The sequence below is a fragment of the Ziziphus jujuba genome, chromosome 2 (assembly GCF_031755915.1).
Source record: "Ziziphus jujuba cultivar Dongzao chromosome 2, ASM3175591v1".
NCBI lineage: Eukaryota > Viridiplantae > Streptophyta > Magnoliopsida > Rosales > Rhamnaceae > Ziziphus > Ziziphus jujuba.
In genome coordinates this window covers 17,929,631-18,001,719 of record NC_083380.1, presented here as the reverse complement: position 1 = coordinate 18,001,719, position 72,089 = coordinate 17,929,631, and the positions used below count along the sequence as shown (strand labels likewise).

General features: G+C 30.5%; 3 protein-coding genes across 3 annotated transcripts; 1 reads left to right on the top strand and 2 right to left on the bottom strand.

Annotated features, from left to right (window-relative positions):
* Positions 1-10,981: 10,981 nt before the first annotated feature.
* Positions 10,982-11,759, bottom strand: LOC125422251 (uncharacterized). The gene has a single exon (XM_048472940.2). It carries the CDS (start codon positions 11,655-11,657, stop codon positions 11,145-11,147), a length of 513 nt encoding a protein of 170 aa, XP_048328897.1. The 5' UTR covers positions 11,658-11,759; the 3' UTR covers positions 10,982-11,144.
* Positions 11,760-37,837: 26,078 nt separating this feature from the next.
* LOC107418848 (uncharacterized) lies at positions 37,838-47,015 on the bottom strand. The gene is made up of 10 exons (XM_048473863.2): positions 46,753-47,015; positions 46,473-46,595; positions 46,146-46,266; positions 44,437-44,562; positions 44,086-44,195; positions 43,800-43,983; positions 41,455-41,655; positions 40,342-40,575; positions 40,024-40,231; positions 37,838-38,252 (listed from the first exon to the last, which is right to left on the bottom strand). Exons 1-10 carry the CDS (start codon positions 46,773-46,775, stop codon positions 38,149-38,151), a joined length of 1,434 nt encoding a protein of 477 aa, XP_048329820.2. The 5' UTR covers positions 46,776-47,015; the 3' UTR covers positions 37,838-38,148.
* A 921-nt stretch (positions 47,016-47,936) lies between these two features.
* LOC107418849 (transcription initiation factor TFIID subunit 2) lies at positions 47,937-66,516 on the top strand. The gene is made up of 25 exons (XM_048472996.2): positions 47,937-48,187; positions 48,421-48,760; positions 49,177-49,322; positions 49,428-49,494; positions 53,443-53,642; positions 53,742-53,895; positions 55,141-55,225; positions 55,337-55,428; positions 56,212-56,337; positions 56,426-56,479; positions 57,554-57,622; positions 58,357-58,454; positions 58,559-58,903; positions 58,997-59,084; positions 59,748-59,873; positions 59,961-60,017; positions 60,659-60,738; positions 60,830-60,872; positions 62,696-62,782; positions 62,968-63,057; positions 64,068-64,126; positions 64,216-64,306; positions 64,384-64,549; positions 64,641-64,824; positions 64,995-66,516. The coding sequence occupies exons 1-25, from the start codon at positions 48,072-48,074 to the stop codon at positions 66,316-66,318; spliced, it is 4,287 nt and encodes a 1,428-aa protein (XP_048328953.2). The 5' UTR covers positions 47,937-48,071; the 3' UTR covers positions 66,319-66,516.
* The last annotated feature ends 5,573 nt before the right edge of the window (positions 66,517-72,089 follow it).

The following is a 72,089-nucleotide window of genomic DNA, read 5'->3' as shown; positions in this document are numbered from 1 at the left end:
AAGCAGTATAGGAATCTATTTTCCTAGTTTGTCTCAATGCAAGTGACTAAGTCAGGATTGGAACATTTCAATACAGCATAACAAATTGGCATCTTTGTATAAGATTCTTTCGATGTCCCCAACACACTTGCAGTTGCACATGAATTCGTCCTTTCTCATACCTTAAATTGGTCCCAAGCTCCTTACATACATCTTCATTAATATCTCCTGGTCTATAAATAAGTTCAACCCCAATAAACTTTTATTTAACAAATTCAATGATCACTGTACTACTAGCTTGTTAAAATTGCATTTGTGCACGATAACATATGTTGTGATCATCCAATTAGATGATCCAGATTTTCTTGTTGCATGAAGTTTTCACATGCACTTGTCATCCACACAGCAAATCATAAATCATTGTTTATCGAATTTCTTAACTTTAAATTCAAAATTCTTCCGCAAAGCATGAAGGCTCAGCTTAGGCTTCATCTCCTTTTTAGTTTCAAACATTTGCCCACACTCAATTCTTTCCCTTCTCTTGTCAGGAGTGAGAAATGGAAGAATATGAATCAAACGTAACTAAATAATATCACATTTAATTTGGACCGTTGAAATAGTGTGACCATCTCGTGAGTCACCTTCGACATTAACCACTTCTAGACTAAAGCCTTGTAGGCTATTAAAATTTGGATTGTCATGTGGAATATTATCACCATTAAATCATCATGGTCAAGACTACCACCCGCATCATCCAAAGCCCATTGTCCAATGACCTCATCATCTAAATGTTTTTTTCCTCTAAGTTATTCACCATATTTTCATTTAAATCGATTATCTAATTTTGCGTTTCTAGAACTTGCATTTTCGACGCTTGTGTTTTTGACACTTACATTCTTTGTACTGCCAATACTGGTAATTGGTCTGGAATTGGAATTTGATAGCTGACCTTTGAACTGTTGTTAACAAGACTATACTTTCACATGCAAATTGTGGCGATAAATTAGAGAATAAAAGCTAGTTGCTACCACTACCAGAAGAAAATCTAGTTTCCTGTATAGTTCTTGCACATTGCCACCAGTTGAAAGGGGGTTGTTATGGAGATAAGTACATTGATTCATGTGGGAATACATCAACAAGTAGTGGAAACTAGTATATGAGTGGGGTTGACTGCTTCTCAATAAATATTGCTTCATCCATATTTGCAGTGCGATGATATGGCAAACAATTTAGAATATTTAGTGTGAAAAAAACTTGAGACTCAATTCATATTGATGTGGGGTCCAAATCTAATGATGTATATATAGCACTTTTAATTCAGATAGAGTCCAAACCCCTTTTTTTTACCTACATTACTTTCATCTTTGCACCTTTATGTACCCAAATAGTATTTTCATCCTTGCTCCATTTTCCATCATAGCTAATTTGTATCGGAAACCCAATCCATTATATTGCAATTGGAAACATTCACTTATTCAAAACAATAGCAATGTAAACAACAACTATGTTCTTAATTTAAAGTCGGGGACTTAAAACCAGGATTCTGAGCTGTTTAGGTTAGGCATCATACATTTACTGCATAAATAAAGTTTTTTTTTACAATATATTCGCAAAAATAGAAACTTTCATATTATAGCAAAGAGCAAAACAAAACAAAACAAAAGAATAAGCCTGCTGGAATTATGCTATATTCATATTATTCTCAAATTGTAGAAGTCAGGATCTAAATTCATAATTAAGATTAGGTCATCTTCAACCTTATGCAATAAGGGTTCATACAACTGATTAATAGGTAACTGGGTTGCTGCTAGTTGTTCTATATATCCCCTTTTCAAATTGTATTAAAATATAGCAGCATGTGTCAAACAATATTACAATCAAATTGCGCATTATTAAGACGAGTGAGTATGAAATTGCCTTCAATTTCCTTTCTTAAATCTTAATTTGATTCTCTTGTTATTACACCATAGTAATGGAGTTCAAAACGATCTTTGGTCTATTTTGTTTGAAATGCTGGTGTTTTTCTAAGCAAAAAAGCAAAACAAAATGGCGATCTACCTGATATAAGGTTTTAAAGGAGGTTTTAACTAGGTGTACTGTAGTATACAGCGGTGGATAGTTGTGCAAGGCTGAAGACAATGTTATTTTCGGATTTCACTAAATGCTCAAGGGTTTAAAAGGAAATTAAATATACAATGAACAGTTTAGAAAGAAGTGTAGTATAGTATATGGCGGTGGATAGATGTACGAGCTTGAAGACGAGGTTATTGTCAGATTTCATTAAATGCTTAAGGGGCTTGAAAGGAAATTAAGTATTTAGTGAACAGTTGAGAAAAACAGAAATAAAAAAATTTTGCAATTGGAGGGACATATTTGATTTTTGGGCCTATGCATGGTAGGACGGGCTTTGTACCTATGCATGGTAGGATCTGGGCTGTATAAAATGGGTACGATTTAGAGTGGGCCGGTTCCCTTTCAAAATAAATATATATTTTTCAGTAGTTTACACATGTCCAAAAAAAGAAATAATAATCCAAAGAGAGCTAAAAATATATGACATTAAGGGAAATATTAGCGTTTGACATATTTGACGTTAGGTCATCAAAAATGTTTTATTTCTCCACTCCATCTATTTTAGAGTTTTTTCTTCTTCTTTTTTTAATTTTAAAGTAATTTGCAGCATGTTGATATAAATGTGTGAATAGCTTTATTTTATGTTGGATATTTATAGAAGACATTTATATTCTGATTAAAAAAAATTTCTCAATAAAAAATTATATCATGTAGAGGAGTGTAGAATGTGTAATCTCCTATATTAATTATCATATTTTTAGTTCTTATTTCATTCATAATTTTACTCTTACTATTCTTGTTTCCTTTGTATATGAAACTAGCCTACAGAATTGCACAGTTCTACTATACACTCTTTTCTTTTCTCTTTTTCAAAATCCAGCATGCCAATGTCAAATAGTATATATATATATATATGTGTGTGTGTGTGTGTGTGTGTGTAAATTATTCATCTAGCGTGGTCTCTCTCTCTTTTTTTTTTTTTTTCCTTTTTTTTTTTTTTTTTTTGGGGGGTGAAAATATTCATCTAGCATGTTGACGTACATGAAAGAGGACACAAAAATAAAGTTCATACTATAAGCTCCATAAATGTCATTATTCATGCCACAGCAATTTAGCGTAAGTCATCTGATATATAAATATACAACAACTTCAGGCTAAGAGACTGCATATATATATATATATATATTACAGATTATCAATATGGCAAGACTGTCCACATCAATTATGGTGGGATTATATATATATATATATATATATATATAAGAAAATATTTATTGGATGATGGAATCATGTTATGCTGGACGACACAACATTCCACAAGATATTACAGGAAGTGGTCATCTAGCGTATCTTAGGTTCTATCGCACAAGAGAATGGGGATATTATCTAATTGGCAACAGAACCCATTGTATGCTAGGTGATATAGTATCTCATAACATGTTGTTATATGTGATCACCCACCATATCATAGGCTTTGTCATCCAAGAGAATAAGGCTACATTTTAAAATATTCTGTTGAACAACAAAGTTCAAGGTTATGTTGTATGACATAGCATCTTATAATATGTTGCAGAATATGATCACCCAGTATATTCTAGGCTCCATCATCCAAGAGAATGGGACTACATAGAATGAGCTTCACATTTCTATCTAATGTTAAAGTCATCAAGACTTTTATTGGATAGCTTCAAGTGATTAAATTTAAAGATCCATTAATTAGTATCCATATAGGTTAAATGAAATAACAAATCCTATATATATTTTAAGTGAAATACTCAAATCAATAGTTTTATGGGCTTGGCTCAATGGTTACATCATTCAGAATACACTTTCAGGTTTAAGGTTCAATCCTTGATTTAGATTTAAGAAAGAAAAAAAAAAAAAAAAACATCCCCTCCTCCATGTTATGATTAAAAAAATTAAAACCTATATAGGAAAATTGAATTTAATAGCAAGTATATAAATCATTATGGTTTTTCATGTTTCAAGAGCTAAAATGACTAAAGGTTACTAAAGAAAGTTTTGATGGTTTTATATAGGTTCAAATGAAATTGACTTAATGGGTTTTTCAACGAACTTCCTTTATTAACCTTTTATTGTATCAATTATTGAAATTTAAAATGTAATAATGATTTATATAGATCAATATGGAATGCATCATTTCATCCATAGAGGTGTTTAGTAGTTTATTAGACTCATGATAGCAAGATTGCTAATGTATTTTTAAGTTTTAGTTTTTGAAACAATTTAAAAGTTAATAAATGAAATTATAATGGTAAAATCATTAAGTTAATATAATATTAATTATATATGTATAGTTAGTTTTAAATAAGATCCATTTTATTTTATTAAACTAAAGTCCACCTTTGATAACCATTAGATCACATTAAATGTTAAGATTTAAAATTTAAAAAGTGAGTAAATATAGGATTAGTGACACACTAAAATCCTATTTAGAGAAAGTAAATCCTATTAGAATCTGATAATTAATAAATATTATCTTAAATCTCAACCCTTTATACAATTCTAATACTAAAAAAACCCCATACTAGTTATCATATTAAAAATCTTATTTAAGTCTAATTATATTTAAAAACATATATATATATATATATATATATATTAGTGCTTCACATTTTTCAATTAATAGAATAGTAAAATATTATATGAGTTTCTCGGATAGAATATTATACATCTAGCAACATGGCGGAAGCAAGAAATTATTTTGGGGCATCGATTTCAAGGTTTTGCAAATAATATTATTAGAATAAATTGTATTTTAGTACTTTGAAATTTCAGGTTGTACTATTAAATCCTGAATTTTTTATTTTAACAACTTAGGCCTTAAGTTTTAAAATTGTTACCAATTGGTTTAATCTGTAATAGAACAGTGAAGTTAACTAATATCAGCATGAAGTTATGTTGATATCAAAAATCATTTTTCATAAATAAAAAATACTTTTTAAAAAAAGAAAATTTTTAAAAAATGCATTTTTTATTTTTGTATTTTATATTTATGTTTTTTTAAAAAAATATTGACAATTAAAATTAAATATTTTTGACCTAGAGTTAGACCAAAAATTAAAATTAAAATAAATTTGGAATTTTTTATATAATAAAAATAATTTTACTAGACAAAAAATTAAAAATAAATTTTTTTGGTCCAAACCAAGAATATAAAAAGACCAAAATACCAAAATGAAATTTGACCAAAACCAAAAAATGAAAAGGATTTAAAAAAAATTAATTTTTTTAAAAAAACATTTGTTATTTTTCCATTTTATATTTATGATTGTTTATTAAGAAAATAGTATTAATTCCTTTTTCATTGAACTTAAAATATTCACAATCATAATTAAATATTTTTAAAGTTAAAATTAAATTAAAAAATAAAAATTAGAATAAAATTGGAATTTTTATTTTTATTTGACCAAAAATTAAAAATAATTAGACCAAAAAACCAAAATAAAATTAGATCAAAAATTAAAAAATAGAAATTAAAATAAAAAAAAATTTAAAATATATATATATATTTAAATAAAATTTGAAAAAAGAAGCCAAAAATGGAAAAATGGAAAAATTAATTATAATAGATCAAAATGGAAAAATGATCTCCATTTTATTTTTTTTGGTCTAATTTTTTTATTTCCATATTTGAATGGAATAAATTTCTAAATAAAATTATTTAGATTATTACTGTGGCTAAAAATCTATATTTTGTGGCTGAAAATATTTAGCAACAATAAATATCACTATTATATTATGACCAATAAATCCAACATTAAAATAATTCGTCGTGGTTAATGTTCATTTTTTTCATGGGGGAAAAAAAAAAGAGAAAAGAAAAAAGTCTAATAGTTTTGTGCTGCTTTGCTTCTAAAAATTTCTATTAGAGAATTGTGATTTTAAGAATATTTCCGAACACATAAATAATTAATTAAAAAAAATTGTATGAGAATCAACTTTTAAGCGGTCTACGAACAGCCTCATACGAAGGTTTAATTCTTGTATCGATTTCTTATGGTCTTGGAAAATTCTCCACCACTAATTTTTTCTAAGGTCATTGGAATATTTGAGTTTTCTAGTGGAAAATTGATAATATGCACAGACTCCTGTGGGGCAATATCACTCTAATTTCTTTGGACATCTTGAACTTTATTCCGTCTGTTATTGGAAGTTGGAATTAAATAACATGATGTTTGCTTATCTACCAAATAAAACGCATTCCCAAATGAAATTTTTTTCTTATTCTTTGTAATAAAAATATTGCCAATAAGAATAAAGCATTAATTCATTAAGTTTGGCAATATGTCATTCGGTGTATATTAGATTATGACTTCTTTGTTATATATGATACCCAATATATATTATATGTATGTATCATACAAAAAGTATGTTTGCATAAATATTGTTTAAAAAATTAGTAGCCCGTCATTTGATAGTATATTCGTGTATAATTCCTAACATTTTTTGTATGTTATTACATACTTAAAAAAATAAATAAAATGAGAAGTTTCCAATGGACTTTGGGAAGAACTATTATATATATTGGTTCGTCAAAGGCAGACTGCTATGCATAATTTTAGACCTCTAAACAAAAAAATCTTTCTGGTCTACTATTTGGATTGATGGATTCAGAATGGAAAATTTGGCATGAAAAAGTTTTCTCTATCATATGAAATGCTCAGGCGAATATAGATCAGGAAAAAAAACACAAATATGTTCCAACCCTGGGGGCCAAAAAAAAAAAAAAAAAAAAAATCATATTTTGCAAAATAAAATTCATCATAATTTAATTATTCTTGTTCTTTATTAATTGAATATCACTTCAACCATTTTTAGATCCTTATTTTGGTTCATAACTGACATTGTGAGCTCAACAAAGAGAGGAGATAATAACTATTTAGCCCAAATGTCATCTTGAATTGCATCTACAAGAACAAATTGTGCCATTTTCTTTTATACCCTCTTTTAGATAATTTTCCTTTTTTTTTTTTTTTGTGAAAGTATTCTTTTGGGAAAATACATTTCTATGATTTTAGTTAAAAGTAACTTTTTAAAAAATTATTCAAGATACTTTTAATTCTTAAAAGTTAGAAAACTAACATTTCAAAAATATACTAAATTGGATTTTACTTGGCCGTTCATGAATTGGTCATCTAAAAGAACCAAGTTAAAAAACAAAAAATAAAATAAGGGTAAAGTCTTCATCTTTCAACTAATACATGCGGTCCCCATTGTCATTATATTCTTCATGTTTGAGGCTAGGATTCTTGGAAATTTTTGGTTTTTTGTGTTTTTTGGGACGGGGTCAACTTCTTGGGACCGAGTCATATATATTTTTCCAAGCCCCTGAACTTACAATATTTGACCTTGGAGAGTCAACAGCAAGGCCATTGTTCAATAGGGTTGTGCTTAAATAATACTCTTGCTCCAAAATCTTTTTCAAATCTACTATTTTCACTTTGAATTTAGGAACTATTTTATTTTCTTTTTCTTTTTATTTCCCGTTTAATTAATTGAAGCATGGGATCTGTCAAGCATGTCCAAGTCTTTATCCTCGTATATTTAAAAATGAAAAAAATGTTGAAAAAAAATGCTTTTACCGATTGAATTTGAAACAGTCAATCATAACCGAAATCATCAAAGTCCATTCCCTAAACTCCAAAAATATATATTTTCAAAATAATTATTTTTGTTATTTCAAAACTTGTACATATAATTACTTTAATAGATGAACATTTCCCAAACTCATGACATTGACACTTATATTTTTAAAGAGTAACTTGATCGAAATTCAGTTTCTTTTACTTGATCATTTCAAATGAGTTTATGAATATTTTAACTATTTTATTATATTTATAAGGATTCCCTCTCATATAAGCAAGAGTGACGCCACTCTTCTCCGCCATTGACCTTTTTTAAGCATAAAACCAATTAATGCTATGGATACTGGTAGATATATAGGGAAAACTCACAACTAATTGAAAGGTGTAAGATATATAATACATTCATTGGCAAAACGTCTTTACAGGATCTTGAATGTGATGGGATGGCCCATGCGGAGATAGGTTTTCGCACAATGATCCCAAATTCCGAACCCCATTTAAAAAATAAAAATAAATAAATAAATTAAAAATTAAAAAAAGGCATGAGATGCTAAAGCCACTGTCAATTTTAGAATACCGTATTTTGTCTTTGAATTTGATGCCAAATACATATATATCATTGATAATATTATCAAATTTGAATATTATATCTTTTTTGGAGAGAATGGAATGATAAAGTTATAAGGTTTCATATTTAGAAATAGGAAGCATTGTTTGAGAAATGGGTGGTTTTGTTACTAATAGTCCCCACAAAACACGAATTATATATGGTTTTTTAATTTTCTTTTTTTTCATAATAATAATTTCTAATATATAGGAGAGAGGGTGTGGTGTCTCGAATCCATATCATTATATATGTGAATATGAATGACATATTAATTAAGTTAATCTCACTTGACAAAAATGATATATGTTTGTTTGAGAATTTTTTTTATTTTATTTAAGCACTTGCAAAGTTTTTACTATAACACACTTATTAGTAACTTCTTTTTTTATATTAAAAATAAGGGATTCGAACTTGATTTATAGCATTATTTTTTAATTATAGCTTGAAAAAATGATGATTTTTACCATTAAACTAGTGCCAAAATGACCATTTATTATCATGCACTAGCATCTAGCATCATGTTCCACAATCATATAATAAGAGTTTTTTTTTTTTTTTTAATCTTTTCTTTTGGTTAAAAAAATAAATTAACATTATAGTTCCACTAGAAAAATAAAATAAACATTACATTTGGTTTGTACGTAAGTTCAGAAACATTAACAAGAATCAACAATGAAATTATTTCATGAGCATTGAGCACCTAAATATGAGGCTGGCATGAAATTGTCCATGATATTTTTCAGTCTCCATCCTATCAACTTTTGGGGCCTAAAACTAAAAGCTTCGTCCCACTATAAGTGGATAGAAATGAGTACAAATGGATATATTGTACCTCACATCACCCTATACATATTTAAGTATACATATGGTCATTCTCTCCTTCGGAAAAAATTGTGTGGAATCATTCAGAACAGTGTCATGAATTATTGCGGGATAGTGTTCTTTCATATAATATATTGCATGATGTTGTTCTAAATGATTCCTCAGATTCCTTTTGGATAGGAGAAATACTTGTATATGTTTATGTATACAACCAAGTTCATATTAAATCAATCAAAGCATTAAGGATACGTTTGGTTTATGGAATAGATAGTGGAATGGAATAAGATTTTTTTATCAATCATGCAATTATTTTAAAAGCTGAGATTTAAAAATGTATTTATAATTCATCAAATCTCTATAAAATTTATTTTTTCTAAAATAAATTTTAATATATTATTAAATTTATATTAAATTGTTAATTAATTTTTAAATTCTAGTCATTGAAGAGATTAAATAGATAATAAAAAAAAAATTGATGTTAAGTTATTAGATCGATCTAATATGAACTTGATTATATATATATATATACTTATATATATTTACAATCATTTTTCTATTAGAACACAATAGTTTTACTATCAAAATCTTATTTATCATTTATTAAATTATTTTATAAATTAAAATTTAAAAATATATCAATAGATATTATAAATCCAAAAAGGACACAATGAATTTTATATGAACTTGAATAAATTATTAATATATTTATTTCAATTATTGAAATAATCTAAAATTGATAAAGAAGATTATATCAACATGGTCTTGAAAATTTATATACAAATATTATACCTACAATTTTTAAGTTTCATAATATATATATATATATATATATATAGGTATGTATGCATATATTATATTGTATTTACTTAATGCAAAGAAATTCTGAAACAATGAACCCCTCCAAGAGGATAATAAATTATTTTAAAAATAATAAAACGCAGATAAGTGTTCTTGATTAATGAAAAAACTCGGATTGATATTATATATGAACCAGGTTGAGCACATTTATCATGAAACTTGAACTATTGTATATATATATATATATATATTTTTTTTTTTTTTTTTGGCTAAATCGTGAAGCGCGAACTGTTTTTTCTTTATGTATGCAATAAAGAGAATTCCTTTTTCTCTTTCACACCCAAATTAAAAAGAGTCTCTTTCAAAATTCAGTTATCTTGAACCATAATAATTCACTTTTGAAACAAGTTTTTTTTTTTTAATTTTTTTCATTTGTTTTAACCTGAAGGAGAAAATTAAGTAAAAGATCCATTAGCACATATTTGTTGAGAAAACACATAGATAACTTTTTCCATTTTCTTATCTTAATTTCTAACAACTTGAATTTTTTTTGGTTCTTTCAAACACAAAATTCTTTATTTTGAAAAAAAATATATTTACAATTAAAAAAAAAAAACACAACTTTTTTTTTGAAATAATTAGCCCATATTCTTGCCAAGAAAAATACGGAAATAATAAGGTTAAAATTATCAAAATCACGGAAAAGTATTAAAAAAAAAATAGTAATCTCAATCTACAAAGAGGAAGAAATTAAAAAGAAAGTTAATGAATAATTTTTTAAATTACCCCATATAACAGCTAAAAAATATATTATAAACGAGAAAAACAACTAATATTCCAAAACGAAATTTTATTCAAAACTCTTGGCAAAATTTAGTAAAAAGAAAGTTTGCACTTCCTATCTACACGATTTCTATACATTCCATGTAAACACCCAGAAAAAAACTATCTACCTTACAAAGTTGAACGAACGACCTGGTCACCGAGGGTCCCATAAAACGAACAAAGACATCCAATCAAATCCCAATACGTCAACCATGAAACCAAAGTTGAAAATTTCAAAAAAAAAAAAAAAAAAAAAAAGACACAGTAGTAATTTCAATCGATGGAGCTGACACACATGGTGTCGTATTTTGTGTTCCTTAAATGAAAAATCTACGGTGACATAGCGAATACATAACCCCCGCGGGTGATACAATCACAGAGCTTTCTTTCTTTTTCTTTTTTTGTTTCTATTTCGTTTTTCTCTTTTTGGGTCACTTCTTCGCCCTCTCAAGGTAGCCAGGCAAAGGACTGGCTCTAGGAGACCTGAGAGGGAGATCGTTCAGCTGCTGCCCATGACTATCATAATAAATTACACCCGAGAAATCCAACGGTTCACACTTATCCCCCATCAAGATCGCCCTCTGCCAGACCCCACCGTCTCCCCACTCATCGGGTCCCACCGAATCACGATCATCATGATCTCCTTTCTTCTTCCTGTGCTGCTGCACGTAGTTGATCGCCTTATTGCTTATGGTCGTTAACAGCTGCTTCGGCTTGCTCAGCGGCGACTTCGGCTCGCTCAAATACAACGAAAGCGGCGACGATTTCGGCTCTACCCTACAGTTTCCGCTCGGCTTGTTCTTCAGCTTCTTCGAGACACGGCCGGCTTGTTTGGCGCACTTGTTGACCAGAGCCGTGAAGGAGTTCATGAAAGCCACTTTCAGACGCCTAGGAGAGCCGGCGGCTCCATAGCCGTGCTCTGGGGTTTTACGGACAAAGGACATGTTTGCATGCGAGGTATAAAAATGGCGGGTGGTGGGGGTGGAGGAGTTGGACCAGTTGGTTTTGTCTACCGGGCCTATTGTTCCTGGAGAGAAAAGTGTTGGGGGAGTTTATATAGGTGGGAAATGGGTACTGGTGACCGGTAATAGCCGGTGTTGGTTTATTTATTTATTATTATTTTTTTTTTTTAAGGGGTAGAGAGTGGACTGGTGGCTTTTTGGTTGACTAGAACATATTGTTTACTTAGAATTTTGTTTTGGTTTTTAAAGGTCGGTAAAATGGAACCAGGAAGAGGAATGATATGGTGCTGCATCTCCATGGAGGTTATATGATGTTAATCTGTTTATCATGGATTTATTTAATGGCTATTAGTGCAATTCTAAAGTAGATTATACATAATCTGAAAAAAACCTATTGCCTTAAAAGATGATTTGTCTTTACCATTTATGGTTTTCTGCTGAATTAGGTAACTTATTTAAATGAGATAAATGGACCATTTTGGAATAATTATGTAGGAATCACTTCTTTTCTACAAGGTGATTTTTGAAAAATGATCTAATTTCTTATTCTTTTTTTTTTTTTTAAATCAGTATTTGTGGTTTTTTTTGAAACAATATCATAAGCACTTTTAATTTTTTTTTTTTAATCAAAAACTATTGAAAGTATTTTTATCCTTTTTATAATGCTTTTAAAGCTATATGAATCTTAAGCACATGCACCTCAGCCTCAACTCAGGTTCTGAATAAAACCAATGCTATTTGTCATCCTTTGTCATGATCACCAATGGGGATATAACTGAGTTGATGAAGCGAACTCAAAGCATCCATTCATTAAGACTTTTTTCATTTGTCCACAGAGATCGTCAATTTATTTGGAGAATTATAATTAAAAAATTTTAATTTTATTATTTTTAAACTAAAAATTTTAAAAAGAATTATTTAATAAAAACTATAAAATTGTTATGACATATATATTCTTCTAATAATCATTTATAAACGAAACAAATAGTATTTTTCCTTATTACATAACCACTTCAATTATCGAGTTTGCTGCATCACTAGCGGTGGCAGTTTTTAATATTTTGTAATAATAAATAATATTTAAAATGGTTATTAGTACAATTCTATTGTAGATTATACATAATCCACAAAACCAATTTCCTTAACAAACAGCATTTTTGTTACTATTTTATATTCCTACCAAATTAGGTAATTTATTGAAGTGAGAATAGTATGGACATGTATTTAAGCAATATTACATGTACCAAATTTTTTTATCAAAATTTTAATAGTAAATTATATGATAATTTTTTAATGGTTGTTAAATTGATATTGGACTATATTTATGAAAATTTAAGCCACTTAAAATATGTCAAATTATGCATATCAAAATTTTAATAAAAAAATTTAATTACTCTAGATTTATCCCATATATTTTGTATAAAAATATATTATTTATCATTATTTATGATCATTATCATTGAGATCATAATTAATGTAATAATTACTAAGTGAATTTATTTAAAATTAAAAATCTATATAGAAATATAAACTTTAGGATGCCTTATCTAAACAACAAAAATAATAATAATAATAATATCGAGGCTACTTGACTATTGTTAGTGGCAATTTTTGATACTGTTTTTTGTTTCCTACCAAATTAGGTATTTATTGAACTGAGAATAACCTCGACATCTATTTTATATAAAATAAAAATATGTTATTTGTTACCGTTTATAATCTTTATCACTGGAGTTATAGCTATGATAATAATTAATTGAATTTATTTAAAATTGAAAATTTATATAGAAATATGAACCTATAGGACACTTTATGAAATCGTCATATTAGCTCTCGAGTCCATTTCTTTAAATAAAAATAATCATAAAAAAATTACTTATGAGGCAAAAAAGTGGAGCTACATCCCATCCATGTTGAAATAATAATTAATAATTATAATAAAGTTATCAAGGACACCTGATCATTCCAAGTGCCACTTTTTTAATTTTTTTTTTTTAAATATAAAATGATATTTATGTCCATTTTTCTACTTGATGAATAAAATGACAATTTTATCACTGATTACCAAATTCTAATAACATAGATATTTTCCTATAAAAGGATAGGAATGCATCTCAATTTCTCAAATGTTCTGTCTAATATAGGGCAAAGAAATTATCCCTTATGTTTTTCTTTTTATTTTTCTTTTTTCCTTATCTATTATGCATATTTATATAATTACAATAAAATATTGAAATTTTGTATCTTACTATAAGAAAATAAAATTAATAAAATAAGAGAATTCTTAGGAAATAAAACTAAGAAAATATTAGTAAAAAAGTGAAGGTTGTTATAGTTCACGAAAAAATTGTGAAAGTGTTTTTGGACGTAAGATCAAATATAGAAGTTTATCTTTTTAGTTAATTATTGATTTGGATATGATAGTATATATGGTAAAGGTTTTATAACTTTGGATTTGTTTAAAATAAATAGCAACATTTTTTGGAAATCCTCTTGTATAATGAAAATAAATTTAATATTTAATTTATAAAAGCAATAGAAACTCATCCGACCCAATTAGTAACAAGATATAAAAATTAAAAATGTATTATTTATTATTGAAAAATGATTTTATTTGTTATTTTATTATGTAGGTGTAAAGGGTATACAAGTGAGGTGCAAACCTCACTCTTTTAGGTTTTTAATTTTGAAAAAAAAAAAAAAAACACTAAACACAACCAATTAATAATAGTTATATCGATTATAGATTCTACTGATAATGATTATCAATGATGATATATGGTAAAACATTTTAGAATCTATTTGAAAATGATTTCAAAAGTCATTCCCTAAATAAAAAAAATATGATTTCTAAAAAATTATCTAATTTTGGTTCTTCTAAAATCACCAAATAGGTAATATTTTTTGTTTTAAAAAAATACTATATAGATTTTATAATTCTTATGGGTAGTGTTTTATGTTTTTAGAAGTACTTTTAACGGTTGGGCATTTATTTTAATAAAACATTTTATTTTCCCTTAAGATAACCAAAGTGGAAGAATGGAGATCAACTTCCATATATCTTCGGACAGGTATATATGGAAAATCCACTTTTAGGGCCGTGGTTGGAAGATGAAAATTGAAGAGCATACGGAACCAAAGCATAAGATCATGAATTAAACGTGTCATGCACTGGGCGAAGAAGTCCAAAATGGAACGCAAAGAATATAACATAGAGAAGTGGTGGTGGACTCAATGCAAGGCGGCAGGCTTAGTGACTCAATGCAAGGTAGGCTTAGTGGTCCTACTACTACTCCTGCGTGAATGGTGCAAAAGCAAATGCCCCAAGTCTTATCCCTTTTCATTTACTATAAATGACTTGGCAATCTTTTGTGTTGCACTCGTTCCTAAACTTTGCAACTTGAAAAATTTTGTGTGTTGCTCGTTTCTCTATGGCCCACCAACTTTTTCACATTTTCATTTTCTCATTAACCCATTCTCTCAATTTTTGTTTTATATTTTTTATAGGTACGAAGTTTCAATTTTGTAATCATTGTCAATGATTATTTAGAAGTACTTATATTTACTTTGCTATCATTAAAAAATCTATTTGGAAAATTTTAATATAATAAATTAATATTTTAACTAAAATTTATGAAATTGATAATCGTCATTAATACTAATAAATAACAAAATTTTTAATTTAAGTAAAATTTATGGAAATAGCAATTTTTTTTTTTTTTTTTTACTTTTCATTATCTAAATCTCATTAAGACTAATTAGTTGATGAGTTGTTTTTACCAATTTTTAGAGTGCAAAATTAATTGAGATGGGTTATTATTGTATAACTTGGCAAATTTTGCACCCATTTGTTTTAGTGATAGATAACACTCGAGATCAAGGGTTGTATTTTTTTTGTGCAGCCTACTTGTTTGTTGGAAAAAAAAAATTTAAATACTTTCTTCTTCATATAGAAAGGATATAAAATTAAAATTCTAATATAATCTTTTATTTTTGTGAACTTTGTCACTCAATTTCCCTTAAGATTCTAATATAATCATTACTTATATCCTTTCAAAAATATAAAAAAAATAAAATAAAATAAACCCATCACTAATTCATATGGGAAATACAAATTTCCAAATTAAAAATACCTTTATAACAATTTTTTTTTTTTTTTTTGGGTGAGATTTGATGTATTTCCCCGTTTCGACCTAATTTTCCTTCTTTATATGATAAACTTATTTGTATGTAGAAGATCCACACTTCTTGAAATTTTTATCAGCATGCCAACATTTTTTGACTTACTTTTTAGATTAGTTTTTATTCCACTTTTGCTTAAGAATAATTTTAATGGAAACACATGCGGCCTGAAATGATTCCAATACAAAATCAAAGCAAATTGACACTGTTGTCCTTGACCAAACTAAACTGTTGTCCCTGCTGCTCAAAAAATAATAGAAAATAAGCGTTGGTCCTCAAAAACTAAACTCTAGTCTGATTTGAATTTGACGCACTGAATCATATCAAAACATTATACACCTTTAGAAGTTGTGACGCCTAACATCTCAATCCATATTCACCCCAAAAAAAAAAAAAAAAAAAAAAAAAAAATTCTCATTCCCAAAAGTCTAAAAAAGTCTATTGTATTAATTTATGCCTAAATTTGTTTTCTGTTAAATTTTAAATGATATTATTACTAAATCAAATCGCTTCCAAGAGAAGTCACACCCATAATTACAAGGTTGTTTCGTGGTCTAATGGAAGTGCTATTCTGCCTATATTTTCATTGTATATTGGGTAATGCAATTTCCACCGGCTTAATTTCTTGTAATGGGGTGGAATTTTTTATTTTTTAGTTTTTTGGACATATGAAAAATTAGGAAAAGATATTTTTTTTTTCCCCCTCCAAACTTGAATCATGATCAAGCTTGCATCATAAAGTTTAAAACTAGTGCAAATTACCATCTATATTATTACTAGAAGAACATTGTTGGGTGGAACTTGTTGCTTGTGGTTGGCAGTGTTTTTTAAGTGCTTTAACTCAGAAGCATTTTTAATTTGTTCAGCCATTTTATTGTTTTTCAAAGGAAAATTATTCACAGTACTTTGATCAAATAGGACTTGACAAAGAAAAAATTAAGTGTTTGATTTAAAAAGTTTTAATCTTCTATCTTTTTTTTTTTCAATTTTTATTTTTGTCCATTAATGATATGTCATATCATTTAAAAAATATTAACAAAGAAATAAAATAATTAAATATAAAAAATATTATTTTTTAAAATTATATAAGATTTTATTATTAATCAAACATCAAAACATGAACTGATACACAAAATTCCAATCCAATTAAAAATATTGAAAGCTCGAAACTAAAGTAGAAAAATATTGAACATTCAATATTTTAATTAAATATCTGTACTTTTTATTTTCAAATCTCCTAAAACTATTCAAAATAGTTTTTATAATTATTAATTTTTTATTTTTTTTTTATTTCTTTCATTCACCAAATAACACGCAAATTATGTTCCACATGCACATGCTGGTTAAGAAGAGACCTTATACAAATTCTCTTTGATTATTTTCTAGCGTTTTGCATACGCACAAGGAAAAATATAGAGAAGCTATAAAAATTAGCAATTATCTTCCAATCTACAAGTTAAAAAGAGATTAAAAAAAAAATTTAAAAAGTTTTACCCAACAGGGAAAAAATTACAGAGTTGGAAAAACCAACTTGGTCTCAGATAAAAATTTAAAATAAAAGATGTGACAGTTTACCAAACTGCCACTAATGACTTAGCACCATTTCAACCTCTAATTACGTAGTGGTAGGTTACCTTACATTTTTCCCATTGGAAATGAATTAGCATAGCTACGGTTGATTAGGTTAGCTGTGCTTCTAAGAGTTTCAGCGGCATCTTTAAACAATTCTCATACTTTTTTCAACTTAGCATCCAGCCTATCTATATTACCAAGAAAAAAAACATCCAACCTAGCTAGAAAAATTGTGTCAATTTTGGTCAAAATCCAAAAGGCCGCTTTTATTTAAAACTTGTAGCCTCTTCAATGTACCCTGCTTACTCTCCCAAGAGACAGAAGAACTCCCAGATTCAATAGAAGAAATAATATTCAAAGCATCATTTTCAATTGAATATGTTTTTCCATCCATGATCTCTTGCTATTTGAAAAGCCTCACACAAGCTTATGCAGCAGATAGATTAATAATATCACTTTTAAAAATCTACATTCCTATGTATAATTATTCTTTCATCAAAACAAATAATAATTCCAATTCTTGACGTTTGCATGGAAATCCCTGCATCAAAAATTTAACTTGATCACACCAGAAGGGAGAGAAGCCCGTATTGCTTTTATTTGATATCCCAACATGTGAAGAACCACCACCACCACCACCAGCAGATAATAGCAATTTGGATTCCCAAAATCAACTTTTATTGTTGACAAACTGGGAGGTTTTTGCATAAACCAGATCTTCCTTATTCTATGGGGCTAGTATACTGCATCAAAATCACTATGAAAAATAACAGAAATGGTGCGGGATCTGAAAAATTGAGAAATAGAAAGGAGTTGGGTTTTAAAAACAATTATTTTCCCATAAAGTATATCTTTGAGTTTTACACTCAAATCTAATTGAAATTAATACCAAATTGATATTAACAGAACATGTAGATGGCAATTTTGTTTTGTTGTTATTATTATTATTATTATTATTATTATTATTATTATTATTTTGGATAATTAAAAGTGAAAGATTTAAATTTGAAATAGTTATCATGTTAAACAGTAATTTTGTTATTAAAATATTCAATATATAAATAGCAGTTAACTCTGACAAGTTCAACTAGTCTGTTTTATCTATAAATTTTATTTATTTATTTATTTATTTTTCCTTTGATGTTTATGACAAGCTGCATTTTAGCCCAGTGGCTTTAGAAAAAGCATCCTACAATGGTTGAAATCGATGGAACTTTATTATTATTATTATTATTTCAAATAGTATAAAAAAAATTGTACGGTCATTATCTATCTACAACCTAGATGCTCTTACACATTTAAGAGGAATGAAAATGACATAACTTGAAGATATTGTTTAGTATACAGAGGGGAACTGATTGTGACAAGGATCATGACACTAAGAACAATTAGTTGGGTGGCTTAAATTTAATATATTAAATAGCAAATTAAAAGTCATATGACCTTATACAACTTTGGAAAGGCAAAAACACTAATTATATTTCCTTAAGCATGTACATAAAAGTTCTACTTACAACTTGCAAGGTTGTACTTGAGAAAAAGCCCTTTCAAGGTGATACATTGCTGCTGTCAATCAGCATATTAAGTTCTAACACAAGGTGCAATTTATATGTCACCCATGATATTTTGTTTGACTTATATTTTAATAAAATAAATAATTACATTTTAGTACATGATGGTTTAAAGTAGTTTCATTGCAAATTTCTTTTTTAAAATGAAGAAGCGAGGTTTTAAAATTTATAATTTGTTGCATAATTGGTCAGATTCCAAAATTGTCTAAGGTAGTCAAGCATTATGATTCTCGAACAATTTTTTCAATTATTATTTATTTTCTGTTATTTTTCCACAGTGAGCATACACCTTTCACTGTTGTTTTTCAAGTTTGCAATAAAGATACAGTTATATCTTTTTCAGGTGGCTAGATGTGTTGACTTCTACTATTGTAAAATTAAATCTGCAACAAATTAAAAATTAAAAAAAGTTATATTTAAATGTGAAACTAAAATGTAACTAGTACTACCTTTTTTTAAAAAAAAAAAAAAAAAGCAAAGAAGATTAAAAAAATGCTTATATTATTCGACTTTTTTGAATCTTTGTAAGTACGAAATCAAAGAAGAATAAAAAATGCTTATATTATTCGACTTTTTTGATATATTTGTAAGTACTGGTATTACTCTGAATTGCAATTCCTTCAAAATGGGCTCTTTTATAAAACTTTTTTATTGCAGTACTCTAGGACTTTTAAGTGTGAAATTTTAGTTTTCTTTTAGATCGATCATGAGCTAGTTTGGGGGCGTTTTACTTCTCGTGACTCTGTTTCCTACGGCTCAACTAGTGTTAGTGCTTTTTTATTTTTCAATTAATTAACCAAATCATTGAAACTTTAAAATTAATTAGCCACAATAAATTAATCAAAAAATAATTAATTAATAGGATTATATTAACTATTTTAGGAAAATCTTGGACAGATTTTGTAATTAATAACTTCTTCTTTTTTTATTAATTTTGTTTTTTGTTTATAAAAAAAAAATAGTATAAATTAGCCACAATAGGTTATTTTTTATTTGTAAATTTTGTAAATATGTCTTTCTATTCACTTGAACTTTGGACGGCCCAAAAAATAAAGTTGATATGTTGGTCAAACTTCGCCCACTTTAGCAAAGCCCACCAGAAGAGGAGGCCAGCCCTGGACTCCATAGTACCAAGCTTGACATGATTTCGACAGAGATTCTAAATACACCTAAGAAACCAACTGCATACATTCATTATCTATCTATCTATCTATCTATCTATTTATTTATTATTATTTTTTAAGTCTGAATGTAGGTGCTTGTTGAAATATACTATGATTAAGATTAAGCAACCAAAGGGCAATTGAAACCTCTCTTTTGCAAATTTAGAGAGGATTATATTAATTATTTTAGGAAAATCTTGGCAAATGCTTATGATTTAGGTCGATTGTGCAGCTCGCAAACGTAGAAAAGTTATTTCGGGAAGGAAACCATTATATAATTAGTACTTTCGTTTTTAATTTATAATTTAAGCATATACAAACATATACAAAAGAAAAAAAAAATTTGCTATATTATAGTCCAGCTAATTTGAATCTTTACTAAACAAGACTAAATCATTTTTTTATTATTCCCTATTTTTTTGGGATAAAAATATGACTTTTCAATACTTTTTGCAAAAATAATTTATTATATTACAAGTTATATTGAAAAATAAATATAATCCTTGAAGTAAAAGATATATAAAATACAATTCTGCACTTTTCAAGATTTTTAAGAAAATTTTGCATTATAAATAAGTATAATTAGAACTACAAAAAAATATGTACTTAATATTTGAAAATTTAATCTCTACTGAATTCCACTGAATTTTAATTTAGTTGAGATGTTGATTTTCTGTATAGTAGTTATTATTTTGATCATATTTGGAGTTATTGGTGAAATTTTTTGATGATTATTTTTAAAGAATTTTCATAAAACATTTGGAAACATCTTTGTAAAATTTCATGACCAATCAACTAGGGGATCACATTAGTACCCATTTGAATCAGCATATTTGCACAAACTTAATTATTTTAAAACTATATTTTAATTGAAATGTCAACATAAAGATCCAATAGGCTTGGGCCAATGTCTTGGACGACTGATGATTGATGCCCAGTGACGATCAGATTTATTTATTTATTAAGTCAAAACCCAAATCTTAATTGGGCTTCAAAGTTACGCAGCATTAATTCTCGGTGGCGAAATAACTAAATTTTATCCAATTTATCCTTGTATTTATTTACTTTTAACATATTAGGTGTCATTCCTAATTTGTAGGAGTTGGATATCATTGGAGATATTATTTTAACTTTTATTATTTTAGAAATTAGAAAAAATGAGGAATTCTTAGTTTTATTTAAAGGATTATATTTCATGTTAATGGGCATCATCCATTAATCTACACCTCCATCATTAATTTCACTCCACCAACCAGCCACCATATTCCCCCTCTCTCTCTCTCTCTCTCTCTCTCTCTCTCACATGCACACAGGCACGCATGCATGCGTGCGTGCGCACCCCACCCCCGCCCCCACCCCCCACATGCATGCGCGCCACCGCGCACACACCCAGGTGAGTGCGACAATGAAACCTCCAGCATGTCTTTTATGTTTGTTTAATTTTTCAATATCTATGGCTTTTAATTTTTTATTCTATCTAGTATTACAAATTTTGTTCACAAGCGTAGCTTTCAAATATTCAATTAAATTGTATTTCTTTCATTCCATTTGATTCTCTATCTAATGATTGTTCTCTTTGTTTTTAGATGATAATTCAAATTATTCTACAACAATGATCTCTCCAACACAATACTTGGATCTAAATAAAAGAAACTAATTAAAACCAACCTTCCCCATAGGTTTCATACTTGGTTACTCCCATAACCTTTTTATTTTTGGTATACTTGAGTAAAAATCTCATAACATCAAGTCTAGTTATAGAGAGGTATTAAAGGCTACCTACTACTTTTCAATATTGACTAGAACTAGACAAATTGGTTCCATCAAGGAGTGTGAAAGAAGAAGAGATTAACATTGGAACAAAAAACTCCATTGCACCCGCCATGTTGGTTTTCTTAAGAAGGTGCATAATATATTTATGTTAAGATAGAAGTAAACCTAATATTGATTGTAACACTTACGACGCCTATAAAATATTAAAGGTCTCCAAGGTATTTTAAGGAGAAATGACGAAAGAGAGCTTGAGAAAATATTTTTGTGAATATGTTATTTTGAATTGTGAGAACAATATCATCTACCCTAGACTAGTAGATAAAGAATTATGCCATTTTTATTATAGAATAATATAAAGGTGTTAGAGAAGGAGTTTTTAAACTTAAAAAGGATAAGTAAATTTTAGTCCATAGAGTACCTTCTTAGATTCACAGACATAATTTGGATTTTTGGACTTGATAAAATATTGGGGAAAGACTTGCTTATTCAATTGTCCATTCAAGAATGCATTGCTATTGTCCAATTGCTTGATGTTTTAATTATGTATAAGTGCCATACTGAAGACAACATATATAATAGTTGGTTTTATTACCTGACTAAACATTTCGGAATAATCAATACCAAGCCATTGATAAAAACTTTTCACTATTAGTTGGGCCTTGTATCTCTAAATAGATCCATTCAGGTTCCTTTTAATGCAAAACATTCACTTGCTTCTAGCTACATTCATTTAAGTTTTGGAGGGATAAATTCTCATGTGTCATTATTTAATAGTCCTGATGCTCACTTAACATGACATCATGCCATGGTTTTTCTTTGAGAGCTTTAGCAATAGTTTTAGTTTCCTGGACATGATTGGTGGTGTCTTTGGTAGATTAATTTTTGGTTTAAAAATATTGTTAAGTGATTGTGTAACAACCTGCTTTTATTGGTGGACTTGTCATTCTTTACCAATATTATCCCCAATTTAGCAACTACACTCTGTTTGAGATTTTTTGTTTAGAGTTTTTCAAGAGATTACCCAGCCTAGGATTGGTATCACTTGACCATGCTTAACTTCGGAGTGATTTTGAACCTTATAGTCAACTTCTCTGAAAAAGGCGGAATGACTATAATTATATTTGAATCATCTCATGATTTATACTCGGATAATGTGGGATTGGACACCAGATAGCCTATTAGCGTTTTGCATTTGCCTATATTGATCATCACAATCCACTCCCTTGGTGTCCAACATCCTTACTGGCATACTTCCGGTCAGATACAGGATCCGGTACCATTTATAACAGAATAGCTACCACACGATATGTGTTTTTTATTCAGAACTTCCAAAGATCACCCATATTAGGATTGCTCTCACTTGAGCACGTTTGACATTGGAATTCTTTCAAACTTCAAGTCAACAACTCTGAAAAAGCATCGGTGTTATAAAAGTGATTTTTATTACATTTAAATCATCCCGTGATCTATATCTGGACGATATAGGATTGGACACTAGGTAGCCTGCCAATGCCTTGTATCTACCCACACTAGTCATCATAGATCAGATACCCATAGTATATACCCATTTGGGAAAAGAAGGAGATGGAGCAAGAAGTTGTTGTCAAGACATACTTGTTGGATTAATAGAGACTTGTGGGTTTGTAACCATAAAAGTTGTTGAACACCTATTACATGTGAGATTTAAAAAGAATTAAGAGGGACTTGGTGTATACTTGAGGTAGAAGGAGAGTTTTGAAGAATGTCAGCTTCATTTATTACTTGGTGCACAAGTTAAGTAGAGTTAGACTTCTATTGGTGGATTGTTTTATCACTAATAAACATGTTGAGAAAAGCTAGTTCATTGATTGTCATTTTCATGTCCAATAGATAAGTCGAAATTGCCCTTGAAACTTATGGCTTAATAAGTCATTCCCTAAGTGGCATGATATGGAAATGTGAAAATTTGATAAATGACTTGCCAATTTATTCCATACCTTAAAAGAGAGTTTTCAGCATAAGTAACAAGATCAAAAATTTTAGGGGTGATTGAAGCATAAAAAATATTCAAAAGGAACTTATCTTTTCTAACCCAAAAAATATTATCTGGATTAGATTTTAGTGTGAAACCAAAGGATGAAGTGTAAGCTATAGTAAATGGGGGGCAAGGCAGAGACCCATCCACATAGCCATAAAGATTATATGCTACAAGCACTGAATCAAATTGTGCATGCCATAGGAAATAAATGGATTCCATTAAACTTCAAAGGAGCTTGTGTGGCAACATTCAAAACTATGAGTTTCTGGTTAGATAGACATGGTTCATTTTGGATTGTGATGGCTACAACAAATTGAGGGGAAGAAAAACCTTCATCATTAGTTTTCTTGGCCATTGAGAAGAAAGGAGAAGAAAGAGGATGTAAGAAAAAACTATTTCATTGACTAGCAAAAACCAATATAAATATACAAGGTAGTTACAATAGATAAGTATTGTAAACAATTTATAACAATATACAACCTAAGCAAAATATTAGAGGATTGTTAAGATTCAACATATACAATAAATGAACTATGATGCATTATTTTCATCTATATTTTGAATTACATTGCAAATAAGGCCTTTTTCATTTTTCCATCTTACATTTTTTGCTAATTTTGATGAACAGAAATTTTGTTGTTTTGCTGATTAAGCTCCACCATGAACATCTCAAGCTTTGTAAACTGGTCAAGTTAATTAGAGTCAAGTTAATTAGAGAATACGAAGCATTCTAACAATAGAGCCAAAAGAAAGAGAGAGAGAGAGAGAGAGAGAGAGAGAGAGAGAGAGAGAGAGAGAGTTTGGGATAGGAAACTTGAGCTATATATAGAGAATGTTTACATCTACACTATGAGTGTAAGACCTATGAGTCCTCAAAGATGTAAGACAATAAATAGTAAGATCAATAAATAATTCTGCATTATTTAGAAGAGCCAGTGAAATATTATGTAAGTATGGGTACATCTCTCATTAATATGAGGTCTTTTGGGTAAGCTAGTGAGGCTTGGGTAAAACAAAACTATATAAGTTGGACCAATGGACAATATCATACTAGTGGAGGAGGTCATAGGCTTTGTTCTGATAGAATGATATTGGAGCTTGAATCTAATCAAAAGTGCACCAAGGAGGTCATTAAGCCTTAAACAAGGATGTATTGTAAGATTTTTGAACTTTGAATGATGCAAGACAAGAAGTGACAAGATTAATGAATAATCTAACATGAGGAAGAAGTTGGTGAAGTGCCATAGAAGTGTGGACCCTTCTCCCACTAGTATGAGGCCTTTTGAGTAAGTTAGTGAGGTTTGGACTAAAATAAAACCATACAAACTGGGTCCAAAATAAAACCGTACATGTTGAACCTAAAGTGGACAATATTATATTAATGGGCTAGGTCGTAGGCTTAAAATTTGATGGATCCTAGGCTATTTTAAATTTAAACCATCAAGGATGAAAATCTTGACATCGATCAAAATATCGAAGATAGGATTTTACGGAAATATTGATGAAAATTTTGAAAAAATTATAGAAGCCTTGAATTCTTTTATTAAAGATGTAGAATTTCACACAATATATATATATATATATATATATAATTGCATAAAAAACAACAATATATTTAATTACAATGTTAAAATTACTTAAATAATATAAGAATCACATATGTATAAAGAAAAACATTATGCATAAGTAATGTATGTATATATATATATATATATATAACGTTGTATTTTTGACAAGCAGTTATCAAAATAATAAATTTTAATTGAAAGTACAAAATTTTTTAATATATTAATTTTGATTATTGAACCAACTTCATCTCATCTATTTAATGAGCATTTATATTTATCTTTTATTTTTCAAAAAATGTAATATCATAGTTTCCTTTTCTTTTCTTTTCTTTTTTTTTCTTTTTTCCTTTTTTTTTTTTTTTGATAAGGGTAATATCATAGTTTCTTGCACATAATCATATTCAATCAAAAATAAAATAATATTTATTTTATTACATATTTATATATCTAAACATTTTTGTTAGTTTAAAAACAATTTTATTATAATTTTATATTATTGTTTAATAATTTTAGCTTAAACACTTACTTAACGATCCCCCAATTATTTATTTTAAGATGTATTTAAATTTATTTATCAATAAGTTATAAATCAACTTATTTATTGTGACTATTTTATATAATTATTTAATTTAGTATTCTTAACTTTTTAATAATGATAATTATTAATATTTTTTTAATATATCTTAAAAAAATACATTTTTATAAAAATATATATTTTCTTTATAAGATAATTGCATCTTATGTTTTGAATATTTGTAAAATAATCTCTTCCTTATGTTTCAAAAAGAAAAATGTTAAAAACCCTTAGATTCTTAATGTAACTCAAGCTCATTTTCCTCTGAAGAGTAAAACCCAAAGAATACCCCACCATGTTCAAAAAATCTAGTCACCTTCAACCTTGTCTTGAAGTCGCTACTAGTAAGTCTTCGATAACCACATGCAAGCAATGATATTTTGCTAAAAATGTTGACAAAAATCTCTTAAAATTGCCAAATCCTTTTGTTCAGGAGCCAATTAATATCAAAGTTTACCAGCAAAAACCACTATTATTTCCCGATATTATCCTGACATAGGCCTCCCATTTTGATATCAGAGATAATTTTATTGTCTTTTGCATCGCTAGATGCCATTTGGAGCTTCAATAAGATTCAGTCATAGTTTACCGACGAAAACCACTAGTATTTCTTGATATTATCCCAACATAGGCTCCCCCCATTTTGATATCAAAGATAATTTCATCGACTTTTGCATCATTGGATGCCGTTTGGAGCTTCTATAAGATTTAGTGGCGCTGTCTTTAGTCTTTAGTGAAATGCCACTTGGGTGTCTTAGCATGACTTTGGCTTTAAAACCAGGCAATTCAATTTTATTATTCATCTTATCTTAAATAAACTCCAAATCTTATTATGGATTATAGCTTTTAAAAGATAAAAGATGACCATATAATATTGATTTATTTTATTTCCGTATTTTTACGAAGAAATATAACCAATATGATTGCATACAATATTATTTTAATAGCAAGCTAGGTTGGATAAAATGTCTTAGATAGGTTGTGGAGTGTCTCAAAAAAAAAAAGAAAAAAAAAGAAATATAACTAATAAATTTTTTTAAAAAAAATGCAAAGTCGAATCATGTGTCACTAGAAATGACAAATATTAATTGGCAACGCAAAAGTAATATTGCTTGTTTAGCACCTTAGACACACTTTTAGTATCATCCAGCAAAAATAATAAAATAAATAAATATATATATATATATATATATATATATATAATATGTATCAGCACCGTTTAGATGACACTTTCTTTTTTTTTTTTTTTTTTGGGATTAAAAAAACATCATTCAAATAACTTCATCCAACACTTTTTTAGGAAAGCAATGTTCAATTCCATTCTGATGATGCTTTTAGATAAAAGCACCCTCCTTTGTTAATTTTATTAACAACGGTTTTAAAAATGACCGTTGTCTTAAAAAACAATTAAAAAAAAATGCTAACATAAGAATTTTGGGGAAATTGAGCTAACAGAAGCAGGCAAGTAAGCTTAGAACATATTACAATTAAAGGTTACAAAATAAAAAAATAAAAAAAAGAAGAAAAAAAAAAGAAAGAAAGAAAAAAAGAGAACCTAAGCCACTAACCTAGAAATAAAGTTTAAAATAGAGAGGTAAGCTGGAAAAAGTTGACGATGGAAAAAATGCATCGATGAAGTTGAAGATGCTATATGGGAAAAGGACTTACAAAGCATCAGGATGCTTGGAAAGAAGATAAAATCTCAAATTTGGAAGTAAAAGAAGTTTTTGAGTTTGGAAAATAGAAGAGCTTTTCTACATTGAAAAGAAAAAATAAGACGGAGGAAACATGGTGTACCTACTTGTATCCTAAAGGCAAGAGAAATCCAAGCCATTGATTTACTAGAAGTTATGATCAAGAAACTGTACCTTTTAGCCACGTGGAAATGTTTGACAACCCAAGATTCCATGATCATTGTACACAATTTTTAAAAAGCAATGGGCAACCGAATAGAGAAAACACTCTTCGAGTCGTGTTTGTAACAAATTTCAACTTGTAAGAGAAAAAGGTTCAATATGATTTCTTAGTTGGGAAATCAAGTTAAAAGGGGCAACTATTGTAGGTGAATATTCCTCACTTTATCTAAGTAGACTCCATAAAACACAACCTAAAATTTAGGGGGAAAGCATGTCATGAAGCCAATCAAGAGGAAATGACCAAGTCGTACTACGACCTGCAATGACTCTAATATAATCAAGTTGTGAAAACTCCATAGATTTAGAGTGTGATTCAAAACATGAATGACTAAAAGGTGCACAGCTGGAAGAACGAACAAGGTAAGTTAAGAAATTTCAGATGAGAATCACTTACTATTTAGTTACATTGAATTTTAAAAATGACATAATATTATATATATACACACATGCTAACATAAGAAAAATTTTATTTAAGAAGAAACATAAATACACATATCAGCTTCAATAGCATCAAAAATTCAATCAAGGCTTTCCTCAATCCAAGATTCAAAAGACTCTATATCTAAGCATGGCGAGCTATATTATGAGCTACTCTATTAGTACTTCTACTATTATAAAGACATTGAAAATCTCCATGAAGAGAGGGTAAGGATTGGATCTCCTCAACAATAAAACAATTCAAAGGCTTTGAATCCGACATCATGAATTCCAAAAATCGAGCTACGACAAACTCTTTGAAACTAGCATTCTCGTTCTGTACTTACGGTCCAAAGTTTCCCATGGCTTTTTTGTTGTTTTTGTACTTTCAAAGATATGATGAATGCAATGTTAATAAGTTTTAGTTTATGTCAAAACTTGTGAGGGGAAACCATTTGTCGACAAACTACTTTTTAAATAAGGTGTCCTGGAAAGACTAAGTGAAGATGTCCTATGAGGTTTGGAAAGGAAGATAACATTCCTATAAATACTTACTAGTGTGGGGGTGTCCAACCAAAATAATGGTACCTACTCCTAAGAAAGTGAAGATAGGTCCCAAAATAGTTGATTGAATCTTTATAGGTTATGCACAAAATAATAATGCATATCGATTTCTTATATATAAGTTTGAAATTTCTGATATGCACAAGAACATGATAATGGAATCATGAAATGCATAATTTTTCAAGCACATTTTTCTGTATAAGTTTGAAGGAGGACCAAGTTTGTTTAAACAAACATATGTTGCTATCAATTAAGATAATCATGATAGTGATATGAATTACCTTCTAGTTGATTGAGAAGCTACCTCCTAGTTAGAAAGACTTCAAGAATTACCTCAAACATAAGAGGAAGAAAATGGATATAGAGATTCTTATTGGCAAACTTCGTATCGTAGATGACAATAAGAGATCTGATAAAAGATCTTTGAATATCAAGGTCAATGCCAATATTATGGAGCGTGGTCAAAGCTCCAAGAATAAAAAGAAAATAGGAAGAAATTCCAAGTTAGGGCCTAAATGAGGGATCTCCAAGAAGGAAAATACTTTAATTGTGATAAGATGGGTCACATAGCAGTGGAATGTAGGTTGCCGAAAAAGAAGATGAATAAAGAGGCACAGATGATGGAGCAAATCACTCGAGAGGTTGATGATATCGATGTGAGTACTGTTGTCTCTGAAGTGAACTTAGTGGGATCAAATCCTAAAGAGTGGTGGATTGATACTGGTGCGTCCCACCATGTATGTTCAAATAAAAACTTGTTCACTTCCTTTGAACAAGTTAAAATGGAAGAAGTTGTTTATGGGCAATTCCGCCATGTCTAAAATCCAAGGAGAGGGCAAGGTATTCCTGAAGATGACCTCTGAAAATAATCTGACTTTGAACAATATGTTGTATGTACTGGACATTCGTAAAAATTTGGTGTCTAGATCGCTTCTGAGCAAGCATGGTTTTCGAATAGTGTTCAAGTTTGATAAGGTTATTTTGTCCAAATATGAAAATGTTTGTGGAAAAAGGCTATGTAGTCAGTGGTTTATTTAAACTAAATATAATGACTGTAAAGCCTAATGAAATTAATAAAACTAATACTTCTTTTGCTTTCCTGCTTGAATCTTCCAATTTGTGGCATAGTAGACTAGGTCATATTAATTATAATTCTCTATGAAGATTGATTAACTTGAATCATATTCTCACAATTAAAATTGATTCCAAATATAAGTATGAATCTTGTTTAGAGACAAAAACTACGAGGTTATCATATCAAATAATTGAAAGGAATATCGAACCTTTGGATCTAATCCATAGTGATATATGTGACTTGAAATTCGCACCAATTAAATATGGTAATAAGTATTTTATCACTTTTATGGATGATAGCACGAAATATTATTATGTATACTTGGCATCAACTTCATCTCGTTGGCCTTTTAATCAACTAACTTGCACCCATCGAATTACTGATAACTTAACCATGAAAGAATCTTGATTCTAAACAAAATAAAATAGCATCATGATTTGCCACAAGCTCTGCAATCAGTGAGTTCCAGGAAATATAGTAAGGTTGTGCAAAAGCAACCATTAGTTTAGCATTTAAATTTCAAATAACTCATTCCACACCCATCATGCTAGAAGTCTTACAAATTGCAGCATCAATAGTCTCCTTTAACTTATTCCTAATCGGAGGTTGCCAAGTTTGAACAACCGGTCTGATCTTATCACAAGATTCCCTTTTTATGAACCTCCGCATATTTCATATGTAAACACACCATCGAATTAAATAGTAGCTCATTAGAATTTGGCACGAATCCATGAATAATTGAATTTCGATGATGCCAAATATATTTTTTTTTATTTCAAAAATTTTATATGTGCTAAAATGACATATTATTATTAAAATGGTCTATGGTTAAAATAATCTCTTCAATTTGAATTTTTTTTCTTTTCATATATTATAAAAGAGCTCTTTATAAAAAACATGTCATAAGATTTTCAACCAAAAATGAAGGAATTTGGAAAAGAGTGAGAATATCCTTTATTATCATTTGAATGTCTTTGTTTTATTAATAAACAAAAATGGGTAAGGTCAGGAAGTTGTTTTTTTTCCTATTTATTTTTTTTTCCTCAGCAAGTTTAATTTATGATATCTGATATTACTTACGTGGCCTTGAAAACCAAAACCCCACAAGGGAGCTCTATTTCTTACACATTAATTAACGGTGCACAATGTGAAAGAAAATCCATTCGCTCTGACATTCCAGCCAACTAGAGAAAAGGTTACCACATGCTCTCTGTCTCTTAAATATATTTTTTAGAAGAAAATTATATCAAAGTCCTCCTATGATCATTGCCTATAGAAGATAATCCTCCACAATCAAGTGGTGTTGCCACTAACCTTGTCAAAAGTCAAACCAACAACCCAAGCAATAGTTTCACACACCAAAACATACAACCAATATTATGTAAGTGCCCGAACACACGAGGTTAAACGCATGAAGCCCAATTATACATATAGTAAATTTTTTATCATGTTAATATGAAAATATTGTGTTCAAGACACATCATATCATATCATATCAACCATTAAATTTTAACTTTTAAAAATAAACTCATCCCCAATTAAACAAATTTAAAAAAACTAAATAACCATCATGATAAAAATTTAGTATAACATATTATCGAATTGACCTGACTTTTATTGTATAGTTTTATAAATATATATTTATATATATATATAGAGAGAGAGAGAGTTTTGATTTAATGGGTTACATAACTCACCTTATGGTGCTAGATATTGACATGGTTCAAAATCATATTGGATTAAAATTGAAAATGTATAAAATTTTCAATTTATTTTGAAAAAAATCTAGTATTATTTAAATATCATGTAAGAATTTAATCGGTTTTTATTAAAAAGTTTATTTATTTTTACTAGATTTTTAATATTAAAAAGCAAAAATAAAAAAAAATATTTTAAAATAATATTGCCATAAATGATTTGCTAATTTCTATATATAATAAAGCATCAATAAATCTTTTATAAAAAGTAAAATATTCATATGGTAAAATTTTAATATTATATTATTAGGCAGACTTATAACACACCAAGTACATGTCGAAATCCTGTAGTTGATAACTTTTATTAGCTTCAACTTAGACATTAAAGTCTAGTGAAAGAGATAGGAGTGGGTTAGCATTTAGACTATTTTTCCTATCTTGATACCCAACCATATTTGATATTTGAAAATTGGAAGATGATAAATTAATTAAGCTCATCAAAATATGAAAAGGGGTGGTCTAATAGGAGCTTTGACCATGATGTAAAAGTGTAAAACATATTTTTTATTCTTGGGTTCAAAATACATTTGAGGATCCTATGCTGGGTTACTGTATTAATGGAAGCAAACGATGTTTGACATTAATTAAAGGAATTTGAATTAATTAATTGATCCATTCCCCTGCAAAACCCCTCTACATATATATATATATATATATATTTAATCAAACTAAATCTCTCTATGGTCAACCCTTTCTAGTAATGACTGGCATCATGTTAGATAATTAAATAATTTCCAAAGTTTTCCCATCATGACCAAACCTCAATAAATAAAATAATTAATTTCCTTCTATATTTCTGATTTCCATGATATGCCGTGCCGTCACAACCACTTTAACTTCCATACCAAAATTATTGGCACAATATGAATCTTGATTCAATACAGATCAACAATGAATAATAAGACATGTGATTCAGTGAGACTTTTATATTATTCTACAAAATAAAATATAATATTAAACAAAACGGATGACAATTTGCACATATACAGGGAAATTAAAGAAAGAAATTAGAAAATGGCTGTCGAATAAAAAATAAAAAGAAACTCATGAACTTTGAAACCATTTACTTGGATTTTCAATTTGGGTAGAGAAAGAATTTATCTGAATTAAGGTTTTATGAGTCTCTAATAGAAGTATAGAAGATTACAAGTAATTTAACAAATCCACATGAAATGGGTTTTCCTTTCCCTATTTGTTGTTTTGTTTTTGGAAGGTGAAGAATGAAGAAGATGAAATTACAATACAAAATACACCATGAATACAAAAGCTCATGTTAAAAAAAAAACAAAACGAAACCTCTCATCAATGGTGCAAAGGGTTTGGTCCGGTAGGAACAAGGCGCTTTTCGGCACCGTATCGAGGGTCGATCTCGCTTCCTCCAGGCTCATGTTTGGAGGCGACATGTCTCCGGTGGCCATGCCGGTGATGTCTATGGTGGAGATACGGCGTGAAGTCGACTTTGCCGGCTAATATTTTCCGGTTGCTGCTTGAAGTGAACATACTATGATGATTAGAAACAGATAGATTGTTGTTGGTGGTAGGAATATTATTATTAAAATTGAAGGTGGACCAGTAAGTATGAAAGAATAAGAAGGAAAGTGAGAGCCAAAAAATGAGACTAAAGAGGTGAGAAAGATTGAAAGCCATGGTGGGGAAGAGAGTGAAAGAGAAGAGATTGCATGGGAGACAAAGAGAGAAAGAGAAAGAGAGAGTTTTGGAAGAATAAGAGGGGGTTGAAGTACAGAGAGGTAGCTGCTAGGCTGCTACTAGCATAAGAAATGGAGATGAAGAAGGTTGACATGGGGTTGTGTCTATTGCTTCCATAAGACTCAGCTGCTTAAATTTTATTTTTATGAGAGAGAGAGAGAGAGAGAGAGAGAGAGAGAGAGACTGTAAGATGTATAAGGCAAAGGGCTGGCCAGTTGATGCGGAGAAGGGGGCAGTATTGTCGAGCATTCTTGTTCCAATGAAACTTCCTTTGCGTTCAAGGAACAAAAGGGGCCATTAAAAGCAGATTGTCAAACTTTCTATTATATATAAAAAGTATGTGTATATATTGGACTGGAGCCCTCAATAAATTGGAAAAAAAAAAATAAAAAAATAAAATAAAATTTGAGTTTATATATTTATATTTTTAATTAATATTTGATTAGGAAATTCTGAGTTTGAATTATATATATATTCCGATAAGGTTTTGGCTTTAGCACTACGCTGTTTCAATCTTCCAATCTTCCAATGCGAAAAGAATTTGAGTCGATAAGCATTCATTTGGTCACATACACTGTTTTGAAAAAAACCAAAAAGTTTGGAATCCAACCCCTGCTGCCCCCCCACACCAAAATAAAAATAAAAAATGAAAATATAGTTTCAAAAGTTTTTCAATCAATAATGTCACATGGCAAAAATAACTTATCATTATTTTTTTTTAATTAAAAAGTTAGTACAAAATAATGGGTACTAGTAGTCCTTGAACTATACTTATTGTTACGCCTTTGCTCATCAAACTTCTTTTTCTACATTTTGGTCTTTAAACTTTAGTTTTGGATTAATTGTACCTTAATATTTTCAATTTTACATTTTAGATTCTCAAGTTTTCAGTTTAACAGTTTAGGGATTTTGATTTTTCAATTTATTGTAATTTGGATTTTATTTAACTTTTAATATTGGATTTAATAACCATATATATGACATTGGAATTAAATTATATTAATTTTTAAATTAAAAGATATTAAATTGTGAAATATTAAAATTATTTTTAAAATTTTGCACTTTTGTACTCTTTATTTAATAAAAAAAAAAAACAAAGAAAATGGTATTGGTGATCACTTAACTAGTATTAAACTTTATTTGATTTCAAAGTAGAAAATACTGAAAATGCAGAATTTTAAAATTACTTTTGAAAATTTATAATTATTATCATTTACTTTGAAATTTGATACAGTTTAATTTTAATCATTTGAGATGTTGTTAAGCCCTATTAATCAAAGGGTGAAAAGGCCCAAACTGCAATAAGTTATAAAATTAAGGACCAAAATTGCTAAGTTGAGATTAAATTTCTAAATTTCAATTTTAAAAATTGTATCAAAATCCAATTATCATTTTAGTTCTGATGCATTTTGGTCCTTAAGCTATTCTTTATCTATTTTTTTTAGCAATTTTGAAACGTGTAACGGTCTTGTTGTAAATTGTAATATGCATGGGTCTTATGAGATTGTTTGATTTTGGAATTTTGTTGTTTTCTTATTGCAATTAATATAATACATATTTCAAAACTACTAAAAAAAAAAGCCGAAGAACCAAAATATACCAAAAAAAATGTAGTGACCAAAGTGCCAAGCCAAAAAAAAAAAAAAAAAAAAAAACACTCAAGCACCAAACTGCAAATATAGGTATAGTTCAGAGAGTAACAATGTCCATAAATTGAATATGGCAAATTTACTATTTAATTAAAAAGATATTGTTGTTCAGCTTTATTTTTTTTCTTCTTGTTAATTTAACCAAAAAAATTATGATTTAAATGCAATATATATATATATATATTTAATTTTTTTTTTCTTCTTTCTGTTTCATCATAGTATAACTAGGAGAGTGATGGATTTTATCATCATACTAACCCTTTAGTTACGTATTTAGATTAGCAAACATGCTTCAATTCGATACGCATACACTCAAAATCAACTAAAAAAATAAAAATGATACGTATACACATTTACAAAAAATAAAATAAGATAAAATAAAAATAATGTTTGGAGAAGAGTTGTTTTCATCCAAACACAAGTAATGTAAGCAGGCCATTATTTCAGGTCTCTAAAACCAGACTGGTCTAGCTTTGTTCACACACAAGAAAATGGACAACTCATTCCAATTGGAAACAATTATAAATATGGGTTCTGTTTTTCACCGACCTTCTAATTTCTAGTTTTTATTTTTGTTTATTTTTGCAATTTTTATTAGCTTGGGAGAATAGACTCCAAATTTGTCATCTTTATGGTCTTCATGTATAGCATATGGGTATGTTTGACCTGATGAACTCGTGGAAGTAGGAAGCTATGAAATTGGGTTTTTTTTTTAATTTATTTTATATAATTAAATTAATAATTGTTTCAATGATACAAACTGTTAATGCACAAGCCCATAGATATGTTGAATCACGCTAGGTTGCATGGGAGAAAACAATTTAATTTCTTCACTTACACTCCACTTATTATTATTTTTTTTTTTGTTTTCTCTTTTTAAAAATTATTATTATTAATATCTGTCTTTCATTAAGAATTAAAATCTATATTCTTGTTAAACCATTCAATTTCAAATGAGGAATATTTTACTAGCATGTGGTCTGTGGTGTTTGAAATTTTGCTTTTATTTCTATAAAAAAATTTATATAAACAGTGAAAATGGTCCCCATGAGTGAGAACTAAAAATGACAGTTTTATAGTATCATAGATGTGTATAATTTGATACCTTTGTCTTCTCTTTGTAATGAATGTGGTTGCAAATAAGACAAGGTAGTTCTTTCTCCATATTTTAGAACATAAAACATTGATTTAGTTAAACATAATTGCATTAAATATCTTTTACCGCCAAACTATTATAATTTTACACTTTGTCGTTTAAACTTTAAGAAAAAGTACAGTGCCTCTTAGAATAATATTTTTGTATTATTTTAATGCAATCTATAACAGATTAATTTGAAAAGATAACATAAAGGACCATATGCCCTTTACAATTTTGTAGCACTTTAATTTTCAAATTATCGTGTCTTCTACATTTTGCCCTTCAGATTATATATATATATATATATATAGTCTTACATTTTTACTTAATATTATAAGGGGTAATGTGACATATTTTAAATTTAAAGTTCATGGGGAAAAGTGCCAAAATTGGAGATAAAGTACATTTATTTATTTTTTCTGTTGAGGATAAAGTGTATTAAACCTAACATTCTTCATGACTTTCACATTCATATTAAAATTTTGAACAATTTCAAATGTGAAGGCTTCACCTTGCAATCGAGGTCAATTCTTTTTTTCTTTTTTTTATTTCAACAAAAAGTCTTCTTCTTTTTTTTTTTTTCTCACTTTCACACACTGTTCATCCACAACTCTACAGAAACAGATATGAAGATTTACAAAAATTATATTTATCACCTCTACACAGTTAAAAAAAATTAAAATTAAAATAAATGTAATTAATTCTCCTGAAGTGACAAAAAAAAAAAAAAATTTGATAGTTAAGGGTTGGATATGACCAACCAACACAAAGATCCATAATGGTTGAGTGTGCAAACACGAGCTCCAAAGACATGCTGAGCTAATACCCCTCCATATTTCTCTCTTTGCTTGCATATCTTCCGGGAGTGGAAATGGACTTTTGAATTGGCATTTTTTGCACAATGACAGGCTCCTGTCGGTTAGACCTTGGAGTTGGCTTTACCACTTTTCTCATGTATCTCCAAAATTTTGCCACGTTGGATATCTATGGTGGCACCCACTTACCCTTCTTTATTTTCAACTTTGAAAATTAATTTTGGCAAAACCTTGTAAGTATAAAATTTCAAACTAGTTGTTGGCCATCCCAAGGAAAGGAACACAATGATTACCAACTTTAGAGATTCAAAGTCAAATCACCAAAACCACGCATATATCTTCTCTTAAACCACAGACATACCCACCAAAATTCACCAATCTGCTCGCAGCAAATGCCTGTTTGGGATGGAAGAAAGTAGGGGATGAAGATCAACTAGGGCACTAGACAAGTTCAATTGGTAATTTTTTAATTAAAATCGCTAATGAAGATTAATGCTCGTTTGGGAGCAATGTTGAGATGACTAAAATCACTTTTAAGAAGATAAAAAGAACTTCCTAGAGTGCTCGGCCAAAACAACTTCGAAAGTTCTTTAGGCTTCCAGCAAGAGAAGAAATAAATCCTATTGGGTTCTTATCAATGTTGTCAATTGTGATTGAGGACCTAAGCTGAAAACAAAGATCAAATTGCAATATGAAACAGATGATGGGAAATCCAATTTCAATGCATTTCAGACAAATGTGCGCCAACACACTAATCATTAAAATATAGATTACAAAGTATTTGTTTTAGTCAATCTGTTGTTTTTACACTTTGCTCAGCACATATTCATTTCATTGCTTACAAAACTGTGTTTCCATTCAGCTTTTTGTAAACTGAAGAATGGAGGGGTTCTTATGTCCGGACATTCTCAATCACCCAGTTAGAAATTATACCAACACTTAAACATCAATTTCCATCTCTGATTTAGGAATACCTTTCAGATATTTGATACACAAGGAAGAAAAGCTTTGCTCTTTAGCCTTCCTCCCAGTCTACATCATCATCATCCTCAGCTACAGCATCAGCTTCGGCATCAGCTTCAACATTCAAGTCTACCTTGTAATGTTCATTGGAGTTGCCTGCATCGGTGTGAATGATATGTCATCGGCAACCATACAAGGACCATAATGACTACTACATATAAAACATAAGCAGAACAAAAAAATAACATTCATGAAGATAGATATAACAAGATGTTGAAAATCCAATTTTCTGCCTGATATAAGAGGAACTTAGTGTCCATGCGAGATAGAAGTAACTTTTGAATTCAATATGGTGACAACTTGAAAGAGAATTTAAAGAGATGGCTCTTTTTGTGCTAAAATTAGGGAAGTAGGACGTTCTGAAATTTGGCCAACTTCGTTTGCTTTTCTTTGAGATGATTTGTCATCCTCTTAAGACTAAGTAATTTTGTGCATATTCATAGAGTTTAGTTTGTTATTGGAAAATGTAGCAGTCAATTTAAAACAAAATCATATAATAGGAACCCAGAGTAAACGGTCATGAAGACATTGGCAGTCTGCGAGACATTGAACATCCAATTTTCTTTCAATTCCAATAATTTCAGTCACAGTCAAAGTGCTATATCAAAATTATAAAGCATCTAAAATTAACAAAAGCAACAACCTATCTTTACTTAGAAGATTTGCAGCCTACACTAAATGCTAGAATTTCTTTAAACCACCAAGGACACAACTATGACACGCCCCAACCTATCAACATATCAAACAACAGATCTTAATAGATGAGCCCAACCTTCCATAATTGTCCTCAATATGTGTGTGTGTGTGTGTGTGTGTGTGTGTTAGCACTTCTTCTATTTTTATTCTTCTGTCAATGCTATAATATTAAGCATAATTGGATTCAGTATCTGGTAGAAGGACAAGGAGACAAAACAAATGCTAGGATATCTTCAAGTGCCAAGGATAAGAAAAATTCTCACTTTTATACTGCCAAGCCTATTATAGATCTTAGTAGATAAATATCAACATTGCTCAACTGACTCAAACATGTGTGTGTGCCTGTATTGTGCACACAAAACCGACTAAAAGGAAACAGAAACTAGCCTATAATATGAATTTTAAGTTAAAAAAACATTAAAATATTGAAAGAAGCAAAAAATATAAATAAAAATAATAAATCACATATGAATGTTTTCTAACATCAATGGGGATGGTAAGAATAACATATCCAACCGAATTGACCCTCTAGAATATGTAAATCATTTAACTTGGAGGATTCAATAAATTCTGTCAATATTTATATGCTTCTTGTTATTAGAGCAGTAACAATAATAGATCCAAATCAACATCCGAAAAAGAAGTACATGGAAATATAAGGCAAGTTATTTGAATCACCTAACTGCAATCTTTCATTTTCATGATAAGTAAATCTCCTTCTGCGTTCAACTATTTTGTAAACAAGAGACCAGTTACAGAACTACTTCATATGGAGAAGCAAAATTCTCTCTGATTCTCATACTTAAATCTCTAATAGTAATTCTGCACATGACAACTATTCATATATCTTAAAAAGTAAATTCAAATGTACTGGTTGTAATTTTCCCTAAGTTCAATGATGGCCAATATGTTGATTGTTTTGATTGTGGGGAACGATCCCCAAAAATCATCTCATTTGAAGAAACTGGATAGCACAGTAATTTCCAAGCATAAGAATAAGACATTTGTCAAATTTTGTATAACTATAATACAATATGGAAACCGCAAAATCAATTACAAGAATAACAGTTTTTGACAATCAAAAGATGTAAGCAACCAAAACAATTTTTAATTGTGTACAAAGGTCGAATGTCCAAATTAAATGTCAACATAAAATTAAACACAATCTCACCTGCAACTGGTGCCTCTTCCCAATCAACATCATCATCTCCTTCATCCTCATCACGTTTTGACTTCATGCCTACCTGACGACCAGAAGACATGCCAGAGAGACCATTGGATATGTTTGGGTTTGACAATTCTTCTTGTTTCTTAGCAGCTTCTTCCAATTCTTGCTGTTTTTTAAGCAGAGCCGCATAATAAGCTTTTACATACTCATCCTACAAATATAGAGAACCAGAAAATAAATTAAATTTTATCCTGTTTGGTGAGGTGGGTATGATACAAATAAAACCAAGGACAGAAAAAAGGAAGTCATCATTCGACAAACTTGTATATTCTTCTGATCATCACTTTCAATAGTGGACTTTTTATCATCTGAAAACTCCACCGCTGCTGAACTTCCATCCATCTTTGCCTCCTGCTTGACCTCACCACGCTGTTCCTGAGTAAGATTCATCCCTTGCTTAATCATCCAAGGTGGCAGAACTTTCAAACTTGTATTTTCAGTTTCAGATTTGATATTCTCTCCATTTCCTTCAGCCCCAGAAAAAGCAACTTCAACCTGCCAAAATCCAGCCATAAACTAATCACATTCTGAAATAATCCAATGGAAATGTATACCGAACAACATCTATATATATATATATAATTTTTAGGTTAGGAATCCTGACTTTATAGGCAACGTGCTGCGAAGGGTATGCCTTCCACAACATGTTGCTTGATGTATATCTTAACTTTATTAAAGCTGAGATATCCTGATCTGAAATGGATATATATATATATATATATATATATATGTATTCCCTAATCAAGGATTCCTTAATTTTCATAAGGGATTATGTGATAAATGCTAAGGGTTGTCACTTCTCATCTAGAATTTTAGATTTGAATTTAAATATTAATTATCATTTTCTTCAATAGTTAATCTTTTGCCACATAAGCATCTCAGATTTAATTAAGTCATTTAGGATTCCCTGATAAAAGACTTATTCTCTTTTTATACATTATAAAGCCAGTCTCCTATGAGGATGTCCTAATTGGTTCTCTATCAAGACCTTTATATTAGCCCTCAGATTGCTTCAAAGGGTTGAGATTTAAAGATTATACATTTTGTTTAATAATTATAGATTATAGATTATAGATAGAACATAGATTTTAGTTTAATAATTATCTTTCCTGAGTTTTTATTAAATTATTTTATTTTCAATTAAAAATGCTAGTTAATTTGCCTTCAATTTCCTTTTCGGATGAATTCTTTGCTTTATGTTGTGGCTGAAAATCATTGTAATTGGCAATGCTAAATGCTATCAGAGTACTTGTTCCGTTCTCTGACCAGCAAGCCCTTGGAAGTCAGGCCCATACAAGTTTTCTCAACCAAACCAGCTAAGCTTTGGACCTAAAGGTCCATGACTAAAAGGTAAAAAGAGCAGATGAGAGTTACCTTAGTATCTCCAAGAAAAGGCATTGGTGTTCCACCATACCCTAGCCCTTGAGAAGATTTGGAGGGATCATTGCCATTTGAATCACCATTTGAACGTGCAGCAGCACTTGCCCGTGCTTCCCATGCTTGGAGACTCCCAAATTCAGGAACAGGTAAGTCTTTTACTCTATTGAGCTGGTCCATTAAAGGCTTAAGTTGTACCTGCATTTGTTTCACTTTGTCAACTCATAAGAGAAGGAAAGGAGTTAAAACCTCAAATTTTAACAACCAGCATCAAAAACATGTAAATTCAAATTGAAATCCAACAACAAGAACAGATATAATATAACGGCGAGGGTTATATTATGGCAGCGAATTATGGACATCATATTGAAGGTAGAATAACGCAGTACAGCAGTTTTATTCTTTTATTTCCTCTTCTTCTTCTTTTGTAATTTTTTTTAATAAAAGTAAAAAGTAGGAAAATGCATACATTACAGCCAAACAATGCTTCATAAAGTAACGATTTACTAAATTTATAAATGCAAGAATGGCAACATCGTGAAGCAGGGGCAGGTTTGCCATTCCCATCCCTGCACACCCTGCTGCAATATTTCTATCCCCATCCCTCCTTCCATCTCCAAGGATAACCATTCCAATTAAAAACTACTCAGCCCTGCCCTGCCTCTACCCTAGTATAATCCCACAAGTTATGGATAAAAAGACCGAGATATACTACCAAACAAAGCACAATCATGGATAAAAAGACTGAGATATACTAATAAACAAAGCACAATTCTTTCTCGAGGGACCACACATGGACAAGCTGCACTGCCAATAACTCAGACCTATTGTATCTCCAGCTGTAGTTTTATAATAGAAATTGTAAGTACAATATTGCCCTTACCAGACAACAGTGGAAAACACAGTATCTCACTTTCTCTAGAAGATAAATTAAGGGTGTGAATAATTAATATATGCTATCAGTCACCAATGCATACCACTTCCTACTCTGAGATGGAAAAGATTATCAACACATACCATACTATCATGTAAAAAATTCAATTCTGAAACACAACAGTATATCTAATGGAAATACTTTTAATCAGCACTTATGATTACTCTCAACCAATACAGATAAAACCACTTTGTAGTTTTGGCAATGTAAAAAATTATGATTTCAAAAGAATGTGGTCTCAAAACAAAACAAGAAATATTTCAAAACTGTATCAAGGGCATAGAGTTGGACATCTTATAGAGTTTTAGCAGCAATTAATTTTGCATGCTGTATATCATATGAAGCAAGATCCCTACATAGAGAGCAGTAGAGGATTTCAGCAAATAGCACTTTTGTGAGTAGGGACTTCAAAATTTTCAGAAAGGAACCATATGCCCAATTTCATAGTTCTACGTAGAGCAAACAAGATTTATACAAAAATGCACATATATGACACAAAAGTTCAAGCTTTATAGACATCCCAAGAAATAAATCTTAACTTTCCTGCATACCTCAGAATACAGAAAATCCCCCCAAAAGGTGTTTTTGATAGAAAATTTTAATTTATTAATAAAAACTCAATAAATAAAATTAAAAGAGATGAGAAATCCTCAAAGAAAGCTCAATTAATCAACTATAAACACATTCTTCCACTTCAACAATGTTAAATATATCGAGATACCCGTAAACTCCTTCAACAAAGCAGCCACACAGAAACCTGGAACTTGACTAAATCCCAATCTACACATCTTAACTCCTATCTTCAAAAATCCTAGCATTTCTTTCCAACCATAATTACCAAAACAAAGCCATAATAGCACAATTCCAAAGAACCATCTTTTGCAGCCCCCAAAACCATTAGAATTACTAATCAGTAAATCTGAACAAGATTGGGAAATTATCCAAACACTGCTTCCTCAACCAACCAGTACCATAAATTAGCAACCACTTCATGGTGCAGGAATAAGTGGTCAATGAAGTCACTGTTTTTCCCACACAAATACATTATACACCAAGATGGAGGCAAACAAGCAACAGGTCTTCTTCGTGGTAACATATCACATGTATTTAGCTTTCCCAATTATATGAGAAGGCTCAAAAATCAAATTTTCAGCCACATATATAGTGATTGTCAAACTTGCTCAACAATTCCCCGGCATACCCAAATCCACAAATACATGAAAGGAACCATGGCAGACATTTCCTAAACTAAATTACTCAATTAATTACTTATATAGATATGAAATAACAAATAATGAAGCAACCAATCATACCAATATGTAGCATGCATTAATTTTTATGACATATTTGCAAATAATGAAAGGGGAATAATGTACATATTCAACACAAAAAATAGTCTGGAGGAAACCTCCATCTTTTGAAGCATGTCTTTTAATTTTTCACGCCTCCGCCTCCTTGCATTATCATCTCCATCTCCTCCTTCTTGAGCAGCAAGCTTGTCACTCTCAGCAACAAGTTCTCCATTACAACTTTCACAATGGAAATATTCATCCTCCATAGAAATTAACCGCAGTGCATCCAAAGCAGTGTACCTATACATTTGGCATCACAACATCCTCAAGAATAAAAAATTCATTCACATAATACCATATGCAATTGAAGTAACAAAGAGAGGGAGGGAAAGTAGTTAAGACCTTTTCCCACAGTTGGGGCATATATATTCCTGAACTGTGTTCTTGTCCTCCAATTCATCTTTCAGCTTTTTCTTCATGCGATGCAGTCTGTACCTTACCACATCATAAATCTGTAACAAATGTTTCTTTAGGCCTTTTTCCCAAATACAGAAGGCAATATTTGGTCATCTCATTAACTGGTTAATCAAGTCAGAAAAGCAAAAGGAGTAAATAACAATTCTGCCTCCACCATCACACCAAAACACTCAAAATGCAGTCCTAAAACTATATTTAAATAGGAAAACATATCTATATCAATAAATATAAGTGCTGATGCACACTTATATATCAATATCTATAAAGAAAAGCAACCTGTGCATAATCTAGGCAACAGTAAGAGTGAGTATGCAGCTTAATTTTCTCTTCTCCTTCCTTTGTATGATGGCCATCAGCTGTCGCAGCTACTGCAGCACTAAATATTTTTGCACCCTTTGCTGTCTGCATGGGGTATTTGTTTGATTAGAAGAACACCCATGTAAAACCAACCATAAAGCAGCCAATAATTTAAAAAATGTAAATTGCCAAAATCTTCCAATGGAGCTCAAAATGTGAACCACCGGGATAGCCAATATGCATGAACATCAAAAGAAAGTCTCAGTCTAACAGTGAAAATGTAGATGCATGGGAAAAAGGCAGCTTCATATAAGCTAAACTCAAATTCACAGAAAGCAGTCTTTCATCATATCCTTCAGCATAAGCTACCAAGACCACAATAATAGACATTGACATACTCCAGTAATTACAATTGTAGCACAAAGAACATAGGAGCAAAAGTGGGGAAGAGATGTAAGACAGAAAACATTGAAGAAGAAGAAGATTATATTCATGCCAAAATAAGTTCAATATCATTCACACTACTTGATCATATAAGATCCTGGTTAAGCCCAATATCACCTAGAACATGCCAAATCAAAGTTTGGGCCTTAGTATCCAGTTTCCCTTCCCTTTCATAGGCTTTAATGGGACACTGGTACTAGTCTAAATCGTGGGGGAATGGAAGAAGAGAAGGTCCCAACCAGCATAGAACAATTTTAAATGCATTGAAGTTGAATGAGAAAAGGGCACATTCAAGCTTAAAGCCTACATTTCTCAGCCTTCAGTTCACATCTATGGTTATTTCCCTTTCATTTAAGGCAGATAAAGAAGGATACAATAAACTTATGTCTCTTACAACCAGGAGGGTGGAGAGGGGGCGGGGGGTGCGCGAAAGGAGAGGAAAGTGAGGCTAAATTGGAAGACAATAAACCAGATCAAACCATCATATATAACCTAGTTTTTAGGTCGACAGGACCAATTGACCCTTTGCAAAATCCAAACTGGTTTATTAATGTATGGGACTAGTTCTATTTTGACCATCTTATACGACACCTTTTCTTCAAGGTGTTGGAGAGATTGACAGAGAGAAAGAACTGCACACGCCAGTGCTCATCTCTCATCCAGAATTCACCTATCCAATTGTTTGGTCAACCTAAAGTTTCCTGAGTAGCTTTACCTTTTCTAAGTATTTTTAAGTAGTTGTCTGGCATAGTTCCTACAAATGTGGGTTGCATACCCTACAAATAGTACATTTTTTCTCTTGGGGAAGAACAGATCATCACTTACATAGGTAACTGGAAAACAAGCAGCGTTCTTAATACTTCTAGATGTTTCTCACAAAAACTCTTATCTATTCCCTTTTTTTTTTTTAAACAGTAACATAAACTCCATATAAGATCTTGAAGTTTCAGTATATATCTAGAGAACCATTGCTGACCAATTTTCTATAAGAATACTGCTATACCAATAAACTTGAAAAATTAGATCGACCACTACAATCACTTGCCATACATAGACATCTAAAAAGAACATATACCCAATGTAATCAAGTACAAAATATGCATGATTATTAAAACTTCGAGAACTTTGCTCATATGATAATAATCCTAAACTGGATCATAATGTTCTATAAATGTTAGCTTGCACATACGCAAAGCCAACAATAAGCAAACAAAAACCCAAATAAACTATGGTCATAGACTGACCTCTCTCCTATGATCTCGGGTGACCAGTTTTTCTTCTTCAAAAAATCTCAAAGTTCTACGAAGTTGCTTAGAGTGCAGCTTCAAGTCCTTCGCCAAATCTTCTTCTCTAACCCATTGTCGTCTGCCATTAAAAAATAAAAATAAAAAATAAAAAATTAAACAACTTCAACAAACAGCAGTAAGAGAAGTATTAAAAGTACTTTCCCAACTTCAATCTTCAAAAAAACTTTGAAAAAAAAAAATGCAAACACAAGAAATGTTTTCTGTAATTCCAAGAAACAGCCAAAAGGATTTCTTTTAAAAAAATAAAAATAAACAAATAAAAACCTCGTAAGCGCATCGAGCACCACAACTGCGATTCCCCTATTGTCGCTCCGGCTTGTCTTCGGTTGATTATCCCCTTTCGTAGTTATATCGTCGTAAAACGCTCTCGCCGTAAGCTTCACCAATCTGCACCCAATTTCCCCAAAATAAATAAATAAAAATAAACAATGCAACCAACTCAATCAGCAAAAACAAAAACAAAATCATTTTTTTATTTTTTTCTGTTTCGACATGTTCATTGAAACATGTTGAATGATCGAAGGAAGTAAGAAAGAACGAGTACCTATTGAAGGGTTCAATACTCATGGTCTATGAGTCAAAAAAATCTGTGATAAATTTTTGCTTCTAGGGATTCAATATTTTCCTTAAATAAAATTTTAACTACTTTTGTATAATTTGTAAAACCCTAACATGAGGGTTTTTTTTTTCCTTTTTTTTTTTTTTTTTTGGGGAGGTTCGATCGGAGGAAGATGAGCTACAGTTTGTTCGATTTCGCAGAAGAAATTTTTCTCCAACACCACAAAGTCAGCGAGAAAGGGAATCTCTAAACGCACTTCAAGGTTGTAGATTCATATTTATAGACATATATAAGGATAAAATCTAATTATACCCCTCAGCTTTTATGGAAATATCATTTTAGGACCTTCCAGATTTTTTATTTATTTATTTTCTGTTAAAAACTGTTGCAAGTCTTTTTACGTTTTAGTTAACCGCTGAAAATTCCTTTGTTTTTCGGAAAATTATTTCCTTAATTTTTTTTGAGAATTAAAAATTTCCCATTATTATTTTTTTTCCTTATCATTATTAATGAAATTGTATAAAGGTTTGACCCAAAAAAAAAAAAAGAAGAAAAAGAAAATTGTAGGGTTTATATCATTTTACCTTGTAAAAAATACCATCCAAAATTTCTCTTTTTCTTTGGTAAATTAAAAAGGAAAGAGATTTAATCATATTTGAATTTACAACTAAATTTTTTTTTTTCATTTTAGTACAATTATCACATTAATTATACACAATTTATATAACTTTTGACTGAAAATAATTTGATGATATTCTATTGCATTATAATGTAAAAATAACAGCTCAAAGCACATTACAAAGCAATGTGACAAAATATTACAAAATTAAAAAAATAAATAGCTTATTTATAACCAAAAAAAAAATTTACTTGTAAAGCAATTTCTATAAAAATTATAAGAACATATATCAAAATCTATATAATAAAGAAAATTAAAAAAGAAAAAAGAAAAAAAAAAGGTAAAAAGTTCGCCTCCGGAAGAGTACAAATCTAATCTAATGGGGGTTCAAAAAAAGATGAAATAATAACCGTTGGATAAGAGTGAATGACAAGTGGACGAGTGAGATGAGAAATAGAGTTGCTAGGGCACGATCGTCAGCAAGGTCGTAGGAGCAGAAAAACCCCGATAGAGCCCGTCAGTGGGTCTATAAAACGAAAGCCCCCGACTAGAGTTGTGTGACCCGAAAGAGAGAGAGAGAGAGAGAGAGAGAGAGAGAGAGAAAGAGAAGAGAAGAGAAGAGAGAGAGAGAGAGAGCGAGCGAGCGAGTGAGCCGAGCTGGATCTCTGCCTCGCACCGCACAGCCATGGCGAAGCCTCGCAAGCCAAAGAACGAAGATTCCAAGCCCGACAACTCTGGAGCCGTAGTACGTCACCAAAAGCTTTGCCTTTCCATCGAAATCGATAAGCGTCGCATTTATGGGTTTGTCTCTGCTCTCTCTCTCTCTCTCTCTCTGCATGACGAATGGTTTTCTTTCTTCTTTTCTATTTTTTCTTCTCGTTTTTTTTCTTTTGCTTATTTCGAATTTGGTGTGTGAAATTTATCAAATTCGAATTGGGTTTCTGAAACTGGTTGAAAGATAGCTAAACAGCTATGGAGGATACCGAGTTTGTAGCAATTCTCATTTTCTGTCTTTTTTTTTTTTTTAATTTTAGGTACACCGAGTTGGAAATTGTAGTGCCGGAAATTGGAATTGTAGGGTTGCATGCTGAAAATTTGGGAATTGAGAACGTTTTGGTGGATGGAGAGCCTACGGAATTCGAATATTACCCGCATAATTATCCAAGCGAGGAAAACGAGAGCAGATGGAGCTACGTGACGACGCCAACCACTGCTGCTGATGCCGCAGGCTCGGCATATTTCTCAGCTCTAGAGAAAGAACTGTTCCCAAATTTATTGATTAATTGCTGCAAAGCATTCAAGACTGGAAATGAAATGCAAGAGCTACCAGTTTCGGATAATGGGGTTCAACAATCCTCTGGAGAAGCCAATCAGGTTTCAGTATTTTTTTTTTTTTTTAAATAATTTGAAAGGAGGTTTCAGTTGCTAGGTTTTAGTTGATATTTGTGCTTTTAAAGGGCACAAATAGCACAGGTTAGGTTTTAGTTTCTACTTGTGCTTTTGAAGAGCTGAATGACTGCACTTGTCCAGGGTTTATGAGTCAAATTTAGCTGTTTCCCATGTATTGTGCTTTCATGTTTACAATTTACGTATAAAAGATTAAAACTTTTTGGATAGTGGTAGGAGGCTTTTATGTTGCTATTTAGTTAGTGGCTAGCGAATGTAATAGTAGGAATTTAAGGTTTCAGAACAGGTAGTATAACATGGTAATGGATTGTTGATGAGTTTGGATTTATTTTTATTTTTGTTTTCTATTTGTGGCTTCTCATGTAGGTCAATATTTGGTGCAGAATGTGAGATTGGTACGTGTTGATTATTGGGTTGAGAAAGCGGAGTCAGGGATTCACTTTGACAGTAATGTACTTCATACCGATAACCAGATAAGGCGTGCACGATGCTGGTTCCCCTGTATAGATGACACTTTACAGCGTTGCTGGTATGATTTAGTTATCTGCTGTTATTATTGATTTTTTTTTTCTCTTTATCATACATTCCTTAATATATTTATTAAGGCATTGTGGTTACCATGCTCTTTGAACAGCTATGATCTAGAGTTTACTGTTGCACAGAATCTTACAGCGGTTAGCACTGGAAGCTTGCTATACCAGGTGAGATAAACAACATTTCATATGTTTATGTTCCTTGAATATAATGCATTCTTTCATATGTGAAAGAAGAGCACATGATGAACCTGCTTAATGGAGCAATAACTAATATTAGATATATATGTATATATATGTATATATATGTATTTTAGGTTACACTTTTAGTCATGCTGTGGTGGTTTACCGACATCAATGTAAATTTATTCTTTGTGTTCAATAAATTTTTGTGTCTTATCAAGGCCCTAAATTCCAATTGAATTCATGTTTCATTTTTTTCTATATTAAAGTGAAAGATTATTGGTTGCCGATTGCTCCTGTAAGAATGGTAATAAAATTTGACTGCAAGGTAGTTCAGAAATTTTCCATTTATAAAAGAGGAGATAGTATAGGTAATAAAGACAATTAAGAAAGAGAAGTTATGGTCAACATTTCTTTCTGTATATTAATTTAAGGACAATTTTGATGCAAATTCCTGAGACTAAAGAAGCATCCATGATCCAAGAGAAAGTTTGCAAAAGCAAACGGACTAAATTATATGAAAGGAAAACGAAATGCTTTGTAATTGAAGACGCAAATGATATTGGAACTATATGTGCTGATGCTGGCATTCCTTTCAGAATTAGCAGAGACAATGTTGTTTAGCAGCTTTGCCTTTGCTAGAGAACTTACCAATCCTAAAAAGCCTAGAACTGTGAAGCCTGAACTAAGTTGTATTTCACTTGAGTAATTATAATGCCATGGAGTTGTTTAATGTAAAGTTTATATATTTAATCAGGAAAGCACATTTATTAAATACTACTATTTTGAGGGGATGCTGAGTGATTGGCTCAACTTGAAGAGAAATTGAAATGGGATAACATTTTTCACCCGCTACAGTCTAATCCTTACATTTTTTACTTTTATCTCAAATTTTAGAGATCAAGCTCCATTAGCCTTTCCTAGAATGATACAATATGTAGAAGCTATGCTACTGGAGTTTGATTGTCCTTTTAGCAATTTTGTCTCTCTGATCTTCTTGGATCCATACAAATATATTTTCATGGTGGTACTAATTCCATCTCTACAAGCATTGGAGGATCTATTCTTAGTCTTCTTGTCTATGGTACCATTAAATCTGTCCTTAGCACTAGCACTTTATAGAATAGGTGCCCTGCCATGTTATAAACTGGGTTTGGTTCCCAGTTGGTGCACCATTTGCGGGGATAGCTCAGTTGGGAGAGCGGCAGAATGAATATCTGACGGTCGCGTGTTCGATCCACGCTCACCGCACGCATCTATGGGATCAAGGCTCTTGTAGTTGAGTTTAATTGAGCAGCTGGAGATGGAGTGTTGCCTCTTTGGGATTGATAAAACATCTCCTTACTTTGATAGGAAAAGCAATATGGCATTATTTAGTTCTTCTGAGTCTATAGAACCATTTAGGTTACCGTGGGCACAATATATCAAAGAACACTTTGGATTGTCTAATCAGGATATGCATAATAGGAGAGGCATCTCCAAAAAAAAAAAAAAAAAAAAAATTAAGGGAACACGATGGTATAGACATCCACAGTGTAAGAAATTGTAATTTGTTGCATTTTTGAACCTCTGTTAGCACTAAAAGGAGCTTGTTTACCTTCATAAATAATTTTGAGTAGCCTCCAATACACTTATGGACAGGTTGAAATTTACTATTAAAAAGGGTGTATTCTTCTATAACACACAAAATTTGTATTTGTTTGATCTAGATATTCGTTTATAGTAATTTTAATATTTCAACCAACAGGACTTCAATTGTATATTTTATTTGGATGATTGACTCAGTATCGAATTTACTTTGATGTAACACATACAAATTTAAATGAGGAAGAGATATAATAGGTGCTGAATGAGGAAGAGATGTATATTTTGTGTTTTGTGGCTGGAAAGAAATGGGAGAATTTAGAAGGTAGAATCAGAATGGTTGTTGTCTTTGAGATAGAATAAAATATATGGCATTGTTGTAAGCTTTGTCTTCAAAAGATGTCTTCTGATTCGTCCTAGTGTGTTTTCTTTCATGTTTTAAAGTCATTTCTTGTTCTTTTTTGACGTGTACTACTTTTCTTCAAGTAAAAAGTATTGCTTCTTGTAAGGTTAACAAGAAAAATATGCGCCAAGAGTGCATGATGTTTGGGAAAAAAAAAAAAAATTGTCTTGCAACTGCCTTTTCAATTTTAGTTTGCTATTTTAATAGTGTGGTTGATTATAATGATTAAATGATAAAAGTTGGCAAGAGTTGTTCCTAATGCCTATTTTGTTGGATACTGCTTTTTCATTTATTCAAGTTGGACTGCGATATGGTACAAATAACCTTTTGGAAAAGAGCAAGAATGATTGATGGCTTCTGCATTTTGTCATAAGGAAATAGGTTCTGCAGTGATTACAGATTTATTGCATTGTCATGCCTTTGCTTTATATTTCTGAATTGCAAGATTGTTCATATATTCCATGTGAAATCTTATTGAGTGCAATTAGCTACTGCCCAACTTCTGGTTGCTGACAGTGAGTTGCATACGAGCAAGTTGTATTGGAGTTTAGAGTGCTTGAGCTGGACTCGATCGATATAAGATTTCCACGATCAATATAAGATTTCCACATATGGTTTGAGTTCAATTAGAGCTAGTGATTTAGTGCTTCTTTGGCCATATGCTTAAAATTGTTTTCTGGTTTAAATCAAATAATTATCCTTTAGAAGAACAATTTTATATTTTTAAAATAAGATTATAGCTTTCTCATACATGGCCATGAAAAGCTTGGCCCAATAACTAAGTTCAAGACATTTAGAACATTATTTGGATCCATCATCAATTTGAAAACTTATGGTTATTAAGAGGGTAAGTGTAGTGCCAATGCTATTGGCCATTAGCTCCTCATTTTTCCTTCTGTTAGAAAATTTGTGAAACTTGGTTGGTAATATTTTTCTGTTTATTTATTAATCATACTCCGTGTTGAAAAAACACCTTTTGGGTTTTATTATGTTGAAAAACCTTTTAGTAACCCCCTTGGCTGTGAGTTTCTTGAGTTTTTTTTTTTTTTTTTTTAATTATATATTATGGATAAAATGACCCTGAAAATATACAAGAGACTATTGGAATACTAATGTGTTTAGTTGGCTATTCTGTATGTGCTTGCGCCATAGTTATGCTCATGGATTGTCTGCCTACCTGCAGCTGTTATGTTGTATTTGGAATTCTGTTTTCAAAAGTTTTACTTGATAAGTAAACGAATGAGCCAAATTTAGCTTCTATATTATCCTTTGCAATTTGAACTTTTTCTGCAGCCTAATGCAATACTCGTTCTACTTTTTTCCATGATCATGTAGTAGTGATCATGTTTTATTCTGGTCATTTATGTTTAGGTTGCCTGCATCAATTATTAATTTTGTCACTGCTGGTGGTCATCAACAAACTCAAATAACCGTTGTTAGAACCTTGGATCCTGTAGGCTAAATGACTGCAATGGTAGACCTGAAATAGAAGTAAATTAAAAAAAGACCCATTTCAGTTAATTTGACCAATTCTAGTTAAGGCCTGTGGCTTATAAATTTTTGCTGCATTCTGGTGTTTGGCCTAACTTTCTTTGTGGCTTAATGAATGCTGAGTCCTGAATCCTGCTTAGAGACATTTGTGACTCAATGAGATTTCACCCATTTGCTTGTAGGCATTCTACAGTTCTTAATCTAGAATGTCGGTCCTTTGTTAAGATGGCTTGTCCTTTTGTCCTGCTATTCAAGTTACCTTGTTAAAATATTATGTGCAGTTCGTTCACACATACACTAATTGTGAAGGGCAAAGAATCCCTTTTTATGGCGTTTTTCTTGTATTATAGTTTTAAGGGTCAAATGAGTATATTGTTGCATTGTTATACAAGTTAACAGTTGCACAATATATTTCCATGTTGTTTTAAATATCTTGTTATCGCTACAACATGCAGGTTCTGAGCAAGGATGATCCTCCTCGCAAAACATATGTATATAGATTAGATGTTCCAGTTAGTGCTCGGTGGATATCTTTGGCAGTTGGGCCTTTTGAAATTCTTCCTGATCATCAATTTAGTGTCATATCCCACATGTGTTTGCCTTCTCATTTTTCAAAGCTTCGGAATACTGTAGATTTTTTCCATAGTGCATACAGGTTTGTCTTTATACGCATTTTGATTACTGCTTATGTAGTTTGAAGACAATAAGTATTCATAACATCATAATTCTTTACTTGTTGTTTTGCTTTTGACAGCTTTTATAAGGATTATCTTTCGGTAAACTTTCCGTTTGGATCATACAAGCAAGTTTTTGTAGAGCCTGAGATGGCGGTATCTTCATTATGCTTGGGTGCCTCCATGAGCATTTTTAGTTCTCAAATCTTATTTGATGAGAAGATTATTGATCAGGTTTGTTAATTCCTTGAACTCATTTTTGATGATTTTATTTCTCAAGCTGGTCAAATCTACACTTGTGAGGTGCATATGATAGGTGCATGGGTATGTGGTTCTTTGAGTATGCAATTATGGTATAAAGGAAAAAGTTCAAGACCTACATTCCTTACAGGTTGGCTTTGAGGGTAGAATACATGAGAATGACGCATGGCCTACAATTAAGTACTGCCATTTATTTTGGTTTCTTGGACATTAAATACCATCTATCTGTATACACAAATAATATTCTTATGGAGGTGTATTTTTTTTTTTTTTTTTTAATTTTGTTTTTGCAAGCCTATTAGCTTTCTCTTGTGGTGTGCATATTGGTGGATAATTTTGCTGATTTCTTATGAGATTAGACTATAAATGCTTCATTGTGATTCAGGAACATCTATTGGTCAAGCCTTATGACCTCTTACTACATTTTTTATGTATGTTTTCAGATAACCTTTTTCTCCTATCAATTAGGAAAAGGGAGCTATGAAATAATTGAAACTTCTTTTACCGTTTTCTGAAAACAGGATATTTTTTATTTTGTTTGTTCCCCTCTTTAAAGGGTTGTGTTTTTCTCGACTCAAGGGATCTTTCTCCAGTGGTACTGATGATAATGATAGTAATAATTATGACAATATTTGAAGTAATGATATTATAGATCTTTTTTTTTTTTTAATGGGTTCTGTTCTATGTACCAAGGAATTTGACTAATATTTTAACAAATCATGCTAACTATTAAATTGAAATAATCCTATGGTGCATAACTGTTTCTCAAATTTAATAATTCTTTAATTAAGGACAGCACAGCACTGGATAGGAAGATTGAAGTTTGGATAATTTGTCAAAAATGTTTGTCAAATTCCTTAGCATATAGAAGTCTCCCCATCTTTAATTATCATAATGTTCTGTGGTCACTTTTGCTATTTTTATTATTGGTCTCACAAATTTGAAGAATTCAACAACAATACCACTGGTACATTAATTAGTGAACTTTATTTTATTTGGTACCAAAATTTATATCCCAAGTCACTTACATCTTTCTTTTTACCACTTTTACTGGTCGCACATTAAATATATTTAAATAAAGAATTCATTTATGAGTAAGATTGCTGCCCTTCACCATTTTATTTGCTATCAATTATTTGGAAAATTCTTGTATATTGTGTCTCGTGCATTTACTGCTATTCCTCCATTCTAATGTGTTGATCCTTTTTTTGGTGACAGACAATAGACACAAGGATTAAACTTGCTTATGCCCTTGCAAGGCAGTGGTTTGGTGCTTATATCACTCCAGAGGCACCAAATGATGGTAAAGTTTGTTGAATTGTTGTTTGTACTGCTTAATTGGGATTTAGATTATTGGCTTTGCTTTATTCTGTGTATTCAAAAGCTAGTATTTATTGTTTATATTTATCTGCAGAGTGGCTGCTGGAAGGTCTTGCTGGTTTTATGACAGATTTGTTTATCAAGAAATATTTAGGAAATAATGAAGCACGCTACAGGAGATACAAGGTTTGTCTTCTTTTTGGAGTTCTCACATGCCATATACCAGTGTAAGGTGTTGCTTGGATGAAAAGTCTAGACTGTTGAGAGATGGTGGTGTATCATACTGGTAGTAAAGGACATGTAATGACTGAGTGATTAATTATTCTTGTAGTGATTTCATAAATGAGAAGTGCAGCTACATTTACTTCCACTGGATACTTTTCATACGCTTCTTAGTTATCTTTTAAGCATGTAGATCTGGTCCCCATGTTTTCAATTTTCCTCCATCTTTTGTTATTATTCTCTTGAGATTATCTTAGTGCGGAGGTTAAAGTCATTGTCGTTTGTCTTTATCGCCTGGGAGTTTTGGTATCCCTCTAATTTACTCCAAAAAAATAAACTTTCTAAACTTTGGGAGAAATTTATACCCTTTGTTACAGTTGACTTCTAATTCTGCTGGTGTTAAAAATCCTTCTCTATTTTCTACAGTATCCCCCCCCCCCCCCCCCCCCTTCCTCCCTTCCCTTCCCCTTTTCTCTTCTCTCTCTCCTCCTCCTCCTCCTCCTCCTCCTCCTCCTTTTTTAACCAAGTGGAGAACTTTTTTTCTCTTTACTTGTATCTTCTACTCCATTTAAGCAGTATAGTATAGCATTCCTGTTCCTGATGCTGTTCTTTGGAACCTTTATCCTAGTCGTATTATATTTGAGTAATGTTTGGTCTATATTTCTTATATTTTATTTATTAATTTTGAGAAAAATTGTTAAAGGGTAGTATGTGTCACATTCATGCATTCAAATTAATCCTCTGCAGGCAAATTGTGCTGTGTGCAAAGCAGACAATAGTGGAGCAACTTCTCTGAGTTCCTCTGCTTCTTGCAGGGAGTTGTATGGAACTCAATGCATTGGTCTATACAGCAAAATTAGATCATGGAAATCTGTGAGTTATATTGAAAATTTATAATTTTTGGTAACTAGACTTTCATATATTCTTTTCTATTTATCTCATTTATTTTTCATTTTTACAGGTGGCTGTCCTTCAAATGTTGGAAAAGCAGATGGGGCCCGAGTCTTTCCGTAAAGTAAGGATATCTTAAATTTGTTCGTTTCGACTAGTTTGGTGTATGAAATCTGATATCATTAAAATGAAGGGTGTTTCTAGAACTGTTTCTTACTTTTATTTGTTTTTCTCATTTGTCTTGTTCCTTTTATTTGTTAACTCTATGAATTTTAGTCCTTTGTCTTCTCAAGGATAATGTTTTAGGCTGTATAGAAATTGAATTATCATTAAGCACTTCGGTAATGGTGCAAAGTAAAAGGCAGCAAGTTGTTTTAAATTTTTGCTTGAATATGTGTGTTTGCACTGTCCAATTGCAATACAGTTTTGAAACCTTTGGGATGGGTTGGGCCATGCAAAGACTGGTACTGGACTCTACATTCATGGAGATGAATTTAATATTCCATTTACCTAATTTTTCTTTTGTCAGAAAAAAGAATAATAATATTAATAAATAAAAAACCAGTGCTTTATTTAAAGGAGACAGAGTAACTGCTAGTCTTAATACAGGTTAATTTTACTTGATTTATTGTCTATTTTGTCTTTTATTTTAAGAAATTACATCACAGTTTTTGTCTGTGCTTGTATATTTCTTTGATCTATGGTAACAAATTGCAAGAGGTTTGTATCTTATGCATCTAACATTCTTGTTTACTTCTATCGTGCATTATTATATTTTGGCTTCCCTAGAATTTTATTACTTCAATTTGAGATGGTCTTAAAAAGTATACAATCTCTCTCTCTCTCTCTCTCTCTCTCTCTCTCTCTCGTTTCGTTTTTGTCTATCTGCAATTCGAGGTTGGATAGTGGTTTTAAGAGGTTATGGCATATAATGGAAGTTCATCCAAACAAGCACAAGTGTTCTGTTTGTTGGCTTATCTAAATTAATATTGGTGTTTTAGAAGGGTGGCACAAGTGTTCCATTATTGGCTAATCTAAATTAATATTGGTTTTTTTGAAGGGTGGCTAGTTATGTCTTTGTTATCTAGTTATGTGCATGCATATGAATGGCACTAAATTTGATTTGTGAATATTGGAAGTTAATGATTCTCTAACTGATGACTGTCAGTTTTAATTTTTGTTATTGTTTAATGTACAGATTTTGCAGACAATAGTTTCTCGAGCTCAAGATAAAACCCGTTCGCTGAGATCTCTTAGTACAAAAGAGGTAATAGTGATTTAGTATCCGTATATTATCTTAAACATGACCTTCTGTCCTTAAATATCTTTTTGTGAAATTGAGTTCCAAGTGGTAAGGCTGTTGCATGATTGCTAGAGGATCTTCTTCCACCATTCATTTTGCATCCCAATAAGAGGATTGGTGAGACAAATTAAAGATGCTGGGAGATTTTAGAAAACTAAACAAAATGAAAATATTTTTCTTGAACAAATTTAAGTTGATTTGCATAAAACTTGTGATAGGCCCCATTTTGAAGTATTATTATTGCTAATATTGTTATCTCGCGTGGTACATTAAACCTCAACCAACTTTGTTTGAGGTGGGCTGGGGCTGGGTTTGGTTTCGTGCATGTTATTACAGCCAGTGCCCAATAGAATGTCTTAAAGATTGGAGTCTATATCAATGGCATCTAGTATTTATCTTATTTTTATTATCACCAATGTTGAAATCCTGTTTTGTTTTTCCGAATATTTTACTTAAATACATATATTTTCTCCACCAAAAAGAGAAAAAAAAAAAAAAAAGAGAGAGAGAGAGAGAGAGAGAGAGAGAGAGAGAGAAGGGTGTTTGGTGATGACAATCTATAGGACTATGTATTATCTTTTTGCACTATTGTCTTTGGTTATGATTGTTGGAATTTATTACATTGTTATATACATGGATTTGATTTGGCAGATATGTTTTTTCCTCTTTATTTATAATAAGAGATGTAACTTTTGCAGTTTCGGCATCTTGCAAATAAGGTTGGAAATCTTGAGCGTCCTTTTCTTAAAGAATTTTTTCCTCGTTGGGTGGAATTGTGTGGCTGTCCAGCACTAAGGTATGAAATGCCAGGGTTACATCTACCTCCATGTTCAAGTCTGGATTTATTTATTAACATTTATTTATTAATCTCAAATACTTAATTCACTTTCATTGCTATAGGATGGGGTTCTCCTATAACAAAAGAAAGAACATGGTTGAATTGGCTGTGTTACGTGGATGTACAGCTATGCCAGATTCAAGTGCACCTGTTATTAATTGTAAGCCAGAATCTGAAAATCGAGACAGTGACATTGGATGGCCTGGGATGATGAGTATCAGGGTTTATGAACTTGATGGTACATTTGACCATCCAGTTCTGCCAATGGCTGGAGAAACTTGTCAGTTAGTGGAAATTCAGTGCCATTCAAAGCTTGCTGCTAGACGCTTTCAAAAGCCTAAAAAAGGATTGAAGCCTGATGGATCAGATGATAATGGGGATGTACCTGTTATTGATATGCGCTCCAGGTATAATGTCACTGTAACAGGATTTGTGAGAGTTGTGTTGATGAGAGATCTAAATAGTGTATCCTTGCACGTGTTGAATGTTTCTTTTGGCAGTATGGAATCACCCTTGTTATGGATGAGAGCAGATCCAGAAATGGAATACCTAGCTGAAATTCATTTTAACCAACCTGTACAGATGTGGGTAAGAATGAGGCTCCTTTTTGTATTGTACTCTGCACAGTTATTAATACAAGGATTATTTACTCATTCTGCTTTGACTATTCTTTAGTAATCAATTTTTCATGGGCTTGCTTCGAAGCAACCTCTGGACTTTTCCCTAGGTATAGATTACATTAATTTTATGTTATTTTTAAACTATCTTGGAAACCTAAGATCTGATTTATAAAAATTATTGAAACACTCGATGAATTGGATTTTCTGCACTACATCAAGGTTTATCCTGCCTCCAATCAATCTCACATACCTTTGACATCAATAATTAATGTTGTCATTGTCGGGGTGAGATCCTGGAGCTTGTACTTAAAAAATTTTACATAAAAGATACCTCAAAATAATTTGGGTAACTTGTTTTTTCTCATAGCTCTCTTCACTAAGAATTATGGTACAAAAGCATTTATGGATTAATTTAGTAATAATTATTAAGGATTATTTTAGTACTAACTATTAAGGGGCTGATTTGGTGTGGGTGCCATTGTTTTCTTAATTTTTGTAGCCAGTCCTAAGTTTTGCTTTTAACTCAATAACAGCTTGTTTGCTATATTTTCTACTAAATTACAGCTGACTGCTAGAATTTCCATATGCCTTTGTGTTGATCTTTGACTTGTTGTATCTGTACACTAACCAGATTAATCAGTTAGAGAAGGACAAAGATGTTGTTGCTCAGGCACAAGCAATTGCAATGCTAGAGGCATTACCACAGCTATCATTTTCTGCTGTTAATGCTCTAAATAATTTCCTCATTGATTCCAAGGTTTTGGCCACTTCCAGAACTTTCCCCCATTTTTAGTCATGTCTGAAACAAAAAGTAATTTTTTGATCATTGTTCTTTGGTTCAAAGGCCTTCTGGAGAGTCCGGATTGAGGCGGCATTTGCATTGGCTAATACAGCATCTGAGGTACTACTCATTATAAGCTTTACTTACCCATAAAAAGTTTAATGATGCTGGGTGCTCTTGATTCTTTTAGGTGATAATTTAAAATTCTAATCTTAATCAATTTTTTTTTTTTTTTTTTTTGGGTAGAATAAACTTAAAGCTCTTTGGAATTGTGAATTGCATTTGATAATTTTTTATTTTGTATTTTCCTAAGTTGGATATTTTAATTGATTTTTGATCCTTCCCGAGGTCAGCTTAAAGCTTTTGTAGCTTTTTAATCCTTGAAAATGCCATTTTCTTTTTTGACACTGGGTGTATTATGTTAGTTCTTTCTTTATTAGTTCTGGATGCAACATTTGCATTTTTATGTAAGTCTAATTAAATTTCTAAACCAGGAATTTGAAGGAGTAATTTATAGAATGATAAAGTGAGGTTCATCGGTATCTATTAATTATTTAACTACAAAATCAACATTCCTTGCCCCTTCCCTAAAAATATCACCTGTTGTGACCTGATATCATAATTTGTTAAATTTGAGATCCATACTGCTCCTTTTCCACTAGCTTGCTCACTCAGATTAAAATGCTGGTATTTGTCTATTTCTATGTCAAAACAATATTATCAAATCTGATATGTGGTTTTTCTGTGTAATTGTGTTGCAGGAAACTGATTGGGCTGGTTTACTTCATTTAGTGAAATTTTATAAAAGCCGTAGGTTTGATGCAAACATTGGACTTCCAAAGTAAGATGCTATAAAATATATGATTTGGATTTTGTGACATTTTACATCACTGAAGAAGTTATAAACTTTTGTTTTATATTAATGCTGCCAGGCCAAATGACTTCCATGATTTTTCTGAGTACTTTGTTCTTGAGGTAATGCAATGAGGTAGGATATGTAATAAGTTGTTCATGGTCTCGTCTGTTCTGTTTCATGTAATTTTGTTTGTACCTTTGACTTGCTTAAACATTGGAATGAAATTCTTTGCTTGATAGTTTTTATCTTTACTGAATTCTAAAATGCTTTTTATATGTGACTTTCTATCTATTTAAATAGAAAAACAACTGTAAATTGGTGCTGTTTGTTTTAATCTAGACCTAAGTTTCCTAAAGATGAGATTGATGCGCTGTCATGTTAATTGTAAGTTGTTATACTAGCAATTATAGCTGAAGTGCAAATATGTTTGTTTTCCTAGCAAAAATTATGTCTGTAAGTTGGCTAACTTCATGGTAGATTTCATTGAAAATTCTAGGTGTTTGTTCTTTTTTTTTTCTTTTTTCTTTTTTTTTGTTTTTTTGGGGGGTATCTTAATAAACATTCACATCTTGAAACTTAATAGACCTTAATTAAAAAAATTAAATAATATTTTTTTTTCTTTTTTTAATTTTGAATATCCAAATATGGAAACGACATGACATTGGATTTATTACTGAAAGACCAAATTACCCTTGATAATTACATCTAGCTGGCATTACATCCAGAATGACAAGTTTACCTCCATGCTAGTGATAGAAGTTAAAAGGTTAAACCAAGGCTTCCTTTGGTCTAATTCTATTTTCAAGTTTTAATATATTGGCATCAGTTGAAAAATCACGGCTTTGTTTTGAATTTTTTTTTTTTTTTTTTTTTTTTTTTTGGGGGGGGGTAACAAATTCATTTCAGAAGATATCTATGCTTCTGAAGGTTTCTGATGGCTTCCATTTGAAGAATAAATCTGAGAAACACTTGGCTGCCTTTCCAAGAGTAGATTTGAGAAGGTTCAGAGAGAGGAAAGGGAGGAAAACTTAGGGGTTGAGATATTTGAGCAAGGATAATATTGGAAATTCCTAGTGAAGAGGCATTAAGACATTTTTGGATTCAGATATGAGCTAAAAAATATAGCTTAATCAAATCAGATAAAAAGATCTTAAATTAAGTTTTAAGTTAAAATAAAATAAAAAATTTAAAAAAAACAATATAAAAATATTGTATTGACTTAAAAAAGTTATATTAAGACATAATCTGAAAAAACAAATGCACCCTAAGAGTGGTTGGAAGAGACACTAGAGGGGTTTCTGTCAATTTAATTATAAGAAAGGAAAAGTAGAAGAGAAAAAGGACGTCAGTTTGTACTTATTTAATTTGTTTCTCAAAACAACACAGTTTTTGTTCAAGTTACAACACACAGTATATTCTTAAGACACCTGATTCTGCTTTATTCTCTGTTTGTTTTAAATTTGACATTGTTCCTGAATGGGGGAAGTACATGATTTTATGAATATTAGGTATTATGCAAGCATATGATTTTTTTTCTTTTTTTTCTGTTACTTGTTTCATAAAATTAGAGAACTTGATGTCTTGTTAAATTCATTTTGGATAATGAGTACAAATTCTATTATATAATTTGTTTTACAGCAGGCACCATGTTAGCGCTGTTACACACCATATGTATGTGTGCTTGCTATTTTCTTTATGGCCATGATACATTACATAGGAATTTCAAATTTTAATATGACACTGAGAGTGATACAAGGTTTTTGTATGTTTGGATTTGGGTGCAATTGTCACGGCACTTTATACAACCTGTTTTCAAGTATCTGTGAAGTATTGAAGTATTATTACTGCTTAATGATGATGTAGAAAGCTTTGTAATGGTTCTAATATGGAATGTCACGTTAGTTTCCAGCCAGACAACAAACTAAACTCTTGTATCTTTCAGGCCATTCCACATGCCATAGCAATGGTCAGAGCTGGAGACAAGAAAAGCCCAAGAGAAGCTGTTGAGTTTGTTTTACAGCTTTTGAAGGTAATTATTATTTGCCCATTACTAATACAATATGAATTGGGAGTTCCATTAATCTTTGCCCTCATAGTCTTTCAGAACCTGATAGTGTGTGGGTGTGGGTGTGGGTGTGGGTGTCTGTTTCTTTTTATCTGTTAACTAATGACTGATTTTCACCTTTCCTACCTCTGGTTCTTTCATTCTGGCAGTATAATGACAATAATGGGAATCCCTACTCTGACGTGTTTTGGCTTGCTGCATTAATTCAGTCAGTTGGCGAACTCGAGTTTGGGCAACAGGTCTGTGTCATAGATGTTGTTGCTTCCCCTTAATGCGTGCTTTTATTTGTGAAAACCATACATTACATGACACTTTTATTAGTACTCATTTCAAGGTTCTATTACTTTACTCATCCACTTGTTAGTATTTATTTGTATCTCCTTGTTAGATAAAGCTTTTCATTGCTTTTTCACATTTGGCTAGGAAAACCACCAACTACTGCTATTTTACTTATAATTGTTCCTTACTACAGAAGTTTCTTTCAGTTGTAAGCGCAGAGAAACAGAAAGAGGAGTGGTTGACCCTCTCCTTCCCCCCTTTTTCCCCCTCTGTTTTTTTTTTTTTTCCTCTTGGGGACTGGTGCCGTTTTATCAACTGTAACCTTTCAATCGAGTTTTTCAATCAATTGTGTTTCATCTTTAGAATCTAAATTCTGAGAATCTTGGTGTCACTAGTTTCCAATTCTTTTATTTCCTTAATTTATTAAAAAAATGATCTTTTGATTTTTCAATTTTTCTCTTGTATGGTATCCCCTTTCATCTTTAATTTGTACCCATGACTGTTTTTAACAAGAGGTAATTAGTGTTATTGTGACTGATAAATCTGATTGGAATGTTATGTGCTGTTCCCTGACTCCTCAATGACTAAAGGACAATTAGGAGTTCTTAACCAACTTCTTTGTTCTTCTCTCTTTCTTTATTAGTATATTAGTTTACTGCTTGGTGGGTGTTACTTTTAGCACTACCTAGTTTGGGTTTCGAATTCTATCTGTAAGAAAATTATAGTGACCTTCTGACTTTGATAGAAGTCTGAATTATTGCCAATAAATTCTCAGTTTATTCTTGCTTGGATTTTTGTCTCCCTTAATGACAATACTACAATGGAATTGACATAAGTTTGATGGTTACACCTCTCTCGTTTGAGTTTATAGTGTGGATATTGACATGTAATGTTCAGTTTGTCGTTTCTCAGATGTATATGAATCTAATGAATTATTTATATATTGGTGCTTTTCTTTAATCTGTGGCAGAGTATTCTCTTTTTATCATCTCTTCTCAAGCGCATTGATCGGCTTTTACAATTTGACAGGTGCATTAACTCATTTTATAATAGGTTGATTGGATTGTTTCAAAATAATACGTGATTGATTTTTTGTATCTGGAAATGGCATGTACCAGGCTGATGCCTAGTTACAATGGGATCTTGACAATTAGCTGCATTAGGACTTTGGCACAGATTGCATTGAAGCTTTCAGGATTTTTTCCTCTTGTAAGTGATCTCAACTTTATTCAGTTGGCTTTGCAAACTTCTGGGTGTGCCTTGGCAATAAACGGGGCTTGTTGCAGGAACGGGTCTTTGAACTTATAAAGCCGTTTCGGGATATCAAAGCATTATGGCAAGTTCGCATTGAAGCTAGCAGAGCACTTCTTGATCTTGAGTTCCAGTGCAGGGGCATTGATGCAGCATTGTCATTGTTTATGAAATATTTAGAGGAAGAACCATCCTTAAGGGGTAAACTATGATTTTTTACATTTGCTTTTGCTCAGAGTCCTCATCTGTGTCATGCAAGTAATTTCACTTCTAACGTGTTCCTTAATTGTAGGCCAAGTGAAATTGAGTGTGCATGCTATGCGGTTATGTCAATTAAGAGATGGTTCCAATCCTAATGATGACATTAAGAGTCAAACTCTTGTGTCATTGCTTTGTCTGCTTGAAGGCCGCAAAGCTTTCAACAATATATTTCTTCGTCACTATTTATTCTGCATCTTACAAGTTCTTGCTGGAAGGTGGGGATACTCTTTCTCCATTCCTCTTTTTTATTTTTCTTTTATTTGTTTGAAAACAGTCGATGGTCTTCCTCTTCCCTTTTCTTGTTCAGTTTTGGCATCTTCCAATATGAGTATTATCAATTGTTTCTCTAATCATCTTTTAATTTGATACGGAGCTCCATTTTCAGGCCCTTAACACTTTATGGAGTTCCAAGGGATCAGAGGCCACTGCATTTAAGTGAGGTGGAAGCCTGCAATGAACAGAAGAACATATTTACTTCCTATGTTTCAGAAATCAAACCAATTTCTGATGTCCCAAGCCTGTCACATGACGGCTCAGCTGTTCCAGAACCTCTGAAAGATACTTTGACTGCTACAGAAGCTTACATAGATGGCTTTGCCGTTCCAGATGCTACCAAGGACAGTTTAATTGTTCAACCATCCACAGATGGATTGGCTGTTCCAGAGGTTGCAAAGGATGATTTACCCATTCCAGAAGCTTCAAAAGATGATTTACCCATTCCAGAAGCCATTCCAGAAGCTTTAAAAGATGGTTTACCCATTCCAGAAGCTTCAAAAGATGGTTTACCCATTGCAGAATCTTCAAAGGATGGTTTTCCTGTTCCTGAACCATCCAAGGAAGCCGATACCATTTCGACCAGCCATGAACGGAAGAAGCCTATCGTTAAGATCAGGGTAAGAAGATCTTCTACTACTAGTAGAGCAGAAGAGGCAGATAATCAAACTGTTGAAAGATCTCAAGGTGGATATTGTGAAACTGATCGTGGGGCTACAAGTTCGGTTTCCGTGGATGCACCCCACAGAAATTTTGCAGAGGCTGTGAGCATTAGCAATCAAAATCTTGAAGAAGTTAACTCGTGTCATGATCGTGGGTCTCGGATGACTGCCAGCATTGGCAGTGCAAAACTGGCAAGTGATGGTGATGAATTAGGTAAAGAACTCCTGTGCACTGCGGATTCTAGCATAGTCGCTGCACAACCGCAGCTTGATGATCCATCATCATCTAGTTTCATCCAGGATAATAACGTAGATATTGATGCTCAAAAGTATGCAAGTCTTCAAACTCTTTCGGATTCAAGGCATGATCTGAATGGCCGTTCAGTTGAAAACGTGAACTCTCATCATGGTAAAGAGAAGAAGGATAAGAAGAAAGACAAGGAAAAGAAGAGGAAACGGGAAAGCCAGAAGGGGCACCGTGATGATCCTGAGTATTTGGAGCGAAAACGTTTGAAGAAGGAGAAGAAGAGGAAAGAAAAGGAGATATCGAAACTGTTGAATGAGGAAGCCAACACATCCCGTTTGGAGTTTCCCAGTAAGAAAGAGGAACTTGGGATTAAGTCAGCAGCTACATCACAACCAAAACCAATTGAACCCATTACACCTAAATTAACCCTCCCAGTGGTTGATTCAAAGCCACGGGCACCAGAGAATACTTCTTCTGCACCCAAATTTCGGTTTAAAATAAAAAACCGAACGCTAAACAAATCATAGTGATTGTAATTTGGCCCTCGAATCAGAGTTTTCTTGAAATGTGCAGGCATATAGCGTTAGTGTGAGAGAACATTAGATGCTGTAAATTATTTTTTCTAATTTTTTTTTTTTTTTTTTTTTTTACCCCTTTAAATGTACTTTTTGTTTGTTGTTATATATTTTGTCTCAATAATCCAGCCTGTTTCTGTGTTTTTGTTACTTTTACCCGGTAAAATATAGAGGGGGTGGGGAGTTAAAATCAGTGACCCTACTGAGCTTATGTGAGAAGTTCGCTGCAGTAATGATGTCTTGTGGTGTTTCGGGCATTCTCTGACAATAGATGATTGATGAAGAACTGGGATTTGATAAGCATGACCATGGATGCCTAATGATACACCCTTTGAAATGATGCTTCTGCCATAAAAGGTATGAGATTTTCTTTCTAGGGTTTGTATGTTTGAATTTACACTGGAAAAAGTTTTGGTAAAATCTTTTTTGAGTTATATTATCTTCTGGCATAAAAGCTTTCTTTCTAAGGTATATATTTTGGAAGTTACACCTGAAAAAATTGGTAAAATCTATTTTGAGTTTACATTGTATTTTTCTCAAGTGGGAAAAGGGTCTTACCAAAAAAAAAAAAAAAAGAAAAGTGTGGGAGTAAGGAAGATTTTCTCATGCAGATTCCAGTAGAATGCTCTCTCTCTCCCTCTCTCTCATTAAATAGGTATCAAATCAGAGATGAAAGTGAAATAGGATGTACTAGGTAGCCATAGGGGGGATCTACCAGATTTTGCTGTTTAAAATTTGGTGCACACGGGAAAGAGCTTTGCAGTCAAAAAGTACCTTCACCTACCCACCAGGCCCCTTTCCCTCTGCACGGGTGTGTCAGGGGGTCCACTGCACATACCTAGATACCTAAATAATCGATGCAACATATATAGGATGTCTATCATCTACTATTCTTTTTGGACTTGTACTTAATTTCTCATGAATTTTTTGCAATAAGATATGGAGGATCTTTGTTTCTTTTGAATGTATATGCAGCGTTTTTACCTTTCCCCTTTTTTTCTTTTTTTTTTTCTTTTTTTTTTATTTTTTTGGGAGAAAGCAAAGAATAATGTCTTTTGATAAATTGAAAAAGGAATTTTAGCATCAGATTTTGAATTTAGACTATCCCAATGGATAAGAATAATGTTAGGGTCTTTTGCTTGTTTGTTATGGTTAATTGCTTGTTTTTCTATCTTAATAGTTAATTATCACCTTAATGAATGATATAATATCATTTTATATAAATAAAATATATATATATAAATAAAATCAAATTTAAAAGATAATTAAATTTAAAGTAGACATGTGCTAGTATATTGGTCATGTATATGGTAAGAATTGAAATTAATTACCAGAAGTCTCAAGACTAATTCTCCGTCCAAAATTCTATTATCATAAAGGATTAAAGTGAAATTTTTGTATAGTTTAAGATCATATATGTAATAAACATTAAAAACAAATTAAATATAATTGTATTTTAATAATTATTTTAAAATCTTTAAAAATTATTTTTTAATAGAAAACCACGAAACTAAATTGGGAAAGTAATTTATTCTTTGAAATATTTTTAAAGCAGATAAAGATTTTAAAATTTACATAATTTTTTTAAAAAAAGATTATTCTTAAAATAAAATGTTATTTAGTAAAGTTTCTTTATACTCCATTCATTTCTTTATTATAAAAGCAATATTTTTTATAAGTTATGGATAATTTATAAACATTTTTTATTTTTTATATTTTTTATATTCTCTTAAAAAAAATTCAAAAATGGAATACTCAATTCAATTTTTATATATGGTTTTGTATATAAAAAAAAAGGTATAAATTTTAGATTTTTATGAGTCAATATTTTTTTGATTTAAAATTATCTTTTAAAAAATAAATTTCACTTAATTTTTAATTATTGGCACATATGATTTAAGAATTTTATTGACTCAATAGTTAATTTTTTAACAATAAATAAATGAAGTATATAAAAAGAAAATTAAAGCATTTGATTTAAGATTTATTTTTTTGAAAAAATAATTTATACATATTTTAAAAATTTTATCATTTTAAAAAAATCTAAAAGGATAAAATGCCTTCCTAATTTTATTTTCATGATTTTCTAAGAAAAATTATTTTTTATTTTAAACAATTATTAATTAAAAATATTTTCTCTGTTGAAAATATATATTTAACTGTATTATTTAGGTCTTTTCAAGTGTCTTTTGCATGTGAGACCTAAACCATATAAACGTTTTTCTTAGATTCCCCACGATAATGGAATTTTTGAAAGGAAAACTAGTCAGGCCCTAATAAAGTAACAAATTAGTAAGTTGAGGTACTAATTTGTAAAAATAATAATAATAATAATAATTTGAGAACTTAGTGTTATTAGTAGTGTCCCCCCTATCAACTCTAAAGGATGCAATGCAAAAAAGGATAACATCAGTGAACAATATATTGGATAGATTGTAATGATTAGGGATGAACAAGCATAATGCTACCAAGGTAAGTATGGTCAGTTGCAAAACACTAATTAGTTATTTGATATCCAATCTTACATCGCCTCAATATAGAATAGTGATTGTTCAAATGTAAAATAGATATTTTCTTAACAATTGAGATCTTTTGAAAGTAATTAGTTTTAGGGTTTAAAAGAACTCTGAGTTAAGTGTGGTCTAGTAGAAACAATCCTAAAATAAGTGACATATCTTTTGGAGTGCTATAGGTAAATAGATGACGATATCGATAGAAAGAGAATGGTGAGACATTACAAGTAGTATAATTTAGGAATCCTGTATGATAATTATTATTGTATTTTTTTTTTATTGCAACTTTCACCTAGGTCAAAGATAAAATCCTAAATCTAAATGTGATAATCTGTATGGTTTTACCATTAAATCAAGCTTATTAAAATATCCACATAGATATTAAACTATGTTCTAATACAATCTTTTGTACTTTATTATCATATCCTTTGTTTCCAAACAAAAAAAAAAAAAAAAAAGAATATTTGTTATAGGGGCTTTACAATTGACAAATTAATATAAATTAAATATTAAAAATAACTAAAAAATATTTTTAAAAAATAATAAAATAATGCTACATATTTTCTGTTAAATATTTGATAAATAAATTAGTGATTCTAATACTATCCATTAAAAACTTGGTTTAATATCATATAGATCCCACGTAATTTACTTGCATTTTAATTTATACCCTGTGGTTTCAAACATTTCACAAATATCCTCTATGCAGTTAATTTTCATCCAAAAGATTTTATCTCCCCTATGTGGCAAGTTAAAAGGATATTAATACCCTTATAACTCAAAAAGAACTTTTAGTTACTAATATAGTTAATATCATATACACACCTTATTCAAAAAGTAAATATTCGCCATTTAAAAAATAAAAAAAGGAAAATATATTTTATCAATTATCATTATTATAAAAATATTCTACTTATTTGATTTTACTATTTTACCATTTTAATATTTTGTTACATAATTTGCAATCTTACTTCAACTTTTTTTTTGTTTTATTATGTAATTATTCATTTAAATTACTTAAATTTGAAAATTAACAATACGTATATAACCTAGTAATAAAATTATAATTTTATATATATTATAAATTACCACATTGTAATATTAAATATTAATAGATTTCATTTAAATTATGCAAAAAAAAAATTATTTTGTAAGCTGCTGCAATTTTATTCTTCACTTTTTGAAATCATAATATTTTTTTAAATTAATTTTTTATGGAAAAATAAATCTTAATGGTCTTCAAAAAAATGGTATGGTTAAATACCATAAAAAAAATATATTTGATGTCAATAACAATTTATTATTAATTGTCCATCAATCATTTTATTTTCACTGTCACAAACTTTTCAAGTAATTTTTTGTCTAAAAAATAACCATTAGATAAGTAAATTAGAAATACAAACATAATTATCAAAATATATGGAAGACCAAGAAATAGATTGAAAAAATTAGAGATACTCATAATGCATAAATATTGATAAAAAAATGAAATTATTAAAAAAATTAAAATTTGTTTGTAGCGTATAGAAAAAAAAAATCAAAAGCAAAGCTAAAAACACAAATTACAAATTGAAGACAAAAAACAATTTAATAGTTCTAATAAGTTATTATTTTATACTATACATACAGAACATAATATCAAATATTTGAAGTAATTAAAGTAAATATTGAATTAAAGATGATCATATCTAGCTGAAAAATTATGGAGGATAATATTTTTTTTTAGGTAATAAAACATTTTATTGAGGTAGAGCAACAATTATTTTTTTAATATTTTCTTCATTTTATAAAATATAATAATTAGTTAATTAATTTCCAGCCAAAAAAAAAAATCAAGGCTGATAATTAAAGCTTTTTTTTTTATTTTTTTATGCATTTTATAAATTATGGTAATTAGTTTTTTAATTTTCATTTATAGGTATTAGAACATTTTATTTAGGGAGATCAACAGCTACTCTTTTTTTTTCCATTTTATAACATATAATAATAAGTTTATTGATTTTCAGCCAAAGAAAACAAATTAAGGGATGATAATTAATTTTTTTTGGATTATGATAATCAATTTTTGGGGATTATAGAGCAGTAATTTTAAGAAGTGCAACACTAATTTTTTCTTTTTTATTCATTTTATAAAATTTAGTAATTAATTTTAGTAAATATAATTATTATATATTTAATAGTATATTTTTCAAAACATATGACAATTTCATGATTTCCAATTCATATAAGTTTTAACTTTTATAGATTTGTAAGATGGTTTAATTACATTTTTACCCTTCCATGGTTAAATTTGACCATCTCTACCTAATGAGAATATTTTTGAAATGTTTAAAATCATAAGGTATAATTTGAAATAAAAGTAAATTGCATATGGTTTATATGATATTAAAATATTCCTCACATATAAAAGTATATATTTTATACATAAACTTGGTGAAGTTGATGTTAATACTCCTAAAATAAACAAGAATTTAGAGAACTGTGTAAAAATCTAACATATATTTCTGAATTCATATTATTTTATTCTTGAACTATTATGTATTTTTCATTTAGCTCTTAAAACTTTCAAATTTTTCACATCGTCTTTTAAATTATTGTTTTCATATCACTTTAGTTAAAAGTTATGTGATTTTATCTTAATAAATTTGGTTAAATTAGCCATATGCAAAAATAATAAAGATAAAATAATTTTTTTCCTCAAAAAATTTACCTAGATTTTGTACAATTAATTTCATGAAATTCATTCTTGAAAATGAATAATTGGACCGAAGTGATAAAGAAAAAAACAGAGAGTATAAGGGAATGTGAAAAATTCAAAATTTGAGGGCAAAGTGTACAAAAAATGAAAAACAAAAAACAAAAAACAAAAAAACAAAAAAACAAAAAAACAAAAAAAGAAAAAAAGAAAAAATGAAAAAAGAAAAGAAAAGAAAAGAAAGAAGCTTCAAATTAACAACAGAAGTTCTTTCTTCATTCTGATTTTATTATTTTTAACCCAAGTTACAAAAACACTACTTTATTATTATCGCTTATATTCTCAACCCAGAGTCCACTTCTTCAAGAGGGATTTGGATTTTTTGTCTTTTTTTTTTTTTTTTTTTTTTTTTTTTTTTTTTTTTTTTTTTTTTTTTTTTTTTTACCTGTGAATCAATTATATGATGCCATTTTATCTAACAACACTAATAAAGAAATAAAGTAAACTAAGTATTA

Excerpts from the sequence above, each read along its gene's own strand:
- LOC125422251 (XM_048472940.2), bottom strand. The coding sequence starts at position 11,657 with ATGTCCTTTGTCCGTAAAACCCCAGAGCACGGCTATGGAGCCGCCGGC.
- LOC107418848 (XM_048473863.2), bottom strand. The coding sequence starts at position 46,775 with ATGAGTATTGAACCCTTCAATAG. Across the intron at positions 46,267-46,472 it reads GTGCTCGATGCGCTTACGAG|ACGACAATGGGTTAGAGAAG; the intron begins GTTTTTATTTGT and ends TTTTAATGGCAG. Across the intron at positions 40,232-40,341 it reads ATGATCAGAAGAATATACAA|GATGAGTATGTAAAAGCTTA; the intron begins GTTTGTCGAATG and ends CTATATTTGTAG.
- LOC107418849 (XM_048472996.2), top strand. The coding sequence starts at position 48,072 with ATGGCGAAGCCTCGCAAGCCAAAGAACGAAGATTCCAAGCCCGACAAC. Across the intron at positions 56,338-56,425 it reads AAATTAGATCATGGAAATCT|GTGGCTGTCCTTCAAATGTT; the intron begins GTGAGTTATATT and ends TCATTTTTACAG. Across the intron at positions 58,455-58,558 it reads TGTGGCTGTCCAGCACTAAG|GATGGGGTTCTCCTATAACA; the intron begins GTATGAAATGCC and ends TCATTGCTATAG.